The following is a 72,089-nucleotide window of genomic DNA, read 5'->3' as shown; positions in this document are numbered from 1 at the left end:
GCTGAGCAACTATCTTGAAAAAAACATATGAAAAAGCTTTAAGTCTGACTATGGTGTATTCTTTGTCCTTTTAAGTTCTTTTCAGGTCTGCCTAAGTCAAAAGCTCTTGAAAGTCTCTCTTCTGCCAGTGAGTTCTCAGCTGTGTTTTTACAGTGCCAAGACAATAACTAAATCTGAACCCTCAGATTTAAGATGAGGAGCCTAATTTGTTATTGCTATAACCCCAGCAGACAACGCTTCAGGGCAGGAGGTGGGGGAAGCTGGGAAGAAGTCTGGCCCGAGATCTCCTCCCCTAATAAATTCCTCATTTCAACTCCTGCATGCTTCCCAGTAGCTCCACAACCAGCCTCCTGCCTCCAGCCAGAATTGGTCTTGTTGTTCTAACTGTTGGAGATGGAGGCCCAGAATTTAAACTCTGCTTCCTTTAAAAAAAAACAAAAACAAAAAAGGCAAAAAACAAAAGCCCTTATTACATAACACAGTCACAGAATTGCATTTAGAAACACCTTAAGCTAATGTGAAATAATATTATTTAGGTTGCAGTCGGCTACTTGATAGAAATTAGATTGCCTGTGAATGCTGAGTCTGCATTTTTGTGCAGATATAATCAGAGGAGAAAGGCAATCTTGTTTTTAAGGCCCCCGCTGATCCATGTTAATTCCTGATCCTACTATAAATTTTCCGTATGACCTTGGATAAGTCAGTTCTTCATGATTTCCCATTTGTCTGGAATAATACAGAGGCAGCCTTCAGAAGCTGCTAAGATGAGGCACTGTAAGATGAAGGATGGCTAAGGGCATAGGAATATATAGCTATGATTTCCTGTGAAGCTTTTCTCAGTTAAACATTGTCATGTATATCTTCACTCTAAGAAAACCACTGTGCAGAAACAAGCAATAAGATAGCCTAGCACAGTTATTACAGTAGTGGTAGCTGTACTTACGATTAGGATTTAAGCTAGCGTGTCCCCTTCAGTGAAATTACTTACTGGAGTTTGGCCTTGGCATCTTCAAAATTTTCTGCTATGAAATAGACAGGCTGGAAGGCTTGATCCTGATAGGGGTGAACTGCAGTCACTTCTGGATCAAAGGGCTTGTACTCTGGCTCGTTTGATAAAGCATACTTCTAACAGAAATAACAAAGGTTAGAATAGATGATTGTACACAGCAAGAATTACTGCCTACTGAGCTGTGAAATACTCGTTGTGCAATAGTTAAAGGTAGTATCAATTCCTGTTCTCTCACCAGAAAGTTGTTTCTCGTAAATAGCAGTTAGTAAGAATAAAAAGTTCTGTTTTGTTCTGTTTGAACAGAATGAGAGATAGAGAGATTTCCCCTATTACAGCATTGTAATGATTTGGTACCATAGTCATGTTCTCAAACAGGAAAGAGGAACTCTATGCTATGCCCCAGAATATTAGTGTCTAACAAAAAAAAAAAAAAAAAGAAAGAAAGAAAAAATTATCTCAGTATCATGCTGCTGTTTTAAACCAGTATCACAGAAGAATCATGGTACTGCACAGCACTATTTTGAGTTCCCCAGACCATGTTACAAAGTCCACATTTCCTACTGCACTGAGGAATAAGTGAGATGCTCTTGGCATTTTCAGCACAGCTCCCATGCCAGTTAAGCATTCTTCAAGTTTTCCCAACACTCAAGACATAAATGTACACTGCACTCCATGTGTGTGTTTGGAGCACACAGAGTTTCTTCTAAAAGTTCTGCTCAGGTTTTTCTGAACCCAAGGCAAGCTTAAAACCAGCTTAGTTCCAGTGCCGTTTGGACTGCACTACAGATATGGGTAAAGCTGGTTTGGCCTCCAGGGAGCATGATAGGGAGTGCAATGTCCACTTGAGTGAAATGTTCTTGATATTGACAAAAAAAAAAAAGTCAACTCTTGTCAAAAGCAAGAACTTTCTTCACATCCTCAGCCTGGACAGAGGGCTCCCATCTGATTAGGGACAGTCTTTTTGTAGCAGTCCGTTTTTGCTGGCTGCCTGCTTGTCTTCTTCTCTGCTTCTACAGTCTTCAGAAGACTCCTTTCACTATTTCATAAGGCAAATGCCAGCTCCCATGGTACTTGTAAAGAGCTGGTAAGACTGGGTGACGCTTTTCAAGACTTTATTCAGACAGTCCCCTTAAGCACATTTTTATATATTTCACTGAACTGAGTCTGAACTCTCCACCATTGGAGGCCTGCCTCAACCAGTAGGCCAATTTGCTGCAGAACTGGTGCAGAAATTCGTATACACTTAAAAAAAAAAAAAAAAAGATCAAGAATATAAAACACTAAAAGATGGCATTTTTCCTGTTCTTCATTTGCAGCGTGTAATTGAAGAATAAACCTTGGAGAGCACTCATACAGTCTAAGATGGATGATATACACAAACATAAGGCTGCTCTTATAATCTTAGAAACCCAGGGGACTAATGGGAAAAGATTTTAGAAACTCAAAACCTCACAGGGGTCCCGCTATGCTGTCAGTATTGAAGCAGAGATGAAATCCCATTGATTTTAGTGGAAGTTCTGCTTGAAACCGGATGGCCTGAAAGGCCTCTACAAGTTAAGTACTTGTTGTGCTGCAAGAAAAGCATATGTAGCACTGAGTGCTGCCAGAAGTGTGGTATGAGCCATAAGATTTTACAGTATGTAGGACAGAGTCCAGCTGAGTGTTAACAGGAGAAGCATTTTGGATAATGCAGAACAGCTGACAGAGTATAGTGAAATAAACAGTGCAATACTGAGAGCTATTGGGGAGGAATTCTTACAGTTCAGAAGAGGCAAGGTTGGCCAGCAGTCAGACCCATTACAACTGTTCAGTTTAGATTTGGGTATAGTTTTCCTGTCCTTTCTGATACCTAGCTGCTGTCATTAAATGATTTGTTAGATAACATGGATTCAAGTGCAAGTACCAGGCAAGTGTCATTTCACCTCTACCTTTCATCACCTGCCTTTCTCCAAGTTATCGTTTGGGCAACATCAGCTCATACATAGAAAATGCTTGAAATAGACTTCCTACTGGTAAGAGTGGGTGTTACGGAGAAAAGGAAAACATTTTGAAGAATTCATAGTTAGGACACGATTCCTTGGGTTACACTAATACTCACAAAGAGAGTCAATCCAGACTGCATTTCAGAGATGTTTGTAGATGCCTTGCTGATGCTGAATTCTCACATAAAATTAGCTAGATGCAACAGTACTCACCCTTTCCAGCTGATTAGTTGTTAACTTCTCACAGCCAACAATTTGGCCGTAATAACTCATGTCTTTATTGTGTCCTCAGAGACCAAATCACCCTGCTTTAAGTGGTCCAGGAGCCTTCAGTGATGAGAAAATCTCTTCTTCACCCTCCAGCAGTATGTTTCCCTGGTCATACAAGTAGCAGAGAGCCTACCTGTTTCACTTATGCTGGGCCTCCAGATGATATTAAGTCTGGGGATTCCAGTGGTAAGCCTGTGTCTTATCATTTATACTGAGGGCATCAGTGGGTGGTGTTGGGAAGGATAGCAAATTACTGTCAGGATGGACAAATGGCTTTCTCCCATGCAAGAGTGAAACTTATCTAGAGATTTTTCAAGAGCTACTCTAAAGCTGCAAAATGAACTCTTTAAGAAACTGAAGGCCACCATGAGCTTCACTACTTCCTGGTCCATGTGCAAGGAACATTTTTTACTTCATCTTCTCTAACAAAACTCAAAACTATCTGGCCACCACTGTATTTCTTAAAAAAAGAAAAAAAAAAAGAAAAAAAAAAAGAAAAAAAAAGAACAAAAAAAGGGCATTTCTACTGAAATAGGCATTGCATTACACATATTTCTCCTCTTTAGATGAAAAAGAATGTATTCGATTTTGTTCCGAATAAAAATCCATGAAGTGAATCAGTTTGCCTTAAAAGGAAAATTCAAGGCTTAAGGCCATAGATATAATTAGTGTACCAGAAGTTTCAGATGCTCATGGTGAAGTGCACAGAAACCACTAATCTGCTGTCCAAAAAGCTACACAGAAAAACATCTCCTGAGCTCACGTTGGGTCAGCACATGGCATATAGCATAATAACTTATCAATTGCTTAACAATTTTCACACTGTTTTGGTTATTATGTGAAACATAAGCAGGAAAGGGTTCTGAGTGAATACTTCTTCATTCCCTATTAAGCACAAATGCCATCACATTTATGTAATTTCAGAAGTAAGATGGATGAAGACCCAAATGAACCCAGTTATATCAAAAGCTTTTCCAACAAAGTTAGCATTCAAATACTGATAATCGAAGTAATGACAACAAGCACCTATTAATCAAGGATGGTTACCACTTCTATAGTCGACCTTACAGTTAGGGAATCTGAGATGCAGTTATACTTTTGTGTTACACGGAGCAGTTTTATGAACAAGCAGTGCTTGCCTACTACTTAAATACAAAACAGAACAGTTTGTTGGTTGGTGTCTAGTGAAGAGAAGAGTGCTTTGGCTGGTATCTGGTGAGGGAGGAAAGTGCAAGTCTGGTACATGCAATTCCAGCCACCAACGACTGGTGTTTCTGGCATGACTTTTATGCTCAACTGTATCAAAAGAAAACAGAAGCGAAGGTAATATTGTGCATATAGGTTTTGTGGTGCATATTACCACAAAAGCTATGTAAGTATTGGAGGCATTTATTATCCTGTTTAACAACTAATTGTATTTGATTTAAAACTATAAGTTATTCATCTTAGTAGTCCAACATGTACTAATCCAAAACCATGGTTTCACATGAATGTATCATGTAGTTGTGTGTCAGACTGATGCGTCTATTTTTACAAAGAAATGTCTATAGTCTGCTTTTATGTATTTCCCATGAAAACTTTCATTTCTAGTTTATAAAGAGTATTAAAAGAGTACTTTGTCCCCCTTCTTCCCTTTTAGTTTTGTTAAAAACCCTTCTTGTCCTTGCTAATGCCAAAAATCACCCACTATCTTCATAACTTGAAGCAGCTGAGAACTACTGACACCAGAATTTTTGCACTTAGAAACAGATCATCTGCTTCAGTGTACTGCGAAACTGAGGAGAAGAGAATATCTCCCCTACCAACTGTTTGTCTAAAGGAGATGAAACCGATAAGCTTTCTGTATAGGTATACAGTCTCTCTTTCCTTGAAGAAGAGCTGCATCCAGCCTGCGTACACGAATTTTAATCTGCGTAAAATTTAAGGTAGAAGTAGTTCTGAAATACATTTATGAAATGTAACATTTCTAAAGCATTTTCTATTTGCAGTTTTTTCTTATTTACAGTTTTTTGGCACTTCATTTGATCACATCAGTCAATGCCTTTCAGATTTATACGTGCATGAAGGTCGTGTGCAGCTGAGTTCATAATAGGCATAATATTGCCCTCTAGTGTGTAGTCAAGAAAAGTACATCAGTTTTATGTTTAGTTGCATCACTACTGAACAGAAATAATAATAAACAAATCTGATACTTTGTAGGTTGTATACTTTCATCACATTTCATCATCTCTCAAGGTTGAAAACTTGTACAATCCAACAGTAGTCTGTCCTCTACTCAGCAGCTTCTTGTGAGGAAGAATGAATTTCTTCACTAAAGAAAAATCAGTACCTTAAAGAATATTGTCTTATGTGAGGAAATATCTTGCTTTTACCATTGAGTTTAGAAAACTGTATTGTAGAAGTCTTTTGATACCATGAAGATGACACATACCATAAGTTCCCCATAAGATGAAAGCAGTCCTGCCCCGTAAGCTTTGATGGATCCATTTTGCTTGCAGAGACCAAACTCCACAGTAAACCAATAAAGCTGATAATGAGAACAGTTTCTGAAAATCGTAGTCTTAGCAGGCATTTCATTTTTAAATTTTTCTTTTTTCCTTCCTTCTAATTTCTTTTATTCTTAATCATTAATGTTTTTGTTTCTTCAAATTTTACAACTATACGTTTTAAGAAAATTATTTTTTCACTCCAGTGTATAAAATGCAGAAATTACAATGCATATTTTTCAAAACCTGACATCCTTCCTATTCTCACTCCTCAAAAAGGACAAAACCTGATAACTGTAGCTATTCTTAAATAGATTTTAATAAGTAAAATTGACTTGCATTGTAGTCAGTGAAAACTGGCAAATTGTGATAGTACCCAGAAGGATGGCTAAACCAAGGGTTCAAGACACTTAGAAAAGTCCTTGACAGGGCAGTTTCCCTTCTCTTAGATCTATATGATATCATTAAAAAGAACTGAAGGATGACTTATTCTTTAGCAGCAATGTACCCATTAAGATAATACCAATTTTAAATTTATCTTGCTGCAATAGAAAATAAAGGTACATCTTTCTGGGATTTTCTTGCAATAAAGCATGATTAGGATCATACTTCCTTTACATGCTGGAGAGTGGTGTGATAAAAACTACTTGTGGCTCTGCCAACCTGTCAGCTCTTCCCTTATTTTATTGTGTGAGGAAATGGATGTTGAAGGAACAATTCTGGACACAGCCTGACCCCTGAGATACTAGGTAGGTGTTGTGCAAAACATGGAAAATACAAGACATTCAAAAAATATAGCTTTGTGGCTTCTAATAAACTTTTAGAAAGCTTAGATATTGTTTTAACACCTAGGCTAGTTATGTTATTATAATCAATGGAGTGTGATAGGGACTTCCAGAGAGAAACAAGAATTTAGGGTAGACATTTTTGTCAGGATAGAAAATCCATTAAACATTCTTCTCTAGGTTCATTTTCTGGTGAAGAAACCTTAAAAATAAGCCTGGGCTAGATGCCTAACTTTTAAAAAATTTGAAGGTTGAGAGGCTAATCCAGAATATGTTTACTATTCAGGATATCTGAATGGCACTTAATCAGCAGTATTCTCACAAATTCTTAACAGCAGGAAGCTCTTTTAAAAAGGTCCTATCATTCTATCTCCCAAAACCCCAAATGATACTGTGAAAATTTTAGATCTAGAACGTATCTGCTAACATTACCCTATTCTGTCCAGAGTCAGAGAGGGACATTTGCAGAGGAATGCTGTGTAAGATACTGGCCTTCACCCAATCTCACCAAGACCTGGGAAATACCATAAAATATCTTCCTGGCACAGATCATTCTTAGCACTAATCAAAAGATGAATCTTAATCTTATTACATCCTCTCCAGTCTAAGAAAGGAGTAACATACATATGCCTACAAATAGATTTTAGGTGAGTCATAATCTCATTCAAACTGTGCCTCATTCCACTTTGGCAGGAGTGGGCCAGTGCACTGATTGAGGAATTTCAGGTGTGACCATCTCCTCTCATCTACCCCACTTCCTGCAGATCCTCATCCTGGTGGGTGAGAATAAAACTGAAAATATATAATCAAGAGTGGGAAATGGCTGCCATTATCAGAAAAAAACCATCTGTTCTCCAGTCCTCTTTCAGACTAAGTTAAGATGGCAGCCAGGGGTTGCATGAGTTGTTTTCACAGATGTATGAAGACTAGTGATTCAGAACCAAGTGTCAGTATCTGCTCTCAGATTGCTCACAAATTTTGTGAGAGAGAATATCGGGTGCCCTGCATTCTGATGGTGCCCTGAGCCTCTCTGTGTAGGAGAAATTGCAGGAATCATATTGAGTATCCAGTCTACAAGGTGAATCTATAAAGAGAATTGGGACCCTCCTGTGACTGGAACAGAGAGTAGAGGCTGAGATTCAGGAGCACATTCTTATCGCAGCAAAAAGTGTAAGCATTTCCTATAAGTGGGATCACATGCTTCTGGGCTCCTCCAGAGGAGCTCCAGCTTCTGTTCCAGCACCTTCCTAACCTGTTGCTGTGGAAAAAAAAAAAAAAAAAAAAAAAAGTTCTGCTGATGCTCTCACTTATGCATGCTTAAACTGTGACATTAGAGAAGAGTCTTCCCTGAACAGTGAGGGATATGCAGCGAGCCTTTTGGTTTTGCCTGTGATATTAAACTGCTGCCTGTACTTACTGCGGACAGTTTCTCAATCTCTGCTTCAGATGATCCAAGAGAAGCCAGTCCAATATCCTAAAGCAAGTAGGCAAACAGGCAGTGTTACACTAGCGTGATTATTCAGCCCAAGGGAGAGAAAGAGGGGAAGGGGGAGGACCACATCATTTCTAGTATGAATAGCATGAACTATCCATTGTTTTTGTCACCCAAAATGACCTTCCATGGCTTCCAGGATGCCTACCTCTCCCTGGCCCCCAGCTACATACCACTGGGAGCCACATTAGATGAGTGTTTAATCCTCAGAGTTCTCTGTGTAAAGTTAACTGTCTCTCAGCTTAATGCTGTATCCCAGGCACAGATTTATAGGAAGGCATGATATGTAAGGACTGCAAGGTGAGTTTTATCTCTGCCATTACCTTTCTGTCTCTCATTCTCTTTTTGAAAGCCCTTATGAAGGTGTCAGATCCATGCAGGGGCAATGCTGTTTAGTCACAACTGTGCTCCCTGTTAACTCCTATTTCCACAATAAAAATCTGTAGGTGTCTCCTTTTGGCTATCCTGGGAAATGTATAATACATCAAACAAACCGAACTGTTTATTATCCCTCATTCATCTTTTTAGATTGAATGTAATAAAAATAAATAAATAGATTCATGGGGTGAATGCCATCTGTGAAGATGCTTTGTGAAAATGTGAAATGAAAAATGTGAAAATTTGTTTAACGTTATCCCATGTTGCATAATCAGTATTGTAGATGGGGAAAGGATAAAGCTGAAAGTTTTGTAAGTGCTTCTCATATTTCTATGGTGTCTTCAGTTCTAGCATTGAACTGAATTGAAGAGCTCTTCCAGAAAGAACAGACCTTAGGATATTTTAAGAACCATTACACTGAATCTCCTAATAAACAAGACTTACGACCAAATCGGCATGTATCTACATTGATACAATTGAAGACCATGGTCTGTAAGGTGACCTGGCTTTCTTTTTCAGATATTCATACAGGGATGTACATAATTTAACCTTCTGCACTTATTGCCTGTTTTCACAGTGGCCCCTAACAGATAAGCCTAGAATATGAATTATTTCCTTCCCCCTGCTACAGTTCTGAGGCCTTTAATTATACTAGGTCATTGAGTTCACTTGAGTCTGACACTGACTGCTCATTCTAAATAGAATCTTATTGTACAAAGAAGCTCTGTTTGCTTTTTGGAGCCTCCTCACCAGTATGAGCAATGCTGTGAGAATCTAGTGAGTTGTAAAAAGAAAAAACATCTCAAATGAATGACATGGTGATGGCCAAAATTAAAGTATCATGTGAGATAAAAATGTACATTTGGAGACAGAGTCAGCCTAGGGGCTCAGTGGCTGTTGGTGGCTGGGTTTATTTGGCGTGAGACAGGAAGCCAGGGGAATAGTGCAGCCCGCACGGCTCAAACAAGCAGCACCACAAGGGCTCAACCAGCATCCTGCTGTAGGCTGACACAGCCCTCCCACAGAGAAATCCCACAACGTTGCTTGCCCTTCCTTTTACAAGATGTCCGCGGGGGGTGGTGCTACCACTCCCTTGGAGTGTGTATCTCCTGCAGCACTGCTAGCCCACTGCTGCTGGAGGTAGAGTCAGACACAACCAAATTTTTCAATAGCATTTCAAGCACGGTAAGCTGCATGCCTTAAAGGCATGTCTGGCCCGCCTTGCAGAGCAGTTTGTTAAACAGCCAGCAGAACAAGCTTCTTACCTGTGAGAACTGGGCAAACTCCTTGTTGACTAGCATGGGAACATGACCCAGCAGTTCATGGCAGCAATCTCTGGAAAACAAGTGACCTTCATATTTAACAAAGGGGAGATTGTTTTTGTTGTTGTTGTTGTTTTCCCCTTTTCTGTGTGAACATCCTGTGAAGACTTTACTGCAGGAGAGGCTTACACAGCAACCAAGCCTCCAAGTAGAGCAGGGTGCTCTTAGGCAAGTGCATTGTTGGGAGTTTTCCCTTAACAAATTCCTGTTTATCATCTTTTACACATGCTATACAGCAAATGAGAGAGAATCCAAGGATGAGGAAACTAGCTAGGGACTGAAAATGCAGGTTCTATCCCCTGCTTGATCACAGGGACCATGTGTGATCTAAAACTGCCATAGGGATCTAGTGTGAGGGTTTTAACTGTTTTAATTAATCCACAGTAAGTGCTTCCATACCTGGTCTGGCTTTGCAGAGAATATGGCAAAGCATTCCCTTCTGCTTTGGGGTGCCAGCTACCCCCCACTACACTGGCTATTGTCTCACTTGAGATGGCATGGGCAATAGTGCCCTATGTCACAACATCTTTGAAAAGACCCTATTTTGTCCCAGCATACAACAAAAACATCTGTGAACTTGTAATTTCTCATGAAATGTAATTGCTGTTGTCTGGCCAGCAGTTACTGGGAGAGTTTCACAGCAGGGAATCAAACCTCAGCAGATGGCAAATGAAGGCAGGATGAAAAGATTAAACCAGATATTCTCCAGTCTTTTCCTTCTTCAGAGAACTTTGCAAAAGAGAAAGAAACCCACACCCTTGCATGCTTGACTTCCCCTTCTAAATCTTCAGCTACCACTTTCTCAAACTATTTAATTCATGGACTACTGGATAGAGCTCAGAATTATTCCCAAAGGAATCATTTCCATTCAGATGGATGGGATTGTGCCGGGTTATCATACTTACGGTTCTGGGGAATGTGTAGGTGAAGAGAAATGCCTTATATACTGTGTGCACTGAAAGACACGAAATGCCAGGCTGGCAAGGAAGTCACGAGCAGACAACAGTCCTGCTGCTGGTCTCAGCTGGAAACCTGTTGTTTCTGCAAAAGAAAGTGAGACAGAATTTAGGACTTCCCACAGTTAATTGAATGACACACTCACTTCAGGTAAGCAGTTTCAGCGGGCCTTAATACTCTGCTGCAGTATCTTCCTCCACCTAAGGATTGTAGGAACATGCTGACTTTTGAACATCTAAATGTTCCAATGCTTTTGTGGGTCCAACTACTGTAATATAAAACTATCAGACTGCTCATCCTACATTTAGTCACAGAAATCCTGCTCAATCCAGCTTAAATTTCTATCACATTTGCACACATTTATCTACTATGTCCCATATGTCAGTGATATGTCTTAGATCACACATGGTCCCTATGATCAAGCAGGGGATAGAACCTGCATTTTCAATCCCTAGCTAGTTTCCTCATCCTTGGATTCTCTCTCATTTGCTATATAGCATGTGTAAAAGATGATAAACAGGAATTTGTTAAGGGAAAACTCCCAACAATGCACTTGCCTAAGAGAACTTTGCTCTACTTGGAGGCTTGGTTGCTGTGTAAGCCTCTCCTGCAGAATTTCTTATTCCCCACTCTAAAATCTCTGGTACTTCATGCTGTTGAGAACAGAAGTATGTGAACTGTGAATATGACCCACTCTAGGCAATTCTTCTGCTTGTCAGTGCATCTAGTTCAAAACACCCCACGCGCTACCCAACTTCATTTCAGTTTGTCAGTTTCTAATGTATTATTTATATCAGCACTGGAAAGTCTCGCTGTCAGTTTTAGCTTTCAGTCTGCACTTCATTGGAATGTGAGCACTCAGGAGAAAGAACAAATAGGTCCATGCTAGAGATGAGGATGTTGAAATTTGGCCCTTAGCCATTTAATGTCAGAGTTTTCATTAGCTATTCTCAGCTATTTTTCCTTCTGAGTTTTTCACCATCATAGTTGCCTAGAACTAACTAAATACCTTCCTAGTGATGTGACCATATACATTTTGTTTTCCATGTGTCTGTAGGAAAGTGCTACAAGAATGTAGCACTTGCACTTGGTTTTTAACTTGTGCTATCAGTCTTATCTCTGGGTACCCTGTATTCCTATGGAAGGTCTGTGAGAACAGCTAGCAAAATAATCAGTACTGTGGTTAACAGAACACATAATCTTCATTTCCATGGGAAACATGGTTGGTGGTCTACAAAGCTAAGAAAACTGAAAAACACTGCTTTTAAAGAGAGCCAATGGCAATCTTTTTGAAGTTCTATATTCAAAATCTGTGTTGCATTCTCAGCTTCCATAAATGACATTTCATTTGCTTTAAAGCATAAAACTATATTAAAAAATCAGAAATTGCTTTTTTCTCCCTTTCCTATCCATATCCTATTGTGTCATGAAGCCCAGAACATAATTTTTTAATGTAAATGAACAAACAAAAAAATCCCACCCAGAAACCAAACTGTTTACAAGATTTGTTTTGTTTTTTAATCTTTATTCCAGCATTTTTTGTCTGGCTCTTTCTGCCTATTAGTATTTTTCTCATTTAAAAAAAAAAAAAAAAAAAAAAAAAGGAAAGAAAAAAAGGAAGAAAGAAAAGAAGAAAGAGAGAAAAAGAGAGACAAAGAGAAAGAGGAGAAAGAGAAAGAGAAAGAAAGAGAAAAAGAAAGAGAAAGAAAGAGAAAGAGAAAGACAAAGAGAAAGAGAAAGACAAAGAGAAAGAGAAAGACAAAGAGAAAGAGAAAGACAAAGACAAAGACAAAGACAAAGACAAAGACAAAGACAAAGACAAAGACAAAGACAAAGACAAAGACAAAGACAAAGACAAAGACAAAGAGAGAAAACAAGCCTTACTGGAAGAAATAGAAATGGCAAAGGATGTGAAACTATTCAGGACAAAAAGCATGAACAGAAAGAATCCTTCTACCTGACAGTATGAGGGGATAGTTAGAGTTTACCATGCTCATCTTCTATTGCTTGCCCAAATTCAAAGTAATGAGTACAAAAGGCAAAAAAGCTGAACAACAACAAAAAAATCTATGGAGATTATGTCTATCTACAAGCTGACCAAAGGTATCAGAATTAATCAGGTAACTGAAAGTAGTTGCAAAAATCTTCCTGTTCTCTTCCCTTCTCCATTAGGAAAGCAGGGTGTTATGGGGAATAGACAGAGTATCAGCTGTGTCTCCATATGGACTGGCCAGTAGCTGAAACAACAAGGGGGACTCCCTTACTGCTGATACCATATTGGGCTAATCAGGAAGAACATGAAGAGCTCAGATCTGGTAATTTTGGGTCTAAATTCTGAGTCTGAACCATCTGAAAAATAATCAGACCAGTACTAAGCTTTAAAGTGAATCAATTCTGGAAGACTATGAGAAGGTCTAGGGAAATTCATATTGTTTTAGAATCCATGTTAGAGGAGCTGAAAGGAAATGAAAATTAAAACTTGTGTTTCCTGGGATTCTTTTTTAAAAATAGGCCAGTGAATCAGACAGTCTGTTGATGGAACAGGCTTGGCAAGTTGCCTACCAAAGCCATAGAAGAAAGTTATCTGCTGAAGGTATTATCTGCAAAATCTGAACTTTCATTTCATCACTGCACAATAAAACCAGCAATCAGTAGAGAACTGAAGACTTGACTGATTGGACTTGCTGTCCAAAGGTCTCTGAAGTCAAAAACAGATGAAGAGAAGATCTTGAGCAGTTGACTTAAAGTGATCCATAAGGCTTAAATTTTGGCCTAGAAAAATTTGTGCATACAGTACTGCACATTGTAGTGTGAGCTTGCCTGAGCCAGTTCACTGCCTATAATTTCTTCCAGCTGCAGATGACAATGAAATCCAAACATCTTTCCTAGAAAGAAAGAAGTACCTAGGTTCATCTAATTAATCTTTTAGAAAAAAACTTATTGTGTTAATCTGTCACCTGTTTAATCCTTTAAATTCACTTTAAGTAATCATGAAATACTCATGATGTAGGGTCCATTTGTGTATAAACCAACCTCATTACCAGAGTAGGTAACACTAGACAGATCTTGTAGTTCTACTTGTATTAAATTGAAAAGGAATTGCTTGGCAGTGTTCACAGACACTGCTGTGTAAAAGACAAGATGGAATTTCATCTGGCTTTCTAGGCTGGCTATAACATGATAATCCAGGATATTCCTCCCTCTCTCTGCATCTCCATAGTTTATTAGACAAAGGCTTATCATCACATATGCTAAAGAATGGTCCAGTCATTACAGGCACTTTTCAGTATAGATATGTGCTGGGATTTGTGTCCAAACTGGAAGAGTTCAGAGCTCAACCAGAGCTAACCAGTGACAGGACGAACAGCATGATGCATATTTACACAGGGTGTAGCAAGTGAAATTCCTCCATAGCATGCCAAGGAACTTTGGGAGACCTAATGGCAGAGGGGTTAGCTGAGGTTTGGTTGGTGGAACACTGCACATCCATAGCACAGGAAAGAGCCTAAGCTGTTGATTCATGAGTTGCAGGGGCAAAAATTTTGTCATTGCCTAAAAATGTTGGTAAAAGCCAACCAAATTAATAATAAATAAGAATAACTCCTTATAAATCATATCCTTCACCCAGTGGATGACTGGCACAAGGTTGTCTTTAACATAGCTTTTATAAGTATTACAGATGCTTCTGACTCATACAGAATTTGTTGCAAAGAAATCTTGCAATAATGTCAATCTTAATGCAATCCTACAAATTTTCTGCATAGTGAAACAATCGTATTAGTCATTAAAAATAAAGAGAATATCAATTCAAAGCCCCCAAGCATCCAAAATATCTTACTGATTCTTAAATGTCTTTTTCTGTAAACATAATACATTCTACCAACTCTATTCTGTCTCTGCTTAATGTTTCATAACATCTTAAGGCTAAACAGTAGATTTTATCTACATCTTAAGGAAAGTAGGACCAGCACTCCAGAGAGCCATTCTTTCCATTTTCCTTGGACAACCATGCCAGGATGGAATAAAATGTCATGCCTGGTTCTCATTCCCAGTCAGATAAGTAATTTGGACGGTTAGCTTACACTAGCCATGCTCTTTTTGAAGTAGTTAAGCTTAAACTCCCTGTGAATATTATCTCAAATTTTACTAGAAGATTTTTTAGAATGACCATTTTTACTGTTTTTTTTGTTGTTGCTGTTGTTTGTTTTTTTGTTTTTTGTTTTTTGTTTTGCAAAGCATGCAGAAATTTTAGAATGAGAGCCTGCAAAATAACTGAATAGGACCAGACTCCATGCAATCAAATCCTGTCAACAACATGAGCAAGAGTAATAGTGCTATGACAGGATATTATGTTGTCCTAAACTCTCTCACTTTGTAGTCAGCTGATTCAGTTACAGAGTATTGAATATCCATGGTAATCATGATTTCTGTAGCTCTCTGCTGTCAACTACTGTGCAAATGAAAGAAGATGAGATAAACTACTTCATGAGAAAAATATTTATAAGCCGAGGGAAGAAACAGATAGCTGAATAGAGGAAAAATAAGTGAGAAAATACAGAAGAGAATACATAATACACATGAAAATTCCTACTACTGGTTGTGATTGTGCTGGCATGTTTATGAGAGATGCAATTCATAAGCCAACCCTCCACTCACTTACACTAAAAGTGCAATAATGTGTTTATAATCAGACAATATAACTTTACTAAAATTGGCAGTGTCTTGGAAACATATTCAGGCACAGAAATCTTAACTAAGTTTACCATCTTCATCTACTGATACATGGAACAGGTCACTTTATTCCTTGAGTACTAGATTTAAATGGAATTTATGTAAAGTTAAGCCAAAGCTTTTATTTATTTGTTTTGGCATAGTGAGCAGCTGTCCTATACTTTCTGGTACGTCTTCTTGTCACTCAGGATGAACAAGGATTTTTCAAAGACAACCTTTCTTTAGTTAATTTTTGATAGCAGTGGTAAATCAGCTGACTGACACATCTGATTGAACAAGAGAATGTATTCATCCTGTGGCTTAATAATAGTACTGCAGGCTCCCTTTCTTCTAAGATCATCAAGTCCATCTTCTAAGCCACCAACGCATCAGCACCATGCCTGCTAACCATGTCCCTAATATGCCATATTCATGCTTTTCTTGGAAACCTCCAGATTCAATGATTCCTCCCTGGGCAGCCTGCGCCAGTGCAGCACCACACTTTGTGAGAAGAAACTGTTCCTAATATCCAACCGGAACCTCCTCTGATGCAACTTAAGGCTATTCTCTCTTGTTCCATCATTGTTACCTGGAAGAAGAGGCTGATCCTTCCTTTCAGGTCTTTGTAGAGAGTGCAAAGGTCTCCCCTGAGCTTCCTCTTCTCTAGACTGAACAACCTCAGCTGCTCCTCATATCCTTGTGCTCCAGACTCTATACAGTTCCTTTTCCTTTCTCTGGACATAATTCAGGGCCTCAATGTTTTTCTTGCCACGAGGGACCCAAAACTGAACATAGTACTCAAGGTGTGTCCTCACCAGTGCTGAGTACAGAGGGATGAACATCTCCCTCATCCTGCTGACTACACTATTTCTAACATGAGCCAGAATGCCATTGGCCTTTTTGGCCACCTGGGCATACTGCTGGCTCATGTTCAGCAGGCAGTTAGCTAACACCCCCAGATCCTTTTCTTCCATGCAGCTTTCCAGCTACCACCAAATATCCAGGAAACCATAGAACAAGTCATGGTTCAAAATGACTGGCCTTTTAGAAATCTGGACACGTCCTGAAGTTGAGGTATGTTGTCTTCTTGGTAGCCACAGTGTTTCTCCAGCTGTTGGAAAGCATCCAGGTATTGTGTACAGGCATGAGTAGGGTAGAGGCTTCTCAGCTTCCTGTAGACTTCTCTCCTGGAAAGTGAGAGCTGTGTAGTATGTCCCACCTCACTGATTAAATACCTAAAGCATAACCCTCGAGCATAGGTGATAGTCTAAAAACTAGTACAAAACTAACAAGTAGTAACAGGATGGCAAAAACAAAACAAAACAAAACAAAAAACAAAACAAAACAAAAAAAACACCTTATAGAAATGGTTATTTTTGCTCAGACATAGCCCTAGCGTGTTAACAATTTTTATAAACCTTGTTCTATGAAAATTGAGATCATTCTTGGAAATACTGGCTATGGAAAATGATCTTTTGCTATTTTTGTATTGTTGTTTTTTTTGTGTGTGTGATGCTATTGTTGCTATGGAGGTGATAGCCAGTCCCTGTAATGTCTCTGTCCATTTATATGGATATATTACACAGTGTGGGAGTAATGAATCAGAATGAAGAGGGAAGGAAAAACACACACACACAACAACAATCTCAATACTTAGGAGAAATAAAAATAAAAGAACAAAGGGAAACAGTGGCTGCTGTCACTATTGCAAAAGCTGCAGGAGACTGGGCCATTCCCATGGAAGAATGAGGAAAAAATGACAATAACTAGAGTTCAAATGTTGCCTTAGCTTATTCCCCCCAGACAACTTCTGACTTCAGTGGGATTGCATAGGATCTGAACTAGCACACAGTTCCACCCTGGACTGGAGTTTAGAGAGGGCAGAACTATTTACACTGCTGCACATATGGTCCCTTTTATCAAAGTATCACTCTACTGTTTGTCCAAACATTGACTACCACAGAAACACAGAGAGACTCAGAGAGCAGTGATGAATTGTCCTAAGTCAAGCATCCATTCTCTCTAAGTACCACTGAGGAAATCATCTAAGTTCCCTCAAAAGTCAAAAGAGAGTAGCAGACACCTCCAGAGGGCAGTTTAGCTTGCCCTAGCATAGCATCTCAAATAGATGTGATGCCTCATCACATGGAGGTGCTAGTTTGATTGTAAAAGACCCTCAATCATGGATCATCTTTTAGAAAACTGACGTAGAATTTAAAAATTACTGTACTCCATCCTTTCTATTTCTAAAATAATCACATTGTTTTCTGCATTACTTGTCTCCACAAAAGGCCATTAAGCTGATACCTGAAGGTCTGGTCCAGAGATGGGAAGGGAAAGACAATATCCATGTTTTACATAAATTTCCTTATTGATTTGGATAAAAAGTGGTACTATTCAGTTTTTTTTATGAAGATGTGACAGGTATGCCCCCTTAATTTTGTCCTAGATTCTCCCTTTTTCTTGCCATATTTTTTGCCCACAAGAAGTCTTGTATGATTACTCAGTTTCAAGCAGCCTTCCACAGCCTGCTGCTTAAAAACAGAAACTCAGTTCATCTGCACCCTCTTTTTTCTGAAAGTCATATTTCTGCACTTTATTAGTTTTCATTTTTATAACCATGTTGCTACAAACTGAAGGCATCCAGCAGCTCTTCAGAGAAAATTCTCTTCAGAAGAATTTAGTCTATGCTACAAATTTCCCATTTGATTGCACTGCTCTCAATTACATTTTGTTTTTCCATTGTTACCTGATGTCAGGTCACAGCCCTGGGGAGCTGTGATAACCCTTGGGAGGTCTAATTTTGGAAACAGTTTTACAAGGCAAGACAACCTAGATTGCTGGGGCTTGCTTTTTGAGGAAATAGGCAGGTACTGCTGTAAAGCTCTTTTCTGTTACCACACTGGGACTAATGACTAATTCCAGGTGGAGAACTGGAATGACAGAGTTTGGGAAAAAAAAAAAAAAAAAAAAGGAAAGAACACAAAATTAAATTTTCTTAAATATGAGTTTCACACACAATATATCCTGCCAAGATTGCTGGCTAGTGATAGCAAATATGAACATGACACTGGCCATCAATCTTTGACAATTGAAAGATTTTATGAAAACCTATTAGAGCTTAATAATAATATACTGCCTGGCTGAGTTGGATTCAAGTTCTCTATGTGATTATAGGCAACACCCTTCTAGCTTTCTGTGGCATGGTAGATCTTATTTAAAATAAAATAATCACTGAAAAAAGATGGAAAGGCCCTTTGGTTGAGGTTCTGGAATGAGATATCTAGTATATGTATTTAATACCCGACACTGATATAAAATTCCTATATAATTTGAACAAATGACTTAAACTCCCACTTTTTCAGTTCCCCAGCATTCTTCTTTGTCCTCACCTTTGGGCTGTCTTTCCATTTAAACTGCAAACTGAACAAAGATTATTATGTGCCCGTGGCACCTTTCCCAAGTTTAAGATATTCTACTATAGGCTCCAGGTGTTTTGTGGCTTCTGATATCTTGATGTAATGGTCTAGCAGGGAGATAATCAGGAAAATGCATTTTGCTCTAGAAAATGAATAGTCAGTTTTAGCTCTGAGAATGGCTTTCTGTAAAACAAATGACCAAAAGAAAATACTTCACTATAGAGTAAAATCTGAAGTGGCTAAAGATGGTTTCAGATTACTGCCTCACGCTGCCAGTCCTTCCTAGTACTGTAGTGGAAAGGTGCAGGAGTCAGAGTATAAGTGACAAACTCACCAAGTTGCAGTCTCCTGCTCTGTGTACTCGATGTGAGGCAAAGGGTCCCCACTGTAAAGAAGAGAGAAAGTAATGCATGCTTCTAAAGCAAGTTTCAAATTCAACTTCAAGAATTTCTTTCTTTGCCTGCACAATGAATGTTTGCTGCAATTAATATAGAAATAGCAAATAGTATATAATTAATCACTTATTTGTGATTACACACCCCTCTTCAGAGGGATGTGTTAAGAAAGAGAGTCATGTTCTGCTTGACAGAAGAAAAAAGAGGCATTCCAGCTTAACTTTACCTCTGCTGAATGCAGTCTAGCGACCATCATACACTGTGTGTCTGCATGATCTGTCTCTGGAGAACATGATCATCACAATATCATCACCAAACTCATTGGCACAGAGATGCCCAGGCACACAGTGATGGTTGCCACTGATTTCTCAGATAGACGGCCTTGTCTTCCTCGCTCCAATAGCTCTGAGTCAGTTAATTCTACGCTTTTGTGATGTTTTATGATGGACTATCTATAGCATGTAGTGGCACTGAGAAAACTATAGTCAAATAGAATTCTAACTTGGGAAATTTTACCATTTCTTGGACTTCATGAGACTGATAATCCACAACCTGTTCTAACTACGTAGTTATCTCCCCCAGACAGCAGTGTGATTCTAATGAAATTTTATGCAGAAAGACAGTAACATTTTCATTCATACAGATGAGACATGAGAATTTTTTAGGCTTTTCTGACTTCATATTAGAAAAGACTGTAGTCTTGATAGCATTGTTCCAATTAGGAAAAATTTAGTTGGGAATTTTAATCTGCATGGGCATAGACTTTTGACAAATAAATAATAAAAATAGTAAATTTTCTTTTCTTTGTCAAAAATACATTCTAAAATCTTGCCAAGGAATTTCATAAACATTGTTCCTCATGGTTTCTTGAAAAAGATCAACTTCAGTTTAGGAACTTGTCTTAAAAGAAGCCACAAGGTTGAAAAGAAAGACCCATATGAAGGAATTACCTCTGATAAAACACTCAATGAGATGTAAATTTAACCTTATGACTTTATCTTAAGATGTATTTGCTGTGTTGTGAGAAAAGTCTATTTTGTATGAAAGTAAATGTTCTGTTTCTAGATTGCTTTCTGTTAAATAGCCTCATGGATACATCGACAAAATATTTAGTCTCTGGTATTTACTCCACATGACGATATCTGGAAGTACAGAGTGAAAGAGAAGCATCTCTTCAGCAGCCTTATACTTACACTCTGTAATTATAGGCAAGGTCGGCAAAGTATGTCCTCCTTTTCCTGTACTCCAGGTCAGTGTATCCCTGAGTTAGAACATAATTTAAAAAAAAAACACAAAAAACCACTTTACATTAAGAGATGTTTCAGAGCATGAATAAATTCTCTGGTAGAAGCATTCAAAACAACTAGGTTTCTTTTAAGTTGTTTTCTCTGAGGCAGTGAATCGTGATCCTTTTGAACAAGGCAAACCAAAGTCTGCGCTTAGTTACATCCATGACATTCTGCTGAAAACTCCGGGCTTTGTGGCAGAGAAGAAAGTAACATGGCTTGGTGCAAATGTTTTGGAGTTGTTCGTAAATGCTACATCACAGACCAGTAAACTTACAGTCAAATTTAAATGAAAATCATGCTGAAATATAATTGAATTAGAGGTGGCCTGTCTCTTCTGGAAAGGAATTGAATCTCTGAGTCATTGCACTTCTTTGCTAAGCACAAAAACTGCAGCACTGGAGAGTGATGAACATAACAGTACCAAGCCTGATATCATCTTACCAGATAAAGTACAATACACCTGAACAGTGGGAAAAGAAGGAGTTTTCACTGTCTAGAAAACATTGAAACAACCACTTAATACATAAAAAAATGTGCATTCAGCTGAATCTCCTCATGTTCATTTACTGCCATGTTATAATAAAGATACAGTCAGAGGTGTTGGTTCAAAAGGGCAGTTTGCATATTAAATATGGACATTTCTATTTTTTCCTCCTCAGTGTTTACTAGAAGTCTAACTTCAAGCAGGGTTCTCCAGCTATTAAATAAGAAAAAAACATGTGGAATCAAGTTCCTTTGAATTTTACATAATCCATAACAGGAATAATATCTGAAATCTGGCACAGTGTTACTAATATAACTCATAAAGCGGTGTTGATCAGCATCACTGTACAAATATTTATTATTCTCAAATATTCAGAACTTTCTGGAACTATTTTGCCTTCTCCAAGCCAATTTTCTCCCTTAGGTTTATTCAGATAATTTTCAGTGTAGCCATAATAGCAGTAATACTACAGTTAATGAGTATTGTGTGTATGAATCTAAGGAAAGAACTGGATCCCAAGAGCATGTTTATTTTTTGCCGTGTGTTATGGATAATATGGACATTCAGATGCTACATTTGCTTGTCAGTAGGTGTAATGTGACCATGTAAAACGCATCATAAAGCCATTGGACCTGGCTTTTCTTGGTGTTAGGACCTTTCATATTTGTCCCTGAACAGGGATCTCCCCAGGGAAGCACAACAGTTCATAATCAGTGTCAGGGTGCTCCAGCAACTGATGTTATAGTATCATTTGTTTCCTTTTTTAGCTATCAAGGAGACAGTAAAGGACAAAGTGGAACTGTTGAGGTGGATAGCTTATTCGGTAGTAAATGTGTACACAAAATTTCTGAGCCAGCTGTATACATTATCATGTTTTGATACTTTCTGCCAGCCTGCCCACATTGAACCATGCTCAGCAGCACAGTAAGAGAAGCTGATTTGTGCTCCTTCTTGCAACAGAAAAATGGTTTCCAGTGCCTGAACTAACTTGCTTCAAGTTTAAGCATTTCTACATTGCACTGCATTCTGCAGTCAATTTATTTCCACTCAGTACTTCAGTAACTCTACACTGCTAATGCTTTCTTTCAGTCTATTCAGTGCTCACACCTTCTATTTAGCAAATTGAAAAGGAACTTAGTCTTATTCAAATAATTCCCAGTATGTATTCATTAATCTCATGAGAAAAAAGAACACCTCAGAGTCAGCTGAGGCAAATACTTGGAATGTTTCTATCAGAAAGATGCAAGGAAGAATGAAAGACAGTCATAAAATATGCTGAGTTGGATGGGACGCACATGGATCAACTTGAATCCAGCTTCATGCTGATGTCCTAGTTGAGGTTGATCTGAAGATCTCCTAGAGATTTCTAGTTTAATAAATCACTATCAAAAATAGAATATAGACCTGAATTATTTTTATATTTTTTTTCCACACAGAGATGTACAGTCGGGAAATGGCTCTTCAGATTCCCTTATTCATCTGTACAGAATTCATAGCTCACTTATTCATCTGTACAGAATTCATATCTCACTATGCTATATCTGGAAACCATTCTTTTTTTTTTTTTTTTTTTTTTTTCCCCAGTACTTTGTCTTAGAATTAGCATCAGTGTAGTAAGAGTCTGCAGTGCATTTTTTCTCTTCCTAATCTATATTTTCTAGATATTAGAATCATAGAACATTCTGAGTTGGAAGGGACTTATAAGGATCATCAAGTCCTACTCCTACATTTTCCTTTGTCCTTTTCAAAAGAGGTGCTTAAAATGAAGTTCTGACAACCTCCAGTTCCTGCTCACATGGCACAGTAACACTGTGAGCAGCAGGGAGGTGTCTGCAGAATTCCTTCTCCTGTTTCTTTCATGAAAAATCATCATGGAATCTGCCCCAGTTTTCAGCTATCCCACCTACCTGCTGAACAGGGCTACCAAGGGGCATGCTGAGAGCTTGAACCATTCCTCCACAGATTTTGATATGGTGAGAAAGTCCCCAGAACAAAATGGAAATCGCAGTTGTAAAAAACACTCAGGAAGTTTTAAAACAGCAAGAAATCCTATTAGTCCTTATCTTGTGGGAAGAAAAATAAACCTCCACAAAACCAGGATTAAAAAAAAAAAGCAAATGCTGGAATCTGCTTGTCCTTCAGCCATCACAGCTCCCATTCTCACCCCACTTACCTCAAGCACTGAACCACGTGAAGCAGAGCCAGGCATCACGCAGGTGTTACAGGGCTGAGTACATACGCAAAACTGTTCTGAGTAAAACCCTGTTTGTGGCTCACTCATAACAAATATCTACTGCCTGAATCCAAAGGAAAGCCCATAGAAATCATTCTAGCAATATTTTGCAGAAAGAAAATTATCAGTAAATACTGTCAAAACTCTGGCTCTAGAAACCTTGGGAAAAGATAAATGCGAATAAGAATTATAGTCTTTGAAACTTGCTTCCAATTTAAATTTTACCTGTTTATTTCAGTAGAAATCACTAGCTATATTGAGATTTTTCAGTCACATTTAAATATTAGTTCCAGTATTATGCCCATGAATCTGTTCTGCCATAAATCTAATTTATTTGTTGTCTAGATGATGTATTCAAGTTCAGGCATCACACTTCTTTCTCTGGAATCTGACAATATGCTATTTCTTAGTAACTAGCTCTTTGCTGCTTCATTATTGTCCACTGTACATCTGCACTTGAATGAGATTTCTGGCATATAGAAATTTAGAAATGCAGACATAAAGGGTTTGAAAAGTAAAAACATGGGAAATACAAAATGCGGAAGGCTGAGAAACTTGAAGGCTAGATGGACCAAATGGTAGAAGGTGGGTATACTTCAAAGAAAACAGGGGTAAAAAAATAAAATAGTAAAACAGAGATTTTTATTTTAACTAAACAATGAAATGAAAATGCAAGCTAAAGACTGTATTAAATTCAAATGATGATAATCATGTTTACCTTGGTGAATCAAGGCCCATAAGCCTTATTCATTCTGCAATCCCTAACTTCACTGAATATCAGCCTTTATCTGGCTCTTCTTTGTTTTTTTTTTTTTCCAGAGTGTTCTCTTATTACTGAAATTCTCCTCAATAAATAAATAAATAAATAAATAAAACTATTCCCCATGGAAGGTTCCCTTTTGGAAAACAAACTGTGACATCAAACTTACAGGGTGACCATGGTCAAAACTGGGTTCGTACGTGGTGATCAGATGGTGACATTTGTCTAGATCTTGAATTTTTCTGGGGAACCAGGGCACTGTAGGGAAAGAAGTAATAATTAAATTAAATAGTATCAAATAACGTAAAAAAGACATAAAAAGCAGAAGCTATGTGGATGATTACAAATTTTCTTTTCATCATTGAATATATAAATATTCATAACTATGCATCACCATACATCAGTAACCGAATTTCAGTTTGCTGACCAAGCTGTAGGACTGGATGAAAAATGATTTGAAACTAACTTGTAAGAATAAACTATCAGTTTCAATTAGGAGAAATAATCTTTAAAGTCAAAAATATTTCATCTTACATCAAATGAAATGTTCTTTTTGGAACAGTACAACAAATTTTGGTCTACATTTTGAATTTCAAAAATATTTTAATCTTGTCTAAACAGTATTCTTGAATTTTCATATTGTTAAAAGTGAGAACAGCGATTTAATTTCTCAAAACAAAACATGCCAAGAATATTTCTTTTCTTTTCTTTCTATCTCTTTTTTTTTTTTTTTTCTTTTCCCCCCAGGAAAATAAATAAAGCATTAGCTGAATTTCCAACAGTTTCCTTCCCTTGAAGTGAGGAACTTCTCTGGTGACTAAAAGAATATTTGTACAGTACTAATTTTAATTTAAATCCCTGCATTTATAATTAATTAATTTTAAAACCACAGAAGAAATACAAAGTTAATGTTGCTTTCTGAGATCAGACTGATGCTGAAGCCACAGTCTGTCACTGCAGCTGAGAAAAGGACCTTTAGGGGTCACCTGAATCTGATGCTTGATAAGAGGAGATCAGGCATCTATGTACTGAATTACAAATCCAGCTTTAGCCCTATTAAATTACATCCAAGCACTAAAGTATAAGGCTAGAAAAGTACATTAATTCTGGGAAATTTCAGTTCTTTCATGCAATTATAGGCAATGCTGCAATAAGAAGGAAGAAATACAAGTCCGACAGATGTCTTACATCAACTCTGGTTTTTTTTTTTCTCAGTCTTTTAACAGACCATGCTAAGCACAGATCCTAGTTCCAGCAAATCTAAAATGAAGAATTTCTTCTGAGCACAAATCTCTCAGCCACCAAGGAAATCCTAAAGAAACACTCCTTCAGCTCCAAAGCCAACTTGGCTCTCCACTTGCCCTGATGACAGCAATATCCTTTTGATACCCCTGCAGTCCCTGAAGACAGCTTGGACTGTCTCTTATCATTAGCCTGAAGGTGAATTTCAAGAAACACCCAAAGGTTCCAAACAGAACTGAATTAGCTAAAAGTTCCCTGAGGATAGCTGCCTGGCCTTGGCAAGTATTGGAAGCCCAAAAGCAATTTCATATTCAGAGAACCATGAATCAATCTGTCTTTCTCATCTAATAGGGCATTTCTGGCATCCCCAGGATTATGTGAAAAGTCTCTAATAGTTTCCTGTACTCATCCATTCCTTATCTACCTGTGAACAGGACAAAGAGTCTATCCCTGGCAAATACACTTTCCATCTCGCTATAGTAATTCAACGGCTGTCAGCAGAGTAGCCACTTGCAAAATTTTACAAGATGCTCATCACCTGCTTCTACCAGTCAGACCACTACCTCAAGGCTTTCTGCTGATCCTCTCTCCCTCTTATACTCTGGAAGCTTTTTCCAGCTGGTAGCATTTAGCTCTTTTCAGTGGAAGAGCAATCTAACTCGAGAGAGTCCTACTGGAGCCAAATGGCAGCAGCCTGGGCACAGTAAGCAGACATCTACGGCTCTTTTTTAGCAAAACCAACACCATACACTATGAGCAAAAGAAACGTTTAGACTCTCTGCCATATTACTGCATTTCCAGCAAGTGTCTGTGTTCACTCTGCAGAGCCTCATAGCAGTCAGTTCTCTTCCAAGCTCTCAGTTCTCAGTCCACAGGTTTCCTGCCATTTAAGTGTTTCCAGTTTCTCCTGAGCTTCTTATTTTGTTGCTCTTTCCTTTTCATTTCCTTCTTTTTGGAATACTATTCTCACCTCTGTTCCATTGACAATACCAAAATGTCTTCCTTTTCACACCAGTCGGAATGACCCCAGGGAAATGAGTCACACACGTTTAAAAAAAAAATGTGAAAAGTGAATGCATGCTCACCTGCTTTCCAGTCTAATTAAGTTATTATCATTGAGCTAAAGGTAATTAAAAAATAAAAAAACCTCAGAAAAAGAACCACCAAGAACCACCACCAACAAAAACCTACTCCAAATACAAATAAAACAGCATTAGCATATGCATATGATTCTTACCTTTTTCTTCGTTGCCGGTTTTCACATCCTCTGTTACTCTCTTTAAGGAGGTGATAAGGCGACTAATATCAGCGCTATGAACTTCACATTCAACAAAAATGTCAAGATCATCAACAGAGTTCTTGAGCTTTTTGATTCTCCTGGTTTCAAAGTGATGGATCTCAGTTTCAAACATCTGCAAGAGCTAGATGTTAGTATGATGAAGCTTTTCCAAAAAATGAAAAGCCAAGTCTAGAGACAGTTCTGCAATGTCTTTAAAAGATGATTTAAAGAGATCTTAGCAAGAAGTACATGTTAAGCAATGAAGTCTACTAATGCCCAGTTTAGAAGGAAGATACAGGCAGAGCTAGAGTAAACACAGTAGAATTAGGCAGAAGGAGACAGAGATGAAAGATGAGATACTGTTGATTACAGTATTTCATCTGTGCAGAAATAACAAATGAGTGTAACTCTCAAGAGCCAGCAGAATGGAAGTAGATCTATTGATGTGTAATTGCACCATAATCATTGAATAACTGCAAATAATTAGAAATAAGTAACAAACACAATGCTTTAATTTTGGGTTATTCATTTTCTCAGATAAGAGTGAGCACTTTGTAGGGATAGTTCATGCTCTTAGAATACATAATGCCTCTGTGATTTACAGCTCTTGTATTTTCTGTCTTTCCTGTCAAATATGCAGGGGAAAAAAAAAAAATCATTGGCTCCTAATATCCCCACATTTAAGTACTTCAAATGTTGCCCTTTTTTTCAGTCATAGTTCACCACCACAAGTGATAGAAAGAAGAAACAGACCAGTATCAGCTCTTGCATAGAATTATGATTCTTCTAAATAACTGTCTAGTTGCTTCTTCCATTCTGAAAATTTTCCTTCTTTATCTAGAGAAATCATTCACGCTCTCTGAGCATCTGTAGCACAACGGGAGCAAGAAGGAAGGAGTAAGGCAGGTGGAGATATAGGTCAAGAGCACAGACAGGGAGAGAGAAAGTTGAGAGAGAGGGAGATGCAGAATGGGAGAGGTGAAGGCAATAGGGACAGTAGAATTGGGTCTGTGGAGGTAGGGAATAACAGGTGAAAAGTGCCATCTGTACCTCAAAGACTCTAGCTGCCCTAGAGAGCTCAGTCTTCTTCACATTGCAGAGGGTGAAGGTCAATATGAGAGTGGCTCTGTCATCCTCCTTGCTGGAGTCAAGACTACCTCGCCTGTTCAGGGACTCTGTGCTACACATCTTCTCCTTACCGGCCTCTTGCGTTTGGCCTGAGGTCATTCTGAAGTAAGTCTTCATTGGGAGCCAAGAGAGTGGATTGCAGCTGTGAGATGTCCAATGGATATTGGACAATGTGCCTGAGGATGTGAGTGCTTCTCCCAGAGTAATGGCCAAGGATTCTGATGGAACTGGAGATACAGTGGATTTGTGTGGATGGTGGGTTAGATATAAGGTCACTTATGTTGACCATGCCAGACACATCAAGGGAAACCACCTACGTAGGTTATGCGCAAGAACCCAAGGTAACCCCCCTCTTCTGGGTAACTTCAAAGTGGGGCCCACCCACTCTGTTTGAAGGTGTCTGCAACCCCTAGAGATAGGCTCCTTTGTGGATAGACAATTAGCCTGAGTACTATTTACATCTTTCAGTCTGGACTGTCATCCTCCTGGAGAATCAATAGTCTCTTCTCCCACTTCCTAGCCAAATCCAAGTGATGTCTCCTTGAAACTGATGTAATTGTGGGATAGCTAGGGAGATCTGAGCCAGTCAAAGGTCACTGCCTACCTTCAAGCTTTTTCTGTTTACAGTCTCTGACCTGTTCTGCTCTACCCCTGCAAAGACTGAGTGCTGCCTGTAGGTAGTTTCTGTGTTGCAACTTATTTCTGTCAGGATTTTTCTTCCAGTAATATAAACTCTTTAAAAACTCAGGGTAACTTCCTTTTCACTGCTGGTAAGACAAGCATAAGGGGATTTCAGTTCTGCTTCTGCATAGTATGACATCCCTTGAAGTCTGTAAATACGTTTCTGGGTCTGAGCACCTGTGTATTCCTATCCCAAATCACACCATACTGGAACCCCTGTGAAAGTCATCTGGGAAGCCAAGCGCCTCTGTTCTGTCCTTTTGCAGATGCAGCCATTTCTGATGTGTCCCTTATCTGAACCTGGCTGGATCTCACACCCCAGTGATGAATTTATTTTTGTCTCCTTCCTGGACAGAGCGTATAGACATGCTGCAACTAGATTTTGACCCCCCAGAGACAATAACCACCCTGCATTTCTCCTTGGCCCAAAACAGAGCACTGGGAAGTTCTCTACTGCCTCAGCTATTGCCTGGTCAAAATGTACAAACCCATAGGGGGTGTTTGGATCACTATTCCCAGAAGGTAAATCTCATTGTCCTTGAAGAATATCGGTCTATCCTGATGTAGTACATCCGGGCTCAGCAGAATGGTAAGCATCGGACTGCGAAGTTCCGTCCCCGCGGTAGCGCCCAGCCCGCGGGCAGAGCCATGTTAGTCGCTGTCCGAGGTGCTGAACCCGGCCGATCTCCGGGCTCGGGTAATCTTCTCTCTGTAGTCTGCCCAGGACCCCCGGCACTGAACACCCCATCCCTGCCCAAAGTCATGTCTCAGGGGACATAAGCGGTCCGTATAAAGCCCAAGAAAGCACCAGCCTTAACTCTGCCTGTAAAATGAATTGAACAGGGGAGATAGGGGCAGGGAGTAGGCTCAGGGGAGGAATAGTGTTCTCTCCATTCTCATGTTCCCATAGCAGTGATGGCAAGGCTGGGTGCAGATGAATAAGCCAAGATGAATCTGACTATCTGAACCCATGATGGACTTCTCCAAGTAGAATGGATGCATACATCCCCACATCCTAGTCACAGGTATGGCACAAATAATAGATGATGTAATATATCATACTCCAGCCTATGCTCTTCTGAGTCCTTGCACTGTAGATGAAATCTTGAGGGCCTGAGATGCATGTTGAAGGCACTGGTCATAAATACTAGGAGAGCAGAAGCAGCAGATTTTTATGACTGTCTCTACATTCTTCTGTCAGATAGATTCCCATCTCTACATGCTTGTACAACATAAAGCAGAATGTTCTTGCATACAGATTGAGATTTCTCAATATAGCCAGACTGGAGTCATGAGCTACCCATTAAAGCAGTACAGACAAAGCTTGCAGTGCAGCTTTGCAGCCCATGGAAGATCTAATACAGAGTGCTGTAACTCTCTAGGTGGTAACATGTTCTTTCCCAGCTAGTGGACACTTAGATCCACCTAGAATCCATGTTTGGGACAGGCCCTGAAAGGACCCACACATTGTATCATGATTTAAGTCAGTTTTGGTAGGATATCTGAATTAAGGAAAGTAAATTAGGTTAAAAGTTTTGTGCTTTCATGAGGTGCTGAATCGACAGCTACAGATTTGACCTTGCTAAGCTGGTTTCTCGCTGCCAGTAACAGATGCTTTTCTACAGACCTAGACAATTAGTGCAGACAGCGGGTCTCCTGTTTTTCTAAATAACATTGTTAGCTTCCCCATCTCCGGAATGTGAGACAGCAGACTAGGATGGTAAACTACAAATTAATGAAGAAGCAGTGGATTGGTAAACAGAGTTGTAGCTGATGAGACGACAAACCAGAGCTAGCCAAGTGTCCTCCAACCTGACCCAGGCCTTCATCAAAAAGACCACCAAACAACAACTGAGAGATATACACATGTAAAAGAACTGAGACTTGGGGTAAGAGGGAATGTCAATCATTCTGGGGACTCATTGTAATAATGAGTAATTTTTTTGAGTAATAATTTTCTTGAACATCTAATGCATAAGCAGCTTGTTCTTTAAAGTATGTGCTTTTCTTGCCCTCCAGTATGCAAGCTAGGTGGGAATACCCCCCCTGCATCCAGCATGTGCACAGTGCTGATTAGATATACCTGTGTTTTAACTTCTCTGTAGTTACAGAGTTTGATTTCCACGCATCACATCCCATTCCCAGAATTTTGTTTTTGTTTTCAGCACTTTGTAGGACTTCTAGGAGTATGGAACTAGGGGTTTTAGGCTGGAGGCTACAGTTCAAAGGGCTATGTGAGGAAAGAAGCACAATGTGTTATCCCTTCCTATAGGAACAGACAGCTACTTCTTACTGAAAGTTGGTCTTTCCTACTCAAGAAATAGGGTAATACTTTCTCATGCAGATGGGTGGAAGCTATGACTGATCACCACAGATAACCTGCCCATTTTTCATCTGTTCCCACTGGGAATTTCTCCACCATGTATGAACTCATTGTTATCCATATAAGGAGATGTAGAACTAATATTTATTTTACTTAATTTAAATGGTTAAATTTTTAACATTAAAAGTCTTCTTTGCTGATTGTCAGCTTAGTATGAAGGAGTAAAGATACAGGCTTTAAAAGAATGCACTCTTGTGCACTCTTCTAAGAATTTCAACATCCTTTGAGGAATAAAACAGTTCTACTGAAAGAATACTGTCTGCCAGCATCTTAAGAAGCCCAGAGGAGACCACATGCCCATGTAACATGTGTTGATGGCTCCTTCTTCCTACACCATCAGTGGTCTTGGTTAAAGTCACTGAAAAGGAAGAGGAGGGCTTCTTTGGTCACTTGAAGCAAAGCTTGAAGATGGGCATGGTGGGATAGAAGCGAGTGCCTCTACTTAAAAGGTGGTCTAGGGATAGGTTAATCAGAGAAGCATACAAAGATATACAGAGTATGCAAAGGTAAAGTAATCAACGTATTACTGCATATTTCTAGATGACTACATACATAAAGAGAATTTTCTTTTTTATCTCAGTTTCCCATAAAGTTCCATAATCTTGTCAGAATGAGTGATACTCAACACCCCAAGATAGCCTTTTTTTTTTTTCATTGGAGCTCACATCAAATACTCTTCCCTTCTTATCTGGATATTTAATTCTGATCAACGTGTGGAAAAGTTACAGTTTCCAAATAAAACAAAAAAGGATTTTGATACACATTTTTAATCATCGTTAGTATAGAAATAAAAAGTAGTTCATTAAGAATACACTTTCAAATGCAATTTACTTTGTACTATTTAAGTCACATTAAAGCCAATATTTTTCTGCAAGGAAAATCTATTTTCAGTATACTTGTACTACTTTTAAAATATTGAGCATTTAACTTCTTCTGATCTCTGAGTCTTGGTGAGCAGCTTTGGTTGAAGTTATTGTTCATTTGCACTTGCATTAAAGGACACAGAATCACAATTATGGCATCAGTGTCCTTAATCTATTCTAGCTGCACATAAAAGATAACCATGACTTCTGGGTTCTCAGGATCATTGTAGATTTACTACTGCTGTCACACAAAGCAGAGATCAAAAGCAGAGGAGTTGGGAAAGCTGTTTGAGGGTTAGTCTGAAAGATTTCATCCCTCACATGAAATGGTCTTTGTGAAACAGAGTTATATTAGGGATTCCATTTTATTAAGAGATTAAAATATGGGTTACTTTGACTCCGAAAATACATGCCAAGCAGGACTGAAAGAACTAAACAGATATTGTCATGAGAAAAAAGAAGAAGAAGAAGAAGAAGAAGAAGAAGAAGAAGAAGAAGAAGAAGAAGAAGAAGAAGAAGAAGAAGAAGAAGAAGAAGAAAAGATACAGAGCTAAGAAATCTTACTTCAAAGCACCAAAATGATGCAATTTTGTGTAAGTATAATTCTACAGAAAAGATTCCAGATAATATCCTTTTATCAATGTTATTACTCACTGTAAATATAATGGAAACAGTTGTACTTTCTGCCTTCCTAGAGGATGATGCTTACACAGAAGCTCCATTGATTTTCAAACTAAAAAAAATCAAGAGTAGCACAATAGTAGATATGGGACTTAAGGACTTTCAAAGTCCCCTCCATGTTTGGATCTTCTAACTGAAATATAACTTTTTAATCATCTTAGTATCATAATGCAATATATTTTCGAGCTGGAAATATTATTCTGGATTGGTTTGCTCCACTCAGTTCCAATTTACAAATGTTGATCTCACTCTTTCAATTAGAGAGCTATGAAGAGGTATTATACAATGTAGACTGGTCCAAGAGAGCATTTCACTACCTTGAATGAAAGTTACTGGATAAAGTACAGAAATAGCCTTCCGAACAGCAAAAATTCTTATCTCTCTGTGACTCATCCATTGGATTAAGCTGGAAACACCCCCACTTCCATTTGCTGCTTGACAATCTATACTCCAGGCAGGAAAAAAGTGCTTTAACAAGAGAGGAAGATTAAAGTACAAGCAGGAGAAAGAAGGAAAATCTAAAAAGCTTAATGATTTAGGAGCTGTCTTGAAAGATATCATGTGTGAGTTTGAAAGCATTCAGACTTGGACAGAGCTAACCTGTGTCTCCCATAGCTCAAATCAATGCATCCTTAAGAGCAAGAAATCAGGCAAAGATGGCAGGAGACATGGATTGTCTAGGAGCTTATGGAAAAAGAATATAGGAACATTTTCAGGGCATGCAAGGATGACACAAGGAAGGCTAAGTACTACTTGGAATTAAATCTGGTCAAGGGCAACAAAAAAGATTTCTTTAAGAATGTCAGGTGCAAAAAGAAAGGCTAGTGAAAATGTAGGCCCTCTGCTGAATGAGATGAGTGCTTTGAAAACAGAGGACACTAAGTAGGTGGAGTTACTGAACATCTTTTTTGCTTCAGTCTTTACTGCTAGTAAGTCCTCTCAGAAACCCCAGGTTCTGAAGATAGTCTTGGGAGAGGAAGACTTCCTTTTGGTTGAGGAGGATTTGATCAGAGATCTTTTAGGCAAATGACACATACAGATCCATGGGCCCGTATGGGATGCATCAGCAAGTGCTGAGGGAGCTGACAGAACTGACAGCATTTGATTGCCAAACCTCTTTCTATCATGAAAGATCATGGAAGAGAGGTGCCTGAGAAATGGTGGAAAATCAGTGTAACTCCAGTCTTCAAAAAGGATGAGAAGATGAACTCAGGAAACTACAGACCAGTCATCCTCACCTCCATCCCCCAGAAAGTAATGGAGCAGTTTATTCTGGATGTGATCTCCAAGCAAATAGAAGAAGGTTATTAGAAGCAGTCCACATGGGCTGTCCAAGGGGAAATCACACTTGACCAATCTAGTAGCTTTCTGTGCTGCCATGACCAGCTGAGTAGGTGATGGGAGAGCAGTGGATGTTGTCGACCTTGACATCAGCAAGACTTTTGACAGTCTTGCTCCTCATGGATAAGCTTAGAAAGTGTGAAATAGATGAGTGGATAGAGGTGGGAGTGAGAACTGGCTGACTGGCAGAGCATAGAGAGCTGTGATCAGTGGCACAGAGTCTAGCTGGAGGCCTGTAGCTAGCAGTGTTCCCCAGGGATTGCTACTGGGCCCAGTCTTGTTCAGTATCTTCATCAGTGAACTGAGTGAAGGGATTGAATGCACGCTCAGCAAGTTTGCTGATGAGCCAAAACTGAGAGGAATGGCTGACACATCAGAAGGTTGCGCTACTATTCAGCAAGACCTGGACAGGCTGGAGAGTTGGGCTGAGGGGATCCTGGTGAGATTCAACAAGGGCAAGTGAGAGTCCTGCACCTGGGGAGGAAAAACTGCATGTATCAGTACAGGTGAGGGGCTGACCTACTGAAAAGGAGCTCTGCGCAGAAGGATCTGAGTGTCCTGGTGGGCAACAGATTGGCCATGAGCCAGCAGTGTGCCCCTGTGGCCCAGAAGGTCAATGGCATCCCGGGGTGTATTACAAAGAACATGGCCAGCAGATAGTGGAAGGTGATCCTCCCTCTGTCCTCTGCCCTCCTGAGGCCACATCTGGAGTACTGTGCCCAGTTCTGGGCTTCCCAGTTCAAGAAAGATGGGAAACTTCTCAAGAGAGCCCAGTGAAGGATCACAGAGATGATGAAGGGCCTGGAGCATCTCCCTTATGAGGAAATGCTGAGAGCCAGGGACTGTTCAGCCTGGGGAAGACTGAGGGGGAATCTTATCAGTGCCTATAAATATCAAGGAATGTAGCCAGGATATTTTCAGCAGTGCCCAGTGACAGAACAAGGGGCAATGGCACAAACTGGAACATAGGAAGTTCCGTATAAACATGACAAAGAATTTCTTTTCTGTAAGAGGTACTGAAATGAGCTGCCCAGAGAGGTTGTGGAGTCTCTTTCTCTGGAGATATTCAAAACCTGCCTGGATGCTTTCCTGTGGAACCGACTGTAGGGAATATGCTTTAGCAGGGAGTTGGACTATATGATCTCCAGAGGTCCTTTCCAATACTTAGAATGCTGGTTTTGGGGATTCTAGACACAGATGCAAGAAGTTACAAGTTGGAAGGCTCTAATATTTTCATCTGCATTGTAAGAATCACTTCTTCTCCTGGTGGAGGAAGATACTGACATTGAGGATGAGTACTGATATCCATCTGGATTATGAATCTAAAACATTAGGAGAAACCTTGCTGCAGTTCTGATTCAAGTAGTCACCTTCAGAGGGTGAAGGCTACAGAATGTAGTCTTCATACCTCAGCCTTCCACAGTGGGTATCGAAAGAACTATCTTTTTAATCATGCTGAGTCAACTCTGAATCCACAATGTTACATAATAATATTACGACAGAGTTGTTACAGCTCTGAATCTGAGCTAATAATACATTGATGCACCACTAAAATCTTTACATTTTGTCTTGCTTGCCTATAGTAATGGCTTAGTGATCTCACATCCAACTACAAAAAGCCACACAGATGTGCTTTTAGGTAACTCTTCTCTGAAAAGGCTTTTTTTGTGAGTACAGTACTGAGGCATGGACTCCATGTTTTAGATAGGCAATGTCGGTGCCTTTCTGACATACTTCACTGTGCAAACCAGTGACACAACACAGCACACCAGTTCTTCGCCTGAAGAAACCATTTTGGGATTAGTGCTTGTGCAAATACAATATATTTTTGCATGGTGATAAATTTCTGTTAATGAAGCTGCAGCATACTTGCTGTCTTTTCCACTAGCATCTGTGCTTTTAATCAATGGCAACATCAAATTCTGAAGGAAAAAAATATATATATTATTTCAGGACAGAGGTGTTCATGTGTAAGAGAAGAGGTACAGTTTCACCAAGGGAAGTCATGGTTTACATGGCCAGGCAGCATGCAGACTACTGAAGCATATAGAGTTCAGCATTTCATGGGAAACATGCACAAATGTGAGGAACTGAGGGGAGAATGACTGTGAGAGGAAAAAAAGAAAAAAAAAAGATGGATTACTCTGTGTTGGTCATTACTATTCTGTTACTGGGCCAAGGGTGGTAATGCAGCCCCATGGTTGTAACAGGCCGTAGCACTGGATGGTTGAGATTTCCCCCTTCTGATAATTTTGTTACAATATATGTGGAGAGTTTCCCTAGATTCCCAGAACTAAGATTATTTTTATGCTTTAATGAGAAAAAAATGGATTAGTATCTGAAGGCCAAAAGAGGCAAGAGTTTCTTTCTCTGCTAATCTACTGATAATTAAGATATATGACATAGGCATGCAGTACACAGGAAGATAATAAACTGAAGCTAGGTGAAGACTGGCATTTTTGCACATGACTTCTTCTATGTAGCCAGTGATTTGCAAGAGCTACAGAAAATCTTCATTTGATCTTCTGGAGGGCATTGCAGAGGATCCCCATCTCACCTGTAAAGAAAATAATCAGACTAATTAGTCCTACAGCTAGCTGATTTCTAACATTTCTGTCTATATTTATATTGACAGTTATATTCATTCCCTGGGGGAGGAAAAAAAAAAAAAAGAAGAGTAAATAATTGCTGGACTGGACACATTAATGATGGTCATACTGGAATTTTCAGAGACAGCCCTTAACTTTCATTAGTCATACAAGGTTGGCTTGTAGAATCAGGAATGCTGATTCTTGGAAGCGTAGCCAATGTTAGGGAAAAAATATATCATGAGAAAACTAGAAACAAAAAAAAGGAATATATAAATAAGCCAAACTTCTCTTTTTTACCAAAAACAGCTAGAGGCACAGATCAGAAACCATTACAGAGCCTCTGAATTTTCCTAGGGCCTCCAGTTAAAATGGATATTTCAGATGTAACTAACTATAGTCAAGTGGAAATGCTATTTTGAAGGTTGTCTATATTTAGAAAGGAATTTTTGCACAATAAAAGAGATATCTGATGCTTGATCGTGGTCAAGCTCAGAGCACAAAAGGCAAAGACAAAATCTGTTTTGTGGTTACTATTTCTGATTTGAGCTTAGAGGTATTCCGACTAACAGATCCATAGTTCCTTACTGTTGATAGTGTCAGCTAAGTTCTTCAGCTGCTTTGCATTGTCCAAGACTTCGATCCTCTGGGTGTAGGGATTGTACCGAACAGAGAAAGGACGAGGGATTGTTTGGGCAAATTTCCTGAGGCAAAAATACAAAAATACACGCAAACATGAAAAGTTCCATTTTTCAGCAACTCTTCTCAGTTGGCATGTACATTTGCTAATGAGGGGAGGAAGCAACTGAAATTCCTGCTGAATGAGATGAGACACATAGTGTTCTGTAAAATGCTTGAATCTTCATTTGTTCTTGCCACCTCTAGTTTTTCCAGACAAATCTAATTATTCTACACTTCTGATACAGGACAGCTACATAGCTATCAGTATTTGCCAAACAGCAAGATCTCATTTTCCTTTCAGTAATGCAAAGTCCTGATCCGTGTCTACAATTTCTGGGAAAGCAAAGTCAAATATTATCATATTACATCATCCTGCAATATCAGGGAACAGGCAAACTTCTGGCATGGTTGGTAGTAGTTCCCAGGTCACTGAAAAATAAGAGATAGTCGGTGAAGTGAAGCTGCAGTTTTGCTGCCCTTATTCTCAGCTTTCTCTGCTGCAAAATAGTTAATTCCATGGCAGAAACATTAAGATTTAAGTATCTTGGGATAACACTAATTTGCATTACCACAGAATTGTAGAAGGGAGAACTGAGTGGGAAAAGATGGTCAGAGCTATTGTTCCAGGCTCTCTGCAGGACCCAGCAGGATACTGGTTTATATATCTGCTTCAGATTATTGAAGTTATTGCTGAAGGAGGAAAGAAAGCGAACAAGGGTTGATTTTGAAGCCTCACTGTATAGGCTGTGACTCAGCATGGTTAATCCCATATTCCCAGAACAGTGAAATATGTTGGATGCCACTTCTACATTGCTCCTCAGTTTAGCCCTAATTATTATCAGATAAGGCCATTGTTTCCAAGTTCAGTGTGAGCAGGCCACAAGGTGCGACAACAGAAAACAATTACGCTGGCTACAATGAAAGAATTTAGTATGGTCAGTTCAGCTTTTCTAAGTGAAGAAGTCCTCTTTAGAAGACAGTCTTCTTAAATCTCTGCTGCAAGTAAGATCCTTGTTAGAAGATGAATACCTCAGAAGATGAATTTCAGGTCAACCTCAGAAGTTTTCAGGGAGGTGTCCTATTACACACACACACACACACGTAACCCACCAACACAGGCACTGAAACAACACTTTCACCTCTAACCAGTTTTCCAATTCTATTTTTGAAACAAGTGAAAGAAGCAATAAAACCTATAGAGTAAGGAGTTTTCTATAGAGTAAGCCAGCATCTTTTTTTCGTTAGAGTAAGGCTTTCTCCTCAGATAGAGAGGTACACGGTGAAGATAGAAACTGTATTCAGAATGTTAATAGCATAATCCAGACAAGAAAGCTATCTTTTTCAAGTCCTGCCCCACAGAAAAAGGCAGGAGTAAAGGCTGCAGGTTAATGATGACTGAGGAAACAGTAGGGGAGATAGCAAGGAAGACCTAGCACCAGGGAGCCTGGAGCAGGTGAATGTCTTGGGTCTTGGTATGTGTTAATCTGCAAATAGGAGAAAGTGGAAGAGAGAAAGAAAAATAAAGAAGAGACAGCAGATCTGGGACAAGTCCCTGTATAGCATCTGCTGTGAAAGATTTATTGAGCGTGAACAAGATTAATCCCCAGATGCTTGGCTAATGTCCAGAAGGAATGTTGTTGTTGATACTGTTATTAAAGAAAAATAGAAATATTTCTGTGAGGTGGAACCCAAGCTGAACCCCAGGTGCAGTCTGAGCCAGTTCTGTTTCAAGAACCAGAACTGAAACTGGACTTCTGCTTCAAAGTCTTGTACTGGAACTGAATTTGTATTTGAATCACAGATGACTGAAAGATTTATTAAGTAGCCCTGTAGGCTTGTAAACACACTGTTCATAACAAGCTGGAGGCTCTGTATTGAGCCTAACAACAGAGGCCTCAGGATTGGGGTTATTACGTTTGCTGCTAGTTTCATTTAGTTGTAATATCAGTTGTCTAATGACCGTGTAGCTATTAACCGATTTATCACAGTTTAATTCTGAAAAATTCTGTTTTATAATGCTTAGTGTTAGTAATTTTTATACAGGCAGAAATATCAAGTAGTTATGCTGTACAGAGTGAATTAAGTCAAACCCTAAAGTATGATGTAACATAAAGGACTATTAGAGGTCTGATAAATGAGGCCTAAGGGCATGAGGGTAAGATAGGATAGAATGGGATGGGTTAGGATAGGGTAGGATAGGATAGGGTAGGGTAGGGTAGGGTAGGGTAGGGTAGGGTAGGGTAGGGTAGGGTAGGGTAGGGTAGGGTAGGGTAGGGTAGGGTAGGGTAGGGTGGGATGGGATGGGATGGGATGGGATGGGATGGGATGGGATGGGATGGGATGGGATGGGATGGAACAGGCTAGGGGAGGGTATGGTAGGGTAGATGATGCTGTGGTCCCTAGGCTATCAGCAGTTCCTGCTGATCAGGTGTTCATAGTAACTTAGGAGCTGAGGGAAAACAAAAAATAGACAAACTCAAAGAACTCACAGGTACAATTTGAGATGAGAAAAAAGAAACAAAAAAGATGTAAAGCATGTTAGAAAAGATAACAGTGACTACGAACTAAAGAGGAAGAAAGGAAATGTAACCATATTTCTCGTCCTCAGGAAAGAGAGGAAGAAATACTATATACTAGCATCACAGTCTTGCTCTGAAGACCTCAGGAGATGCTGATAACTTGAGAGCTCCATCCCCTACCCCCAGACTAAAACTGTTGACTTTAAGACACAAAAGAAAGTGTAAGGGTGAACATAAGTTGAAAATAAAAGGGAAAAGACAAGACAAGAAAATTTGTTTTAGTAACAAAGTTTAACTATATTATTGTTAAATAAACTTGTTTTGCCTTAATTTGCTAGCTTTGACCCTTAGTGTTATTATCATTGCAATTGGACTATTAATCCGGGTTCTTGTTTTTAGTTTTTAGTTTTTTGTTTTTAAATATATTTTGGTTAAACAGACGAAACTCTTAATTAGACCAACCATAAGTTCTTGGCTTCATATACCTATGGCTTTATTACCTATGAGAAGATTTTGAGTGGAACAACTATTTAGACTCTTAGAGCATTGTACAACTATTTCTCAAACCATTTCTGTCATACCAATACCTGTTACAACAATGAGATCTGTTGCATTTGCAGTGGATAAGGAATTGGGCTATATATGGAATGATTGGCTTACCTTAGCTTTTCCTTTGCATCATTAAAACTTTCAGCAACAAAGTAGATAGGCTGGAACTCAGTAACAGAGTAATTCTGCACAGAAGTGTTCTCCAGGACAAGAGGCCGAATCTCAGGCTTACTTGATAAACAGTACTATGAACAAAAAGGTAAGAAATCCGTTTCAGTTAAAAAGTGCTTTAATTTGTTAAGAAAGACAGAGCTCCTGAATACCACCCTGTTTTACAGATGAAAGACCTGCTGCTGTGGAATACCAGTCATCTGGTAACTTAATAGGGAAGAAGCAACTATAAGACAGTTCTATGTAAATACACTGACACATTAATTAGATAGAACTCTTCAACAAAATATAACATTATATACTACGAAGTATGAAGCAAAATAAGGATCTAAAGACAGCCAGAAGATATTTTAAATACCCAGGCATGAACTGTATATCATGACTGAAATATTGTTTTAAAGAACATACCTGCAGCTCCCCAAATGAAGACAGCAGCCCAGCACCATATGCCTTTAGTGAATCTCCTTCCTTACATAGTCCAAACTCAACAGTAAACCAATAAACCTAGCAAGAAAATTATATGGGATATGATTCCTTGACCAGAAATGACAGGTACACATCATTAATTTGAATGCCTTTAGAATTTGCATTTCTATTTAAAATGTTGCCATATATCAAACAACAAATGTATAAATACAGGAAATGTCCTCACAGATTGAAATTTTTCTGAGAGGGCCATGCTAGACTCAGTGTGTCTGCAAATACAATTCCCTGACAAACAGTGTTGTGCTTTACTGTGCTTACAGTTGTCAGCAGAGCAGAGACAATGAAAACATAGCAATAAAATTTCATTTTGGCTGGCCAACCCAGCTGAAGTTTGAACCTTTGATGATAGAAGTATGTTTCCTGTTTTACTCAGAGGGTGTCTGGCTGCAGCAGCACAGAAGAAATGAGCTGTTATAGCAGTAGTAGACCCTAGTGCCCCACTCAACTTTTTGCTCTGTCACTATATATTTGAAGGAACACTCACTCTCACTCAAATAAGACCTCCTTCATCTATCAAAACCAGCAAAGATAATGCAGCACTCTGCCCAGATGATTTGGCACTGGTGACGCTAATCTTATATGCATATCCTGATGCGGAGTCACAATTCTCCCAGTGCAGGATTCGGATGGATCACTGACTGCAGAGGACATTATCTGCTTGGCAGGGTAGAAGAAAAGAGACCCCAGCAGATAGAAGAGTTACTGAAGCTGTCTTCCAAAATTTCCCAGGGGCATGTAGTAACACTCAGTCTCTTCTTGCCCAATGTTTGTAATGATGAAAGACTTGACCAACCCTCTGTTTTTAATCAGAAGTGTCACTTGGAATAAGAGGTGCCAAAGCTATTCTCCTTTAGTGCAACTGTTTCAGGGTGAGGTTTTCCAATCATGGACTTCACTCTGTTTTCATTCAACTCTATGGGAGTTCTATCAGTGACCTCAGTGGCAGCAGAATTAAAACAACACAGGGTGCCTTGGAGAACTGAGCTCTCATTTATTAAATTACCGTAGCAAGTTTCTCGATGAAATCATCTGGAGCTCCCAGAGATGCCAGTCCAATTTCCTGCAACAATAAACCATTATTCTTCAAGTCATTTATTGCAAACATTCTTCCTGTCTTGTCTTATGTAATTTCTCCCATTTTAAATGTTACCATCTCATACTACCACACACAAATGTTTACAGGACATGTTCATATCATGCAGCATCAATTTTAAAGCAGAAATCTCTCCAGAAATGAACAAAAGAGTTTTGTCTAAGTGTCATTTATGAGGCACAACTCTTTAAGTCTGCTTCAAAACCCATTGAGGTCAAACAAAATTTTCATCAAGCCTACAGTGCATACCAAAGAGAATGATAGTCAAAGGGAGATAAATCAATCACATCCATACACCTTAAATATTTATCTCTACTTCAATGTGTCCTTACCACAAGAGCTTTCTTGCAGACTTGAAAGAGAGGTGTGTTTGTTTGGGTTTTTTTTGTTGTTTCTTTTTTTCCAAAAGTTAGGGCATGATTTGAAAAAGCTGGCTCATACCTTAGCAGCTGATGGAAACTTTCCTAGGAAGCATGCAATATCTGAATTCAGAAGACAACCATGCAAGACTGCATAATAACCAGGTATCTTTCTCAGTTTACTCCAGGGTGAAATGAACATCAAGAATTCATCATTCTCAGGCCTCCACACACCAAAAGCATTGGAACAGCTATTGCCATGGTAAATTCTAGTAAGCCGAAGGGCAGTCTAGGACTTATCTTGAAGGAAATTCTGGCAAAGGCCTTTCCTGAGAGCAAAACTGAACTACATCAAATTAACTACATCAAATCAACTTCTGTTCTGTGAGCAAGATGTTACATCAAGGTTGTTATCCCTTGCCTCCATCTTTCTGTCCTTCTGACCTTCCATTCTCTATCCTTCTTTCTCTACTTCCTTTCTCTTTGTCTTCCTTTCCTTACATTTCTTTTTTCTTCTAACTTTCTGTCTATGCCTTTCTGTTTTTTCTTGTTTTATGGTAAGATGCAGCTAAAAGTTTACTTCTTCCCTGAGGTTTGGCTTCTTTTCCAGTCATGTTAGCACTATGAAAGGGAAAACTTTTCCCAGACTTTTTCCACACACACAAGCAAGACAATTCCTCACTTTATATCTCTGCGATAGCTTCCTTTGAAAAAGAATCTTCACTTTCTTTAGTGTTTGAACTACAGAATGAATTGATAACACACATGACTCATGATCCATTCAACTCTTCCCAGAAGTATCAGCATCTACAAAGAAGGTGAATTTTTCAAAAAGGGCTTGCCTGTAAAAAGCAACCCACAAAAGACAGACATTTGGGGTGTGGGCACATAAGATCATCTATATGATTTGTGTCTAGATTTCAGTAAGTTACAACTGACAGCTTACATGGCATCAGCTGTACTTTCATACAGTTTCAGCCAGGAGCATAGCAATGTACTCTCTTGTGTTCTGGTTTGATTCTTCACAACTCTTTAGAACCTACTACCTGTGGATATTTGTAATTTCAATACCTATCAATTATGAACTAAATCTTCACATTCAGATGGCCAAAAAGGAAGGAAAATAATTAACATCATTTGTTTGAAAGGGAGACTCAGCTGACTACATCCATACTTGAACAGTAACCTTGAAGGTGAATTTTCCATCATCCTATCCTATTTCATCCCATCCCATATCATCCCATCCTGTCCCATGTCATCCCATACCATGTCATGCCGTGCCATAACATGCCATCCCATCCTATTCTATTCTTCATGGCTCTTGGTTTGTCCTATTAATTACCTAGTCTATGATGGGATGTCAGTTTTAAAAATAGTATAAATACTAAGTAACTTACCTGGGAAAACTGAGCAAAACTGGGATCAGCAAAAAGAGGTACATGTCCTAGTAGCTCATGGCAAATATCACTGCAGGAAAATATGACATGTAGGTAAACTTAATTTAGGAAATGCACTCCTATGAGCAAATAATGCTCAGGAATCTTGGAATAAATTTTTCCTGAGATGAGATGGTTTGCACTCCTATGGCTTTTCAGTGGTTTTATCATACATCAGTCAAAGGAAGGATATGTTATTTGTTTGTCATGGAAGGAAATAATGCTTCCAACTGTCCAATTCCTCAGCTCAGAAAAACCAAGGAAGAAATCACCTCACCAAAGGGAACATGAACTATTCTGTCCCAGGGGCAGGAAACAGCTTTAGATGAAGCTCATGCTACAGGCAGCTCAGAAGCTCAGCCCCAGTCACTGTTTAGGCATAGAACCCCCCCACTGAAAGATGGGAGCTCTCAGTTCCTCAAGTGAAACTGTTTTCATCACAATTTGAACAAGCAGCTGGCATGTTTGGGGAAGAACTTACCTGCACACTACTAGATTCCTGAAAGACAGAGAAGGAGTTTGATGAGACAAGAAGTGAAAAGGAGTGAAATACTCCCAAGAGGCCAAGGTCTGTGCAAGATGTTTACAGAACAGGCACCTGAAGAGCAGGCATTCAAGGAGATGCATGGCCAGGAAAACTGGGTTCTGCCAGACCAACTCAACAAGAATGGAATTGGGAATGTCAGACACCAGGGTCTCAGAGGGAAAAATACCAACTAAGATGTGAAATATGTAATTCACTGCACCCCCCCAGAGACAGAACACAAGATTCATAGGAACTGCATAACAACAGGGGTTGGCACTGAGGCTTTCCACTGCACCATTTGCCCCAGTTTGCCTAGACATTTTGTGAAGAGATGCGAACAAAACATTTCAGTGTAGCTTTTTGCAGGATGGGAACAGGGTGAGGAGAAGCAGGGAGGAAAATTATAAGAATAAGGAATGAAAAAATGGGGAGGAAAGGAAGGTTGTGGAAAGAAGTAGAGAGCAAAGAAACAGTGAGGGAGGGTCAGAAGAGCTACAGTAATATGAAGCAGAGGAAGAAGAGAACTTACTTGAATACACTAAAGTGGAAATGGACAACGGACAGTGACAGAGAGAAAAAATGTAAAACTTTAATATAAAACTTGCCACCAGAAACTTGCTTGCACCATGTTGAACCACTTCTGCATTAGATTTCATACTACTGCTTTGGGTGTTAATAGGTAAGCCAAATGTTTTTGTACACTGCTTTCTCACCTTCCAGCCACCATGTAAGCATCTTTTCAGTTAGCAAAACTGTCTGATAAATCCCAGAAGAACTTTCAGAAGTGGATACAACTTACTAAAAAGACTAGAAACCTTCAGTGTTTTCAGAAGAGCAGTCACTTGGCTGTTCTCCATTAGATCTGTTCCCATGAGTGCTCTGGAGTCCTGCATAGTTATAATCAGTTGGCCTGACCCTACAGTTTTACTTACTTTCTATGCCAAAATACTTACGGCTCTGGTGTGTACATAGGTTTGGATGCATGGCGAATATACTGTGTAGAGTGAAATACTCGGAATGCCAGTCCAGCCAAGAAATCCCGAGAGGAGAGCAAGCCTGCAACAGGACGCAGGCGAAATCCAGTGCAGGCTGAAAGGGCAAAAAACATGGCATGTCAAAAGCACCTAGGATGCTTTGTCTATCCTTACCCGGACACCCTGCAGTAAAAGAACATTTTTAATTGCTTTCTTTGCTCTAACTATGTTAAACAGAATTTAACTGGAAAAGAGCAGGGAATTTTCTGTCCATGTGTACCACCATCATAACATCTGAGCATCTGTACCACTGTACTTCTGAAACATTTAGAGAGTGATATGAGACAGCCTAAATTATGTGACCAAGTGCTCACAGAAAGTCTCTGTGAAAGCATCACCCCCACAAACATTTGTGTTTGGCAGGTTTGTTTTGTTTTGTTTCTTCCCCTTTTTTTTTTTTTTTTTTTTTTTTAATGAGGTTTTTTCATTTGTCTTTTTTTTGTTTTAACAATTCAAACGTACTCTGCAAGAACTTTGAAACATCTTCAAGCTGGGGAATGTTATCCTCCCGGTAGCCACAGTACTTCTCCAGCAGTGGGAAGACATGGTTGTGTTCATAACAAGCATGAGTTGGATAGAGATTCTTCAGCTCTCTGAAGACAGTGCCCCAAGTTTTCTTTTCTTCTTCCGTATAGGTAACTCGAGGAATAGGTTGACCACTGAAAAAAAAAAAAAGATGCACTCAATAGGAGTGAAAGAGAAATTGTCCAGTGCCACCAGCATCCCACCCAGGAACTTTCCATGGGCTGGCCAGGACTACAGTTGCAGGAAGGAAGGCACCTTGACTCTGACTTGCAGGTGCCAAACAAGCTTCACTTGTTCCTACACAATGGCTGGGAACAACTCACTGAACTCAGATGAGAACTGAGATCTTCTTCGGCTTAGAGAAAGGAAGGCTCTGGGAAGACCTCATTGTGACCTTCCAATACTTGAAGGAAGCATATAAACAGGAGAGGGAATTGCTGTTTACGGGGGTGGATAGTGACAGGACAAGGGGGAATGGTTTTAAACTAAGAAAGAAGAAATTTAGTTTAGATATTAGGAGGAAGTTTTTTGTTCAGAGGGCGGTGACACACTGGAACAGGTTGCCCAAGGAGGCTGTGGATGCCCCATCCCTGGAGACATTCAAGGCCAGGCTGGATGTGGTTCTGGGCAGCCTGGTCTGGTGGTGGGTGACCCTGCACATAGCAAGGGGGTTGAAACTAGATGATCTTTGAGGTCCTTTTAAACCCAGGCCATTCTATGATTCTATGAGAAACAAGTCTTTAGTCCACTTCTTGCACTACAGTGATGCCAACAAATTAGTGCTTATTTGTTTTTCTGAAATGTTCTTTTAAAAATATGAACTGGTTGATTATTTCAGTTTCTTTCCATTACCAGGTGTGGAACAGCTGTTTAATTTCTTGCTCTAATGCACACAACATTAATTGTCTTTGTTGAAACAGGGAAACGATCAGCTCCAGAAAATTCTGCTTAGTGGGGGTCAGAGAAACTCTGGGGTGGGCTTTATGCTACAACAGGTGCAGACTTCAGCTAGTTTGACTTTTTTATTGTAACACGTAATTTTGAGTCAAATCCCACCCTCAGGCTTCCATGTACTTAGCTCATGTTGAAGCTAGCAGGTATTAAGACAATCACAAGCAATGTGTTTTGACCTCCTGTGAATAGTCAATTCCTTACAATAATGATAGGGCCATAGGTGAATCCAACAGCTTTGAAAAATCAAAGGGTTTTAAGTAACTTAATAGGGTTAACATCACTGCTGGAGTAATACTGGAGCTTTCCAAGCCCCAGAGACCCATTGTTAACTCTTGATGACACGCCACCATCCCACTCTCTCATTTTTCCCTTCAGCCTCAGGGCAGCTGCACTGGAGCACCATCATTTTCTGCACCTCTGTATCAGCCCTCCTTGATCTGTGGAGCTTTAAACATCAGGTTGGATTATGAATCTTGCTGGGGGATTTTTGTTTCTATAGAATTTCTAAGTAATTCTCAGACACCTTCCTGGGCAACAGGGGGAAGATATGGCTTTAAAATCTTTCAAATTTCAATTTAAAATTTGCAGGGATCCACAGAGACAGAAGCAAAGGAAGACAGAAGGAAGAAGGCAGGCTGAGAAAAGCAGAAACAAGTCAGGGAGATGAGGCATTCAATGAAAATGAATGGTAAAAGTACCAAGAAAGAAGGCAAAAGAACACGGGCAGAGAGCAGAAAATGCAACAAAGAACACGAAACGGCAGGACAAAAGAAAAGAAAATAATCACAGAAGAGGGGGCACATAAGAAGATTAAATTGATAAGGGAAATAAAAGTATGAGAAAACTGACCAAAAACTCACCTCACCTTTGTAACTGACATTACAAGCTAAGCATCTTTGCCTTTTCAGATACTTCCCACAGTGCCTCATAGCTTTAGTTGTTCCTCGCCTCCTGCCTGCTTCTCCATGCTCCTATCCCTCCATGCAGTGGACACCCCCTTGGCCTCTACTGTCCTGCTGCAGACCCTGAAAGACATCTGCCAGGTGAAGCACCCAGATCAAGTACACTATTTGGGCCTTCATGACTCAGCATCCAAAGCCATGAAAAAAACACATCTTTCTTCAAGACCCAGAACCCCAAATGTGGGTTTTCACATACTGCTCATTGCCCTATAGCTGAAAGATCTTATTGAAAAGCCCAAGAATTGTGCATAAAAGGTGCTTTTTGGAAATAGGTTCTAGCCTGTAGAGGCTCCAAAGTGTCTGTGAATCTGGATAACAGGCTAACTAGTAATTAGTTACATCTTGGAATATAACGATTTCATCTCCCTAAGCGGGTTTCGGGTAGAATATAGGAGTGGAGGCAGAGAGTAGAATATGAACTCATTTTCATTTTATTTCAGTGTAGGATATGATGAAAGCCTGCGAACTAGAGACCAGAATTTGCTGTCTGCTAACTGAGAAAGTTAAATCTTCTATGGGATACTTATAAATGGAAACTAAATCCATCTAAATTTGGCCACAAAGCCTTATTCAATTTTTCTAGCCATAAATTGGACTTCTGACTTTTTTCACCTGGCTTTTTTTTCACTTTACATCAATTAGGCCAATTATTTCTCTCATTTTATGATTGCATTATAAGCTTTTTGGCTCAGGAATTATCTTTTCATCACAGTTCTATCTGAAGTAGAGCTCTAAATGTACAACATATGTTACCTTATCGTTTGCAATCACAATTTTTTACCAGTCTCAGCAAGAATCAGACCAAATAGTACTGATGTAAATGTGTGAGTGGCTCTGGGAACAGAATTCTATCTCCTCCAGATTTGATCACTGAAAGCAATCAAGCAAGCCTGTTCTAACTGAATTTATCATCTCTATTCATTCATTTTTCTTGGGAAATTAGAGCCCAAACTGCTGATTGCAGCTGGGTCAGACAAGATAAAAGTAGAGTATCAGGCGCTGGATTAGCATCAGAACCATAAGTTATTCATTATTTTAATAGTGCATGCAGCTCCTGCTTTAATGTAAATGATAGGCTCTCCTCCCCCAGCCCTGGTTTAATGAGAAGAATACCAGAAACAGCTTTATTCAATGCTCAGGTCTTTGTAGTAGCAACTGAGTCTGCTGTTCAATTAGACAACAAAGCCAGAGATAAGGGGTGCTGTGGGGAAAGAGGATAGGCAATGTTCTCAGCTGAACATGTGCCTGCAACAATTTACTTTTGTTTTCCTGCAATTTGACGATAAATGCATGAACAGGAATATTTAAACATACAAAAAAGAAAAACCAGCAGAGGCAGGATTCTTGTGAAAGATAACAGGGCTCAGAGCAGGGACAGAACGCCATAGAAGGCAGGAGACATGGGCTTGCTTTCTGCCTGCACGTTGAGCACTCACTGTCTGTAGTTGTAGGCAATGTCTGCAAACTCCTTCCTCCGGGCCCGGTACACAGGATCTTTGAATCCCTAAAGAGAAACAGCAATGATGGGTAAATGCAGGTGATGAAGAGCTTTTCTTCTGCTGAGAGCATGGCTGGTCCGAGGAGCAGTGAGCTTCCAGGGAGCCCCAGAAGTACAGGATTTAATCACTATACAGAATGTCTATTAGACTTTGTGGTTAGCAGTTTGACCTTTGCAGCTAATCATCTGTCTGATCAGAGTTAAGAAATACAATTTCTAAATCTTCTACTGGGATAACCATTCTCCTATCCTAGTGTGACACTTATGTAGGATGTAAGTTCCTCAGGGCTAGGAGTGTCTTCATCACCTCCAGTGATGTCCTTCCCAGATAGAAGAAATATCTATGAGGCAAACAGCAGTAACTTCATGGGCACTGCCGGAGTTCATGAATGCCTTTCTCAGACATGCATGGTGTGACAGGACTGAGGGACCATGAAACACAACCAGGTACAGGAGAGAGCTGAGGTAGAGCACCGATTGAAGAGCACCAGTCAAATAAAGGCCAACAGTGGCATAAAAAACACTGTCTCAGATTAACATGGTATAGATGTATTTGCGGTCAAATCTCATACTTAAGTACTAAAATACCAAAGGCTTTTTTAATTTCTCTCTATATTCTGTATGTTGCTATGTCTATTAACCTAGAAGTTGTCTTCTTTCTTAAGTACTCCCTAAATAATTCTAGGAACTGAAGCAAAGCTGTTCATTCCTTTCAACATCTATGTTTTTGTTTCTTTCTTTGAATACAGTCTTGGTCTATTCCCACATGACACATGAGGGGGCCATTGGCTCAGTGTATCTCCTTTCATTCTGCCTTTCATATGACTGCACCGAGTATCATGAATCATTGTATATGATACATAACACCTCTCAAATTAAGCAATAGGTAGTGAATGACTAATCACCTCATCTCAATTAAACTAATAGCAGCAATTTCTGTTGCGCTGCATGTAATTTATTTATAATCATCCTATCTCAATTAAAGTAATAGCAGCAATTTCTTTTGCACTGCATAAAACTCGGTGTGTATTGACAAATGAAAATAAGTTGTTTGCTTGGAGAAGAAGTAAAAGCAGCAAGTATTCTTCTATTTGGAAGAGCTGAAAAAATGTTCAGCTAAGCCAGTGAGTAAAACTATCTAACTCTACCACTTTAACCATGACCTTTTGAAAAAGGAACCTTGTCTTTTTTTGTGTCTCATGAAACAAGAGTCATGACAAATTTAACAACTACATCACAATGCTCTAAGTTCAATTGTTTGTTTGTGATATTAGATTTAAAAACACTCTTCCTACCTCCAGGCTGTTATACACTGCTTCTGAAGATTTTGTTGTTAGTGATTCATAAACTGAGTCTCAAGTCAGCGTATCAGAGCCATATGGGAAAACCAGGTGTGCCTGTGGTGGCCTTCAGCTTGATGAAGTCTGTGATTCTTCAAGTCTGCTGGTATTTGCTTAAACTAAAGCAACTTTGGGGTTGCTCTACTTCATAGAAGGGAATGAGCAGATTCTAGCTCTAGAAATATGGCTCCTCTCTTGTTTGTCTAGCATTAGGTGGAATGGTTGGTGGCCCTGCGTGTGGCAGGGGGGTTGGAGATTCATGATCCTTGAGGTCCCTTCCAACCCTGGCAATTCTGTGATTCTGTGATTCTGTGAAACCTTGAAACTTAGTCTACTGTATTTGTCTTAAAGCAGAGCAAATGCAAATGAGAGAAACATCTATCCAAATAACTAGAAACGTGGACAAAAAAAAATCAACTAAGTTCTTTTTCTTACAGGATGGTCAGCATCCAGCTCCGCTCCATAACTTAGGATCTGATTGGCAAATCTGTCCAGCTCCTGAATACTTCTTGGGAACCACGGCACTGCAAAGTAGAAGAGAAACAGAGGCTTTAGGCTTCTTTGTTGGTTGGTTTTGGGCCTCCTTCTTGTCTATCCATCTCTTAAGCACAAATATAAAGAAACACATGTAAGGATCCAATGTCTTCAGACTTCCTTTCCTTGCAGTAGAAGGCAACAGAAAACCCTGCAAATGGTGTTGAATTTGTGGCTGTTCTGCACTGTGGGAAAAATACAGAGCATCAGGAAAGTCCAGCCCTTGGCACAGAGCTAGCTTGTGATGTTTATGATTTTCTGTTTATTATTCTGGTTTCTTGGCTTACCAAAACATAGGAATTTTTCCAGACTGCCCTTGCTTTCACAGTAGCTCAAATCAACTGTTTCAAAGGAATGCCTTCTGAAAATCTCTTTCTAAGACTTACTTGGTGGCCTCACTTAGGCTTGGATGCCAAAATAAAATGATAAATGGCACTCTGATACCTCAAACTAGCATTGTATTACTGCACTCATTATACAATAATGTATTCATTTAATTAAAATTCTGGGCCTGGTTCTTCATTGCCTTGTAACTCACATTCTATACACGTTTCCTGCAGTGCAGCCAGGATATGAAATAGGACCACACTGACTACATGGCATGCAATGCCCCTGTGGCCTTCCATTTACAGAAGGTCATAAGATGGAGGGCAAGGAAGAACAATGGGACTTTCCAGATGTGATGTGCTCAGACAAGGGAAAGTGGAAAGCAAATGTCTTCAGATCAATTGAGCTACAAGGAGGGGCTCACTGTAAGGCTCATGGAACAGACCAAACCTTTGGAGCCATGGCTATGTTCACCTCAGCAGAAAGAGGCCTGGCACATATGCACACTGGCTGTGCTAGGCTGTGATCCCTCTTCTACCTCTTCTAGGAGGGTTTGGCTGCACACCAAGACGTGGGTACCCTTGTCAGTCATTTGTGGGCCTGCCCCTCTCCCCTTCCCCCTGCAATGCTGAGATGGGGAAGTTTGATGAAGGGAGTGCAGAGACTAGGCCTGTTCCTTTCCCTCGTCCCATCAGCACACCGGGCAGAGCATCCTTATGTAACTCCTCTAGGTACCACTAGAAGCTACTAGTGGTAGCTTCAGCTGCCACTTGCTTAGTGTTCCCTCCAGCTGCTCCGTTCTTACGTATTAGGAACTTTGACACAAGCTGTCTGTCTTTTTCCTTTTCCCATGCCTTCCTTCTCCTTTTCCACTGAAATAACACCTTTTTTTCCATGGTATCCTTTGCTAGCGCTTCCATCTCTGTCATTCTCAAGGAAGTAAAGCCTGCTCAGGTGAGCAGTATCAGTGCAGGTTAAACATACCCTGGTACTTCCCCAGCAACTCACCGAATTCAGCAGTGGGCCACTGAGGGCTTTCCTGAGTCAGAGGCTACAGACATGCTTGAATTTAACAGCATCGGAGGAACTTTTCTTCACAAATACAAGTAACTGTTCTTTTAATCCACGTACGAATTTATCTCTGATGCATTGAGCTCTATCATTTTATTACATGTGATATTCCTATCCCTGTTCCCTCTCATCATTTTTCTGGGCACTGCTTCCAGTTCTACTCTGCTTTTTCTGAGGGTCAGGGACAACAGGTCCATGTAATGATGTATTCCATTCTCAGGCCCTATACTCATGTCCCATATGCTCTCCATTCCACATACAAGTCAAATTGACAGATACTGAGGATAATACCACTTCAGAGTCTGTTGTTCCAAGCTCAAGATCTCTCAGCTGCTGCTCTATCAGTAAAATGTCAGCTGTGTATTTTGCAACTTTCTTGCATGAACAGGGTCACTTGTTCAGACAGAACCTTGAGAACATCACTCTGTGTGGCTTCACTCAGCTGGGAGCACTGCACTCAGCCACACTCCCCATCTGATTTCAAGTTTTGTGCCAAATTCACCTGATCACAGGAAAAGGCCCCCTTTAGAGGAGGGGTGGTGGAGAGGGAGGCTTTTTCCATCTTTAGGGACAGAGCCTCTGAGGATTCTGTTGGCAGCTGCTATGTGAGTTCCCGCAGTGCCTTGCTGACACGGATCATCCTGGCTCCTAATAGACCACCAAAGGGATAAGAGGATCATGCTGCCTCCAGGACTATTCAGCCTTGCTTTTGTGGTGCTGGATTTCTGAGAGGCACCTGCGCAGATCGGCCAGAGCAACATAAGTCACTTTTTGGATGGCCACGGCTTGGCTGCATGCAGATCTCTCACACCCTCTGACCTGGTGTCCCACAACCATCTTGACTCTGTCCATGCAGCTCCTGGCTCTGGCCAGCCTGACTCCAACCAGCATTTCTACTGAGTCCCATTTCAAGCTGCACACCTTCTGCTTTGCCCTAACAGACAGGCTTGAACGAGACACTAGATGGCAGCAGCAGTCCCAGAAGATCTGCTCTAAGTGACTGCTGGGTTTACTACTCGCTGGTTTGTTTCCCCAGAAATGCTTTCACCTTGTTGTTTGGTGCCCCTTAAGTTAAACCAGCTGGGGGAAATGACTAGAAGGAGTTATACTGAATCCTAGAGAGGAGTCAGTACTGTCTTTTAACGTATTAGGGGTGAGTCCACCCAGCCATCCTGCCCTATGTTTTATACAACCAGCAGGACATGGCATTTATCTCCCAGCTCTGCCACTGCCTTTTGCATGGTGTGGGTAGGGGACTGCCACACTGTTTTGTACTTCAGGCTCCCTAGTGTTAGAAGAGCTGAAACCCCACTATCACAATCCTGACAATTGCTTTGGGATTAGGCACTGGGAAAAAAAAAAAAAAAGGAAAGACCAATGGGACTGAGGTTTGCAGTGGAAATCTGTAGGGATTTGCTGCCTTGTTTCAGAAAGGGTAAGGTGGGCACGGTTTGAATCATTCCAACTTCAAGAAGTGATAAAATGTGTATAATAATGACTTGCATTCATTAAACACATTTTATTCACAGCTTTCCCTGGGTACATGGTGCAGGGATTGTGATGAATTGTACGGCAGATTGATGCCCAAGGCTGATGCAATGACAGTCTCTGACATGTAGATAGGTAGCTTACTTTTCCCCTACACAGGCACAGCATCTTATCTTTTAGGTGCACAGTCACTGTAGCTACCAGACCTATTCTCTGTCCCCCCCCTCACACCTGCCATACACTAACAGTAGCTCAAGGCGAGCTGCTCTGGTTGAAAGCTCAACCAGTAGGCTCTAGAAGAGGAATCCTGTTGATGCTCTGGGTTATTTGCATCAGCATAAACTGTTGTTAAGTTCTGAACGTTCTCAAGCACTTGTGGTAACAATAATTAAAGGTGCTGAACACAGCCCTGGTGCAGCCACACCACCTAATCCATACAGCTCCAGCAACAGGCACCAGGGTGCAGAAGTACCTCTGCATGGCTGTGGTATGCTGGGATGCTGTCCCCAAGCCCTCAAGCAACTATCAAATCAAATTATCCCCTGATGAATCTGCCCCATATTTTGTTTGCGACAGCCTCCTCCAGCCCCGTTGCCAGACTCACTGTCTGTCTGCACAGCCATTAACAAATACCCAGAGCAAGCTGTTGCAACACTGGCCCTCTGTGAAGGTCCGAGGAGCAAATGTGGGCTGATCAGTAATAAATATTGATTTGTCTGTAAGTGAAACAGCGGCATTTATGGGATGGTGCTGGACACCCAAGTGGTGACCAAATTACCATGGGGTCAAATGCTTAGCAGAATGCTAATAAGCCATTTGTATGAGGGGCAGCAAAGCAGGGACAGCAAGGACTTCTGCAGAACTCTTCCATTTGGATCATTGTGAAGAGGGTCAAAGACAGGTCTATGCAATTTATAGCAGTTCGAGGCCCAGGTTTAGCCCTTTTTTAAACAGCCCCAAATGCTTTGGCCAGCCTCAGGGTTCAGCAAACAAGGCCCCTACAGAACATCAGCCTCCAGACTGTCTCAGAAATGCAATAAATTGTCTGCATTTCCCTAATGCAGCAACAGAATAATATTTAATTCTTTTTATTCATAGGGTCTAAGAGGTCTGCAGATACCCATCTTGTTTCCAAAAAGAGCCATTAAGAGAAACACTGTTCACAACAAATCTTTCCATTTCTACAAAGGCTGTTTGGCCCAGTGACTGCTATCCCATCTCATCTGGAGCTTGAAAACTATTGCTGCATTCATGGCATTTTGCTGGTCTGCTCTCAGATGACATTACACTGTTGATCCAAACCCACTATTTGTTACTTTTTGGTGTATAAAGGGGTAACTAAAACTGCCTTTTGCCTTTATGAGAGTAAAGACCCTAAAAACAATTAGAATGTCCAGATTAAAAAAGATCATAATAATCACAGATCAAAATAAAAACACTGAATCTTTCATTTATACTCTGTCCAATAAAGCACATGCATGTGTTTAATACTCAGCTATTGAAAAGAGGACTGTAATTTTTTTCCAACTCTCCATAAAACACTGCCCTCAGAGCAGCACTACTGCTTACTATGGGAAACTGAGTGAAAGAGGGGCTTTTCTGCTCAAATCATGAGCATGAGCAATGTGAATCCTTACAAAGGAAGGGCTAAGAGCAACTACAAGCAATGGTGAAAGAATCAATCTCATGGGACTGTGGATTGGGTCTGGGAGAAAACATTCCCAGCTTTACCTGTCAACTGAGAAGAGTGTGACAATATACCCATGAGCCATATGCTTGATATTTTGCTCCCTGGAGGTGTATCACTCTCATTCTGTGCTCTGGGAATAAAATTTCAAAAAAGCACATCTGCAGGTTGTGACCAGATTTGCCAGGAGGATGCATACTTTTGAAAAGCAGTCTGACCTAAAAGGCACCACAAGGCCTATTAATTGTTAATGTCATCAGAAATAAAGGACTACATTTTACCACTCTTCCTACAGCACAGTATGCTCCATTTCAGTCTGCCCTTGTAGCTGCCTCAGCAGAGAATTTGCCACCCACAGTTCAACCCCTAAGCAGTGCTTCTTTGACCTTTCAGATGTGGCTCTTTAGGGATTTCAGTTTGACTGGATCCTCACTGCTCATGAGAGAAGTTGAAATTTGAAGAAGAAAAGAAAAAGGGAAAAAAGCAAGGAGAAATATCAGTCTTCCCTTCTTTCCTTGGCAGTAAGTTGCTCCCAGTTTATACTATTTCTCAGTTATTAGAACTAAGGAACAAACACAAGTTATCCTCCCAAAAGGAAGGGGATCAATTTCCTTTCTGCAGCACTCACACACTAGGATAATCTAGCTCAAAAATGCTTTGATCAACACATTAACATGCAGAGACATCTAATCCCACAGCAGACCAGCAGACCATGGGCATTTTGACTTCTGTGAGGTCAGAATTTCAGTCACAAACATTTCTTGTCTGGTATTTAGAGCTGCATCTCTATCTGACTCTGGCTTAGGTTTACATATAATTTTAACACCTTTGTAATAACAATTAGAAAAACAAAAGCAATGGTAAACCTGCTAGGTCCTGCACCTTTCTCCTGGAAATAAAAAAAGTCCTGAAGAGAGAACATCTTTTATTTGACATGGCCATAAAACATCTAATCAACCCTTTGTCCCTCCATCTCACGAATGGAGAGAACTGACTCCAAAGAATATCTGCCAACTTTGTTTTCATCTTCAAATGTAATGTCATGGGGAGGATACAAAGGAGATGGTAAAGGGATTACCAGGACTGATCTCATGAAGGTATTAATGTCCTTTCATGTTGTTCCTCGAAAGGAAGAGGAAGATCCAGACCTAAAGTATTTAAAGTCTGAAATCCTATTAAAACCACATCTGTTATCTGCAGAGGCATTTATGTGTGTGTCAGAATATGGGGCAGCCGCCACCACTGTACAAGGCAGTCTCAACTCCAGCAAAAATTAGGAGTGTGAAAGCTCAGAAAATCTTTTCTTATTTCCTCCAAATGCAGAATTACTTCTGACATTTCCAGGACTTCTTCCAGTAGTGAAGAGTTATTCCTGATCCCACTGAAGTGGGTGGCACAGCCTCCCTAATTTCAATAGCAGGAGTGAGGGGGTCCCCAAGCATAAATAGTAGAGAGGCAAACAGTGTTTGACACGCACGTACCTGGGCAAAAGAGAGCAGGGGAAGGAGGGACAGCCACTGTTGGGAACTTTTCCTCCCTTCCTCTCACGTCAGCCCAGAGGTGCAACAGCCACATAGGGGAAGGGGCTTCAGATGCCAGTGGACAGAGCTCATGAGACTGATGTTGAAAAGTAAATCCCAGTGTTCAAAGGATGCACTAGCCCCCTGAGTATGCTACCATTTCATGCCAGGCTTTGCATGTAATTGGGCTCTTATCACCTCCACAACACCACAAGGTTTGTGCTAGGGTAATTCATGAGGTTCCAGAGACATTCAGCAAGGGGAAAAGCAAGGTGGAAGTCTGTGCTTTGCTGTCACTTTTTGTTTTGTTATGCTGCCATTTGCCAGTGATCCTTTCTAAATAAGGATAATAAGGATAATGTGAAAGGCTGCTGGACTTTGTAAGAAGCATCTATTGAATAAAGAGTTTGTAAAGAGTCAGCAAATGAGCAAAAACTAATGAATCAGCGTACTGCAATTAGGCTGTCTTTAAGAGACTGCATGTGGCATCAACAAAACCGGTGAAGACAGAATACTGTAACACCAGTTCCTATGGGACCTAGTCAAAAACTTGGCCAAAAATAGAGCATGGCAGTCTATATTGAAAAAATCTGTATGAAAAAGCTTACAATACAGACAAAGTAGACAGGAGGAGGGAGACACAATCATGCAGGTCCAAGGTTAACACTTCTGCTGGAGGAAGAGGAAATAACTTAAGTGTGTGACATGAATATACCTTGTCAATATTGTCTTTGCCAGTGTATCCTTACCAGTGTCCTTCTTTTTTGTCCGTGAGAGCTCATGCACTGTTACTCCAATATCATTTCTTAAGGACTTGATGATCTTGTCCAATGCTGGGACATTATTGCCTTCCAAGTTAATGAAGAATTCATATTCATCTTTATTGAGACGAGAAGGTCGAGATTCAATGTGAGTCAGATTTATGCCTTTTTCCTATGAGAAAGAAAGATTTTGGTCACACGGTGTCTGAAGGAAGGAATATAACATAAAGACTAGGCATCAGTCAACTACCTATACCATATAGTACTAATAACTCAAAAGCAGAGACTTGACTCTGATGGCCATTGAACTGAAGGCTTTAAAAATGGAGGGAATGAAAAGGGAAACCGAGAAGGATGTAGGATTCACCCTTGTGCAGAGCAGCAGTATAAAAACCATTACGACATAAACCTTCGAAAAAAGTGACACAAGTTGCAAATAGGATATGTATTGTAAATGGTAACTCTAGTACTGTAAGCACATATTGGAATCTGTGTAAACAAGAACTTTTTCCCAGGATCAACATGGAAAATAAAAGATTTTGTCCCTCTTAACAGAAGGTGAATGCTGTATTTGTGAACGTTTTTAAAGGAGGTCATAAATGCAAGGATTGCATTGTCCTGTGAGCTAAGCTTCTGCCCAGCCAACAGAGTCATCTGCAAAGCCACCTCCACAGCTTCCAGGTCTGTGAGCAGGTTTTGGGCAGAGATCCAATAGGAAACATGGATCTGCACCAGAAAGGTAGCCCAGAGTTGTGTAAATAAAAACGTGGGTGTTGTAAGATCATAGAATCATAAAAATAAAGAATTGCAGTCAATGAGAGTGCATGGGACCTATGGAAATCATCTAGTCCAAGCATTTGCTCAAGTAGACTTCACAAAAGCTGTTTGCTCAGGACTGTGTTCAGTTAGATTTTGAGTATCTTCACAGATGATAGAAAATTTACAGCTTCTCTGAGCAAACTGTTCCAGAGTCTGTTCACTCTCACAACAAAAACAAAATCTTTTCTTTAGTGCAGAAAGTCAAAATCTGTCTCAACAAAGACCTTCACTTACAAACAGCAGCACCTCCTAGCTCTGAAGAAAGGCACTGTTGGCAACCATTGCTGTAACAACTATGACTACTTGGCATCTGACTTCAGCTGTCACCATGACAAGTAAAGTATGATAAAAGTAAAGCAATCAGTAGCTAATATCATATTTTTTAGAAAAATCTTTTAAAAAATCTTTTTAACAGATTTCAGTCAGTGTTGACCTTCCTTCAGGCTCCCACGGCAGCCACCATGTCTGGGTCAGTTTCTGTCTCTTGCACGGAAAAGAGTTAATTAACCCTGTGAGAAAATTTTGGCCTGAAGAGTAAACCCAGAGGAGTCAGAGGAGCTGACACACGGCGCTCAGCAGCCACGCTGACACTGCTGTTTTGCTGCTTTCAGGCTCAAGTAGATCCCAGGCTACACGGGGTGAAATGATGGCCTCACTAGTGTCAGTATCAACCCCCTGCAGGGGGGTCAGGATTTCATCCATGAAGAAATGCTGCAAGGATCTATTTGTGACCTACAGGGAAGAAAGAGGGAAGATTTTTTTCTCTACCTCCCTCTAGCTTGAGCTTCTCAAGCACTTTAAGGTTTTCTTTGCTGCTCTCAGTGCTTGCACAGCGCAGGGGGGCATCTGGCCATCAGCAGCAAAGGCCTCATTCACTCCACCACAAAAGGCAGTTTATTACTTTGTAGGAAACAGCATGCATGTCATTCCTCTGTTTTCTGAGTGTCACACGCTACAGATGAACTTAAATTGTTTGGCTAGATACCAATACAATAAGTTGAAAAGGTCAAAAGCTCATTCACCACCAACTGCCGCTCTAGAGAGATAGTGTCCTCATGGGGCTGTCTGCGGGCAGAGAATGGCTGTCACTGTGCTGGGCCCTGAGGACAATTTGTTTTAGGCCTCCAAAACCCCATTTCACAAACAGACTGCCCATTGTCCCCTCTGCGCAATGAGAGACTGGGCGGCAGATTGGATGGGAGATGGAAATTCAAATAACTCCAAGCTGGAAAGCTTTTGACAGAGAGCAGGCACAGGGCCCTTTCACCATGGCCACACCATGGAGATCAGTGCAGTAACATGGGGCTGGCACCCCTTTGGCATAGCCACTAAACAGGGATGGAGAGAGAGTGTAAAACACATCTCTGTGCAAAAGGTGGGCCAAACACACTGAGGTGCTGCTTTACATTCACTTTGCATCACCTGGTGCATCAGGGCATTATACCCTGCATAGTATCACAAGAGAACTGGGTCCAACTTCTTGCAGAGGTTGTGATAATATGAGTCTCTCTTCAGCAGCTGTTACCACCTTCTTCTCTTCCCCACTCAGCATCCTTCTCCCAGGGGTAGCGTGGTTGTGTGAGATATCCCACAGGTTACCTAAAAGCGTGCATTTATTTTTGGCCAGGTAATTGAGCTGTACCAGTTCTCCAACTGGGCTCAGCAAGCAGCTGCACAACCAGTAGTGCCTGCAAAATGGAGAGAATGTGCTGGGGTTGGGAATGAAGAAACAAGCCATGGGGCGAGCACAAGACAGCGGAAGTATCGGTGACTCCAAAAGTACCATGGAAAAAGAAGAGATTGGAAAAAAAGAGGAGAGGAGAGGAGAGGAGAGGAGAGGAGAGGAGAGGAGAGGAGAGGAGAGGAGAGGAGAGGAGAGGAGAGGAGAGGAGAGGAGAGGAGAGGAGAGGAGAGAACTAGAGGACAGAAGGATCTTATGGAGAGAGTAACCTCTTTCCTTACACCTAGGACAAATGCAACTGTCTTCCTGCAGGATCTGAGGCCATTTTGGCTGTTATTCAAGGGGCACTTTCAGCTCAGTGATATGCAAAACCAACCCACTAATTCCTTGCTTGAAGGCTTCAGGACAGCGGCAGAGCAGCTGAAGGGAGGACCCTTCTGGTGACAGTTTTCAAAGCAGGAATTCAGCAGCATACATCTCTGATCTCTCTCATAGAAGCAGGCTGTCATATGCTGTGCATTTATAATCAAACCCCAATTTCAAAATACTTACAATGGTTCCATTACCAGAGTTATTTAAAAATCTCAATTTCATTCTAGTCCAAGTACTCCATCTAGTGTCTAATGTTCATAGTTTCACATCATTCTAAACTGTATACTTGGTATTGTCGAATCTTGCAATGGCATGAAGTTTTTTACAATAATTTAAACCTCTAACTTCTGAAGCCAAATGGCTACCTGAGAAAAATCAATGGGACACTTTTTGTTTTATTTTGAGCAATTTTCAATCTCTGTGTTTTTAGTAGAGCTTGAAATCTTTACAATATAAGTTCTCAAGAGACAACTAATACAAATTCTAGATCACAGAGTGAAAGAATGGCTAAGGTTGGAAGAGACCTCAAGGCCCAACCGCAAAGCCCACCCAGTTCCAAACTTGTGCCATGGGCAGGTTTGCCACGTACCAAATCAGGCTGCCCAGGGCCCCATCCAACCTGGCCTTAGTGCCTCCAAGGATAGGGCAAAACATCCATTTTTTAAATGAAGTTTCAAGATTTCTGGGTTAATTTTTGTTGTTGGAAACCGACTCTTGAGTTCTGGAAGATCTGGTCTGTCACATGTTTGATGTTGGATTTACACCCAAACTGTTAATACCTGTTTCTCCTGCCGTTACTGTTTTAGAGGTGGTAGAAATCACTTGAACACAAAGCTCGAGATTTGGCATTCCTTTGCTGAATTTCACCCATTATAGACACTACACTTATGAAGAACTTGCAGCATGTTGATGTTCCCCTATTTCTCCTCAAGTTTATGGCCAGCATAAAGGTTGAGTTCCTCGTTGTGATCCATGATACAGCCACATGCCTGCTGGAGTACTTCTGTGCTGGTAGAGGAGGGGTAGCAGCTCACTTTGCATTTGATTCAAAGCAGTGCAAGCGTGAATAACAGAATAGATTCTGCCTTGAGGACTAAGGGAAGCATTTAGTTGTAATATTTAAGCAAAATCACAAAAGTACAGTGTTGTCAGACTCTCTGAAGTTATCTTCAGAAGTCTCTCAAACTTTCTTGCTGTTGCCCACTCCTCTCAACTTTCATTGAGTATTCAAATTCACTGTATCTCTATCACTTCCCATTAGAGAAAGAAATCTCAAGAGATGTTCTGAGAGCTCAAAAACCAAGTTGAAACAAAGCCTATTTTGTTGAAGTCATGATTTTTGAATGACAGGGTTTATCAATATGGATGTCAATTCACCACAAAGGCAATAGAGGAGACAGAAAGATTGCTTGTCTCCCTGCCTATCTTTCCACACAGCTGGAAATCCTCCTTAGCTTCCTTTCAGGTGCCATGGAGCAATTCTGTCCTCTTCCCCAGATTATGCCAGCTGTACCACCTTAACAGAGCGTCTCCTATGCTGCAACAGCCCCACACCATTGGGATCCAGCCAGTTTGATGTTACTCTACATCAGCAATCTTGCAGAGGTCACTGGCAACAAAAGTTGGTCCCTTCCTCAACTAGTTTAGTGGACTGAATGTTGTAAAAATTGTGTTCTCATAGCTAGTCTGAGAAGCTTTGAGTGGAGATGGGTACTTTCCAGAAATGCCACGAACTAATGCTTCTTGTAGCACTTGTATCTCCTTCAGTTTCTGTATTCCTAAGTGCTCCTGAACATGGAAAAGTAGCATTGTGAAATCCGTCTCCAGCTTGTGTACATGAGCATTGACTTAAATAAGTTTGGCTTCATCAGGAGATCCCACTTTGTTACTAGAGGAAGACCAGCAACAACTCTACAGCACTGTTAATGAACATTCAGTGAGAACTTGAACAAAATCTTCCAGGATAAGGATTTACTTATATTCCTTATACAAGAACAGCAACAACAAAAGTGATGAGTTCTTTTAGTCCTTATCACATGCTAGTCCAGGACTTCCTGAAGGAAGAGTCTTTCAGAAAAATCGTAGACTCATAGAATTGTTTGAGTTGGATGGAACATTTAAAGTTCAGCAAGTCCAACTCCCTTTCAGAGAAGGACAGCTAGATCAGACTGCTTACTAATAGAACTAGTAGAAATTCACTGCCTGATTTTCATTGATCATGGAAGTTAGGAAGTTGCAAAGATGCTTTCAGCCACAGGTTCCTAAAGTGAAGACTGAGGAACTTGTGCTCAACTTTACTGTCCAAGGATTAGATTCTCAGCTAAAGACAGAGCTTTTGCATTTTCTCCCTCACATCTGCCACAGTCTTCACTACATGAGCAGGCTTTGGCATACAAAGGGATCCAGAGGGGACCCCATCAGCACCTGTCCCTTCATTTACATCACTCAGCACTTCTTCTCCAGAATGGAAGTTTAGCATGAAGTGTTCAATGTAATATAGCCACAAAATAAAAATAAAAATAAAAAAGCAGACATGAGAGCATATGGCACCACACATAATTAGAAAAAGAGCATTATCCTATATAAAATGTCCTGTTAATTCACTTGATCAAGAAGCCCTGCTCCGCAGGCACTAGAAAGAGGTGGAACAATCTTGAGAACAAGAACACTAAATTCACACGTGGAAAACATGTTGTAGATGTCCAGACGTGCTGCAGTGGAGAGGCAGGCCTGTGTATTCACCTATCAATGCAGGCATCTCCAATACACACCCTGGCCAAAGTGAATGCCTACCTCTCCTGGTTTAGAAACAACACCATGGAGACAATGCCTAGCCAATGGATGGAGAGATAACAGTCACTTTGGACTTTCCGATGAATAAAGTAAGCTACAAAAAAGAAAAAAAAAGCAGAGTCATCTTTGCTGGCTCTGAAAGCTCAGGGTCTTGTTTAGTGCAGCCTGTCACTCCCAGCCATTCCTCCAATGAGTAGTAATTTACACTGAGAGCTTGGTGCAGATCAATGGGGTTGTGAGCTAGAGCCCTACTCACTGGGAGTAACACAGCTGAAAGCTGGACCCTGTACTGAACACCTGCTCCAGTTTTGAGATGGTCATGTCAGGGAAGAGAAGATGGGAGTCTCCCACCTAAGGGCGGGTTGAAAAAATTTGTAATATTTTGCAACACAGTGTTTGACACATTTTACTGCTGAAATGTTTACTATTATTGTCATTCCATCAGAGAACCTCAGAGGAAAAAATGTATTTATAAATTCCTTTATTAATATAATGAAAAGTTTAGTTTTGATATTTTTTATTGATATATTCAAGTTTGGTAATGCCAGGTTGTTGGTTTTTTTCTTTTTTTTCTTTTTTTTTTCTTTTTCAAAAGGCACCTTGTTGTTGTTTTAAAAAGTGATCTCAATTTCAATAGGCATTTATCACTATAGAGAAGATGAACATTCCCATCAAGTGTAACATTGGATTGAACTCCACATTCTCTGCTTTGCTTTTTCAACACTGATAAGAAATCTGGGAGATTTTTGTGGCCTGAATTTACATTCTGTATTTTTTTTATTTGTCCAGTGAATCAAAAAAGAAACAGAACTCCACAATGACTATTCTGTCTCCCTGATTTTAAGCATCATATTTTGCTTATATGGGATGTTCTATTTTAGATTGAGATGTTTATACCAGTTTTGGCTTCCTAGCTATTGTCTTTTCAAATACCATAAGCCAGAAATCAGTTTATTCAGTAGTGCCATAATATACTGAAGGTCCTATTAAAATTGAGTATAGTGATTCTGATGATGAGCTTATGCTGTCTGCACACTACTCCCAAGCCTACAATGAAGACAGAAGATTTTCCAAGCAGAGCCCGCAGGGAAGCTGCATCCACAGTGAAATGGATAAAGACTATGTATTAAGAAGCTTTTCAAGTGAAAATAATTGAGTTTGATTATTTAACCAAAAAGCAAATCTTTGCCACATGCCAATATACACACAGAGAAGGTAGTGTGAAAAGAAAGTGGATTAATGATTTTAATATTGCTGGACATGATCGAGGTGCTATTGCGTTTTTTTGGGTGTTTTTTGGAAGTTGTGCATTGACCTAACACTGAAATACATTAGAGAGAATATGAAACAAGCAAATACGAAGAAAAGTGGATATAATAAAGAAGATTTTGAACATAAAGTCAGCAGACATAAGGAGCTGAGCACGTAGAGGAGATTCCTTAGGAAAAAAACTTAAGCTACACATGTAAAGCAACAGTTGTTACCACAGCCACCATCTTCTGTGCAACTAAGACCTTAACAGAAACAAGAGCTTTGGTCTCTGAGCCAAAAGTAAATGTGAGAGCAAGTGGCACTCTGTCAGCTGCATGAGCAATTTTGAAGGATGTTTGAGTAGGATGAACACTAACCAACAATTTTTCAAGACACATTAAAATTCCTTAAATTTGGTGTCACAGTTCCAGGATGTAATTCTGTGACACGAGCATTTTGTAGTAACTGGCCTTGTGCCTTCACCTGCCTGCACAGGAGGTGTCCCTACCTTCAGTCCACCCTGGCCCACAGCGAAGGCTTAGCTAGTTCATCTGAGCTGTGTTTGGATCTGAGAACTTTTCACTGGGTGCTTCTTTTGGAGTTTTGCTCCTGATCTAGACTAGGGAGCAACCATGGTGCTTGATATGACATTGTTTCTGGGCCTTCTATTACCCAGGGGCAGGGCCAGGTTGAGAACAGAGCAGCTCCCCTGAGGCTCCTGCTCCACTGAAGGCCAACTTGGAATAGAAGCTAACACCTGGTCAAGTGTCAGCCCAGCGTGAGAGTGGAGCACGTGCAGGATGTGAGCTTGGATGTGAGCAGATGCTTCTGCATCCTAGGCAGGGATGCGAGAACGATATAACAGTCCTTGCAACATAACAGAAATTTTTGATCCAGCTCTTAAACCAAGGAGAAAGAACCTGCTCTTGTCCACATGGAGATCTACATGGAGAAAAGCAGCCTGGCTGCTGGTGGCTCTGCTAGGTCTCTCATTTTTTCAAGTATCTTCTAATGTCCTGATTTCTCAATCAGAAGCTTACTTCTGAGCCTCCCTCTCTTGAGAGAAGATTTCTTTTCAGTACTCTCATATTTACAGAATTTTAATCTGCCATCGCCTCCCTTCCAGGCTCAGTGTAGATTTATAGGTTGGCTAGAGAAGAGGCGAAATCCTCAAAGCCAGACACACAGCCTCTTTTGTACTCCCAAGAGCCAGCTGGCAGGAGAAAAGGGCAGAGCACTGATCCCCTCCTGCATTCCCACACCCAAGTTCCTAGAGAAGCCTTGACAGCTTGGGCAGATACAGCCTTGTAATGACCAGGAGGTTCTGAATTCACCATGTGCAGCCAACCCTGATGCAAGTGGCTGCAGAGGTTCATCTCTCTGCAAGGGTGTCTTAGTTTTAGCTAGCAGAATTGCTTTCTTCAGAGTGTCTGGTATGATGCTATGCTTTAGTCCTAGAAGGAAAACAACGTTGATAACACACCGATGTTTATAGTTGTTGCTAAGCAGTGTTGCACAGAGCTGAGGCTATTCACAGCGAAGGGCCCAAGGAGCTGGGAGGGAACAGAATTAGGACACCTGACTGAAACTGGCAAAAGGGATGTTCCATACCATATGACATCATGTGGAAGGAGTTTTGAAGGGGATGGGAGTTAATCTGGCATTCTTTCACTTGCTGGGGGGCTAGCTAGACATCAGTCAGTGGGTGGAGAGCAATTGTTTGTACATCACTGGTTATACATATTCATATATTTACATAGAGAGAGTCATAACTATAATCCTTTTCTCTATTTTAGTAAATAGTTTTATTTCAGCCCACGAGTTCTACTTTGTTTTTCCCCTAATCTCTCTCCCATCCCACCAAGAAGTGGGGGGAAGTGAGTGAATTACTGTGTGGTGACCAACTACCTGTCAGATGAAACCACAGCAAAGGCTGTCAGCTGCAGCAGTGCTGATGCTCTAGGGGACAGTCTGATCCCATATTGGAGGGGTTTTGTTTTCTTTTTTTCCCACTTCATATGGCTACACAAGGCAGAAACAGACAGAAGAGCCGCACCCACATCTCCTCTCTGTAGCACTACTCTCAGACCAACTTGACACATGTCCTTAGGCCACAACCATCTCTTGGGACAAGGTGGGGGGTCTCAGTCTACAGAAGAGCCCACCAACAGTGGCTCTGGACCTACTCCTACCACTAATTCAAATCTGACAGCTGTTTTTATCAAGCAGGAATGGAATAGAAGAAGTTGCCTCAGACATAAAGACCCTTCACTCTTACACAAGGAGAGATCCATCAGTTTCTTTACTGAGTTGCCAACAGGGTGCAAAGCTTGAATAAGAGCACCTATGCCAGGTCTTCTGTAAATCTTGGTGCTGGGGGGAGGTTGTAAATTTTCAGAGAAAGAATTGACCTCACTGGGATACTAGTCAAAGAATTATAGAATTGCATAATCAATAAGATTGAAAAAGATCACTAAAAGCATCTAGTCCAATCATCAATCCACCTACTCAAAAGTGCTGGCATCTTTAGCTGAATTTCTGTCTTTTTGGCTGCCATGAGAGTCATGACTGAAAGCCATGATTTAGCTGGCCTCATTTAGGTACCTGCTTTGGGGCTAGAAATGTTACAGCTGATAGGCAACTACATATCTCCTTCCCATACCAGAATTTTCCTTTAAAAATGCTAATAATTTGCTTTGAACATGGTAATGCATTTAATGACAGAATATCATCAGACCTCCTTAGTTCGTTAGAAGCCATACATGCTGCTAACATACAGACATTTTGCAGGACTGAGTTGCAGTAGTCAATTCACAGTTTTAGGCAAGGTCTGTTGTTATTAGTATGAATTCCAATTCATCTTAATGAGTCAAATATGGTATATAATTTATAATTTTTTTCATCTGTAGTAGAACACAAATATTTCATTTCTTTGTCAATTCAGCTTATGAATGGAAAGTATGCTTGCCACAACTTACAGTGTTCTACAGAAAGAACTGCCTTCAGACACAACAAACACATGATAATGTGTTGTTTGTTTTTCCTTAAGTTGCAAAACCAATGTAACAGAGTATTTGCTTGCGAGCAGAGAGTATTTGCTTGGGAGCACAGAGTACATAACCATATGTATTGCAACATAACCATTCTGAATTGCAAGGATTTCATGCTTATTAAACAGCATCCATGACATCTGGGAAATTTTTCTTTAAGAATAAACAGACACACAGTGTCCTGGAAGGTAAATGGTTCTTTTTTTCCCATAAAGCTTTCCAAATAAGCCAGTACAAGATCCTATGTTGGGAGTGAACAAACTGCAAAACACTGCCTTTCTGATACTGTTTTGGAGGTACCCTCCTACTCTCTCTGTGGAACTACCAATAGGGAGAGGTGGTGGGCTCACTTATGTCAGATTACTGAGGTGAACAGGAGCTTAGAGGATAGTTACTTCTCCATATAGAAATGCTTCATTCCACATGGCTCATACTCAGGCTGTATTTGCCTTTCTTCTCTACACATGTACCTACTCAAATGTCAATCTCAGGTTATTGTCCAATTCACTTCTGCCTCTTACTTTAGCTCTTGCAATGGAATACTTCCTCCTTAAACGTAGGGGAAAAAAAGCATTTTTTTTTTTACCCTCACGCCAGTAAAAGGTTTTAAATGAAAATCCTGAAATCAAGCTTTTAGCTTAAAAAGGCAAGTCCTGTTCCAGGACTTCAAGTGTTTTCAACTCCAGAAAAAAAAATGAATGCCACAGTGGCAATCAAATAGAATTGAGAACATGCAGAGCAAATGCTCCCGCAATAGGAAAAAAATAAAGACCTGGTTGGGTCTCTTGAAGAAAAATATTTACCTCAAATGTGCGCAGAACTTTAGCCAGTGCCCCAACTTCTTCTTTCAAAGAGAAAATCAAAGAAATCACACCATTTTTGTTTGAGGACTCTTCAATGTACATGGACTCCTGGAAGAAACAAGAAAGAAAATTGTTAAATTCACCCCAGGAGTTGGTTTTGCTTTTCTCCACTGCTCTTTTGCACTGCATTAGCAACATAAGGAGAACATAAAGATCTTTTAAATAGGATTTAAACAACTGTTGCTTCCAGGAGAAAGAGGACTGCTTTGGGGATGCCCTTGTTTATGATGGTAGAGATACACAATATATTCTCTCAAATTAAGTCCCATGTGTGAGGAAGGTAGTAAAAAATGAAAACAGCCTCACTCCATTTCTGCCCTGCTTTACTTCTCAAGAGTATCAAGCTCAGAGGACACTGGAAATATAACTCTACTTTGGTTTCAGCTACAGTGAAACACCTCCTGGCTTCCGTTTCATTAGTACTCAGGATAAAACAGAGCAACACTGAGTTGCTTAACGTTTCTAATATCAGTGTAATTTGAAGTACAACCACCACAAACTTTTGGAACTCACAGCAAGACCTTATTTGTATTTTTTAACTTCTGCTGGCCTTGAGGGCATGATGTCAGGATGGCATTTCAAAGATCACACCAAACATTTGTAACACACAGAGGTGTGATGTAACAAGTCCTAGGTCAAAACCCAACTCAAGGTATCTATCCTTCCAATTTTCCGTATTAGGATCTACATTTTCAGCCAGAATCTGTCCTCATTATAGCTATTGCTAAATTTAACATATAAATCAGAGTATAAAGGGTTTCAGTTCCCTATATTGTCCTTAAAAATAGCAAAGGCAGTATTTGTAGTAGACATTAATAATGAAATCCAGCTGCTTGGAAACCATAAAGCTCTTGGTGGGACTACATGTCCTAAGGCAGCATTATAATGAATTATCTTCTTCTGTAAAATACATAATTGCTGATTCTTTGGTCTGTCTTTTAAGCTGCTGGTAATGTAAGTATTCACTGCCAAAGAGCAACAACAGATTTCTCTACCTGGTTTCGTTTCCAGAGTAATTTTGATATTAATAGATTTCTTTACACCATAAGATTACCTTCAGTGCCCCAGAAGACTTCTTTCCAAGGCAGATATATTCTTATTGGTGACTAGCATGGATTTGCTGAGAATAGACACTTTAAGGCTGTTTTCACTCATTTTCCCACTCCTGTAAATTAGTTTATGTTAGTGCTTAAGAATAAGGTCAGCCCCTTTGCAGAAGGGACTGAGCACTAATTCTGCAAACATGATGACACATTAACTTCTTGCACATCTGCATCTGAATGTAGTTCACTGGGAAGTCTTAGTTCAAAAATTAGTGCATGTTTGAGTCTGTCCACAGAGGTAGAGGCTTTCAGTGCAAGTTGAAGGAAGATTAAAATGATTGATTTCCTGACTGTTACCCAGATTTTATCTGTCAATATATATATGTTCAGGCAACATATACTGGAACCAACATATAAATACAGGCACCCAAATCTACTGCTGAACTTTTTGTACTACATATACATATATTTTACTGCTGATTACAGTTTATCCATTCTCAGTTCTCATTCTGATTTCTTGTCTTTCATCCTCATACAGAGACTAATTGCAGTTTTGGGTCAATTCTACTCTTTTACTTCTGCGATGATGATTGAGAGTTGAAAAAAATTGTTTCATAGTCACTGAAATTCTGCTATATGTGATCTATAAATGTTGTGTGGAAAAAAAAAAATATCAACTAAGTCTCTTCCCAGGAAGTAAAATAAGAACAAGTTGATGAATAGGTACATCCATTTCTGGACCTAGCACTATTTCTTACATCAGTAATGTGTAGATGCAAGGACAGTTTGCCTGAGTGCAATACAAATCTAAGTTTTTCATTAACTACTTGGCACAGGCATTGCCTTTCTAATACACATGGCTGTACTGGAGGACAATAACACAGACCTGCCAGCCTTCTAATCCATTTCCAAGCTGGTTAAGTAAAGCCCTTCAGAGCAAATTCCACAACTGCTGAAGTTAAAGAAAGTTTTGCCTGCAGTTTCAGAGAGAGTAAACTTTCACCTCTCTGTCTTAAGTTCCAGAGGTAGTAGATGTAATAGTAGAGAAAAGAAAAAGGAAAAAGATATTTCAGAGAAAATAAGATTCCTCAGTTACTTCTGAAAACGGAACTAGTTTCCAAGCCACTAAGTGTCCATTTTCTCATTTAGATGCTCAGCTCCCACAGATCTCACCATGACCAAGCAATTAAAGAACCTGGAGAAGTAACATGGTGAACGGCTAGCAACTCTGGGGGGGAAATTCAACCTCAGCACACAAAGCAGTAGGAAACCAAGCTTCCTTGGCTGCTCCATCCCTAAGGACACTTTCTGAAAATGAAGCTCTTTTTCCATGTGTTGAAGTTTTTTTCTGCCATCAGAGGCATTGTGCAGGACAAAATGTTGTCCTAATAATTAACTATGCCGTCCTCAAGTTAACATCACTTGCTCCTGCGGTAACTACAGTGCCTATAACCAAAAGACATGGATTTCAGAATTTTCCTGAATTTTCCAAAACAAAGGGTTCAAAGTCACAAAAAAGTTGTCAGAGTGCAAAAAGCTAACAAATAGCTCTGCACATAACTCCAGCTGCTTCACTTTAACAGCTTGCTTTCATTATTTGGGTTTAAGAGACCTCTAATTAGCTGCCAGTCTTTTCTGCTTCTTCTTCTATTTGCCATATATGCAAGGACCTCTGTCCATTCTCTGTCATCTCTCCTTCCTTTCCCCTTTGTAATGTTTTCATTTTCATTCCCACTGCATGTCTGTGAGCACAACACCACCAGCTGCCAAAAGGGATAACAGTGGCAACCAAGGGCTGCAAAGCATGAGATATGCACCTTATTTTCTCCCACCATGGGCATCTTGGAGAGCAGGGAACAAGATTTCCAAGCACGTGGGCGTAGGGTTACAGTTAGGGTTAGGGTTGCAGTTAGGGTTAGGGTTGCAGTTAGGGTCAGGGTTACAGTTAGGGTCAGGGTTAGAGAGAGGCTGCTCACCTGGAAGGAGTCTCCATTCATCTTGCAGTGCTGTGCATCCATGGTGAAGAGGAGACAATGCTCACACAGAGAGACTGCAAGTAAAGCTTCTGACCTTACCACGGTGGCCAGAACTGTGTGCAAAGGTATTTAAAGTGGAGCAAGCAAAGGCAAACCCATTCTCTTCTCCAGCTCCCTCCCCTGGATGCTGTGCCAAAGGGGCGTTCTCACTCCACACCCCCCACCCACTCACCCTGTCCTGGCATATGGACTAGCCAGCCCCCCCGGGTCCCCATAAGAGCACTCCAGCATATTGTTTTTATCTGTGCCCGCTGGAGATGAGCAACATGCATTGAATTAGCAGCCCTCCTTCTCCTGATTCAGCCACAACTTTCATTCCTGCACATCTGTGCTCTGTCTCTGGCTCAGCCTTCCTGTGGCTGTGTGTGTTCAGCATCAGGTGGGCTGCCCATCAGGGATCACTCCACATGATCGGAGATCAGATGTTCTCCAGGAGTCTCTCATTGCATGCCAGACATGTGGCATGGCACAACAGCTGGGATGTTTGTCTTTTAGCAGGGCCT

The 72,089-nt window shown here is 40.3% G+C and overlaps 2 protein-coding genes across 3 annotated transcripts in view; both read right to left on the bottom strand.

Annotated features, from left to right (window-relative positions):
- LOC116226760 (tyrosine 3-monooxygenase-like) overlaps window positions 1-27,719 on the bottom strand; it is a 28,555-nt gene extending 836 nt beyond the window's left edge. The window contains exons 1-11 of the mRNA XM_031589714.2: window positions 27,543-27,719; window positions 26,451-26,625; window positions 24,141-24,229; window positions 20,399-20,466; window positions 19,145-19,195; window positions 16,433-16,578; window positions 10,630-10,765; window positions 9,668-9,737; window positions 7,950-8,006; window positions 5,693-5,788; window positions 989-1,122 (exon numbers count right to left, since the gene is read on the bottom strand). Of these exons, the coding sequence (XP_031445574.2) occupies window positions 989-1,122; window positions 5,693-5,788; window positions 7,950-8,006; window positions 9,668-9,737; window positions 10,630-10,765; window positions 16,433-16,578; window positions 19,145-19,195; window positions 20,399-20,466; window positions 24,141-24,229; window positions 26,451-26,625; window positions 27,543-27,719 (1,199 nt within the window). The remainder of the gene's footprint in view (window positions 1-988; window positions 1,123-5,692; window positions 5,789-7,949; window positions 8,007-9,667; window positions 9,738-10,629; window positions 10,766-16,432; window positions 16,579-19,144; window positions 19,196-20,398; window positions 20,467-24,140; window positions 24,230-26,450; window positions 26,626-27,542) is intronic.
- A 7,789-nt stretch (window positions 27,720-35,508) lies between these two features.
- On the bottom strand, window positions 35,509-71,707 carry PAH (phenylalanine hydroxylase). Of its 2 annotated transcripts, XM_031589738.2 has the most exons (13): window positions 71,527-71,707; window positions 68,448-68,555; window positions 57,667-57,850; window positions 50,726-50,814; window positions 48,889-48,956; window positions 45,474-45,670; window positions 44,931-45,066; window positions 43,413-43,482; window positions 41,567-41,623; window positions 40,486-40,581; window positions 40,018-40,151; window positions 36,746-36,861; window positions 35,509-36,126 (listed from the first exon to the last, which is right to left on the bottom strand). In XM_031589738.2, exons 1-13 carry the CDS (start codon window positions 71,566-71,568, stop codon window positions 36,083-36,085), a joined length of 1,341 nt encoding a protein of 446 aa, XP_031445598.1. In that variant the 5' UTR covers window positions 71,569-71,707; the 3' UTR covers window positions 35,509-36,082. The 2 variants fall into 2 exon arrangements, with proteins under 2 accessions (XP_031445598.1, XP_089999857.1); XM_090143731.1 differs by lacking the exons at window positions 68,448-68,555; window positions 71,527-71,707 and adding an exon at window positions 59,920-60,064.
- Window positions 71,708-72,089: the final 382 nt, after the last annotated feature.

Source organism: Phasianus colchicus, chromosome 1 (assembly GCF_987193195.1).
Source record: "Phasianus colchicus chromosome 1, bPhaCol1.hap1.1, whole genome shotgun sequence".
NCBI classification, from domain to species: Eukaryota; Metazoa; Chordata; class Aves; order Galliformes; family Phasianidae; genus Phasianus; species Phasianus colchicus.
The sequence above is the reverse complement of the archived record's forward strand: the minus strand, read 5'-3'. Positions and strand labels throughout refer to the sequence as shown.

Excerpts from the sequence above, each read along its gene's own strand:
- PAH (XM_031589738.2), bottom strand. The coding sequence starts at position 71,568 with ATGGATGCACAGCACTGCAAGATGAATGGAGACTCCTTCCAG. Across the intron at positions 68,556-71,526 it reads TGAATGGAGACTCCTTCCAG|GAGTCCATGTACATTGAAGA; the intron begins GTGAGCAGCCTC and ends TGTTTCTTCCAG. Across the intron at positions 40,582-41,566 it reads TCATCGAGAAACTTGCTACG|GTTTATTGGTTTACTGTTGA; the intron begins GTAATTTAATAA and ends TTTTCTTGCTAG.